The sequence below is a fragment of the Gracilinanus agilis genome, chromosome 5, assembly GCF_016433145.1.
Source record: "Gracilinanus agilis isolate LMUSP501 chromosome 5, AgileGrace, whole genome shotgun sequence".
Classification (NCBI taxonomy): Eukaryota; Metazoa; Chordata; class Mammalia; order Didelphimorphia; family Didelphidae; genus Gracilinanus; species Gracilinanus agilis.
In genome coordinates, this window is record NC_058134.1 from 244,246,980 (window position 1) to 244,319,068 (window position 72,089).

General features: G+C 34.6%; 1 protein-coding gene across 2 annotated transcripts; it reads right to left on the bottom strand.

Annotated features, from left to right (window-relative positions):
- Nucleotides 1-5,702: 5,702 nt before the first annotated feature.
- TMTC3 (transmembrane O-mannosyltransferase targeting cadherins 3) lies at nucleotides 5,703-45,948 on the bottom strand. Of its 2 annotated transcripts, XM_044679913.1 has the most exons (13): nucleotides 45,754-45,948; nucleotides 43,511-43,729; nucleotides 41,615-41,714; nucleotides 39,159-39,274; nucleotides 38,553-38,725; nucleotides 36,881-37,133; nucleotides 35,418-35,566; nucleotides 31,031-31,151; nucleotides 23,802-23,913; nucleotides 19,082-19,185; nucleotides 10,803-10,972; nucleotides 8,732-8,958; nucleotides 5,703-6,961 (listed from the first exon to the last, which is right to left on the bottom strand). In XM_044679913.1, exons 1-13 carry the CDS (start codon nucleotides 45,937-45,939, stop codon nucleotides 6,153-6,155), a joined length of 2,739 nt encoding a protein of 912 aa, XP_044535848.1. In that variant the 5' UTR covers nucleotides 45,940-45,948; the 3' UTR covers nucleotides 5,703-6,152. The 2 variants fall into 2 exon arrangements, with proteins under 2 accessions (XP_044535848.1, XP_044535847.1); XM_044679912.1 differs by lacking the exon at nucleotides 43,511-43,729 and having other exon boundaries at nucleotides 45,754-45,939.
- Between the last annotated feature and the right edge of the window lie 26,141 nt (nucleotides 45,949-72,089).

The following is a 72,089-nucleotide window of genomic DNA, read 5'->3' on the forward strand; positions in this document are numbered from 1 at the left end:
GAACAATGGCGAAATGCTGTTTGGTGCTTTTCCCTCCCCTTTTTTAAAAGGCAAACTTGCCCAGGGTCCCACAGCTAGGAAGCATCAGAAGCCAGATTTGAATTCACAAAGAGTCTTCCTACCTCCAAGCCCAGTGCTCTATCCATTGTACCACCTGGCTGCCCCTCCTGCTTGGCTTTTAAAACATTCCTCCCATGGTCCCTTCCCATCTTTCCAGTCTTATCCTCATGCACTCTGGCCTCTAGAGACACTCAAGGCTGAGGGACTTATAAAAAGAAAACTAGTCACATTCAGAGGAAGAACTGTGGGAGGAGAAACACAGAAGAAAAACGACTGCTTGAGCACATGGGCTGTTGGGGATATTATCAGGAATGAAGACACTAAACGATAACTCTAGTCCAACTATCAATAATATGGAATTAGGTCTTGATCAATGATACCTGTAAAACCCAGTGGAATCGCGCATCAGCTATGGGGGGTTGGGGGTTTGGGGGAGAGGGAAAGAACATGAAACATGTAACTAGGAGAAAATATTAAAAAAAAAAAAAAACAAGGGATGCTCCCACCTCCTGACCCCGTCTTTCCCCTATGCCTATGGTCCTCTTCTTCTTCATCATCTGCATCTCTACTTGCTGAATAATGGAGAGGTTAACGTGGAGCAGGAAGCAGGTAGCACATACACCATAAGCCTTCCAGAATGCTTGTTAATCCATTTCAGGCATGGGGTGGGCTCTGTGGGGACAGAAGGAACCTTTCCCTAAATTCTGTCACTGTGCCAACTCCAAATGAGAAAAGCTAGGCAATGTGTTTGAGACGGGAAAGATGAAAGCAGGTTCACCAGTGACACTGCTGCCCCAGGGATCCCCTTTCTCCCAACCTGCCGTTACCAATACCTCACAGGAACGAGAGACCAAAGCTGTTGTGGTCTGTTACTCGATGGTCATAGTTTTAGGTCAGCTCAGCCCTGAAATACAAATTACTTGCCCTGGACTTGACTCCCAGTTCTTAGGGATATCTATACCTATTATTATTATTATTATTATTATTATTATATTATTATTATTATTATTATTATTATTAGAACCTAGCTGCCTGGATATCCCCAGATTTGCAATTCTATAGACTTGCCTTTATTTCAGGCAAAAGGTGCATTTGGTAAATGACACCCGGGAAATGTTTCAATTGGGCTCGGACACGTTCTAGTCATGCGACGCCAGGCATGTCACTTAATCAGCCTCAGTCTCCTCATCTATAAAATGGGGACAATAATAGCAGTTACTTGCCTGACACTGTTGTTGAGGATCAAGAGATCATTGTAAATTGCTTAGCACAGTTTTAGTTCTGCTTCCTTTTCCTTCTCTTCTTTCAAAAGATAGAATGATGCCACAGGAGATAAGTGGGAAATTGAAAGGGATGGAGTAGGGCACCAAAGAAATTTTACCCTCAAAATATTGCATTTTGGCCATGCCCCATTCAAAGGAACATCAAAACCAAGTAAATCTGAGCCAGAATCTCTAGACAGGAAATTGATAAGCAGAGCAGCAGCTGACTATTTTTTTTTTTAAACCCTTACCTTCTGTCTTGGAATCAATACTGTGTATTGGCTCCAAGGCAGAAGAGTGGTAAGAGTAGGCAATGAATGGGGTCAAGTGACTTGCCCAGGGTCACACAGCTGGGAAGTGTCTGAGACCGGATTTGAACCCAGAACCTCCTGTCTCTAGGCCTGGCTCTCCATCCACTGAGCTACCCAGCTGCCCCCAAGCAGCTGACTTCTTTAGGCTTATGTCATTTCAACAATCTCTTCCAGGTGGTGTAACGAGGCAACTTTGTTGTAAATGTTAAGTGACTATTGTAGAAGTAAAAATGAATACATATTCCTGATATTTTAAATTAAAGGATTTAATTATAACAAAAAATGAGAGGGAAAGGAATTCCTTCAGCCAAGTGAGCAGAGCACGGAGCCTGACTCACACCTGCAAAGCCCAAAAAGAGCCCCACAGCATGGGTCTCAGCCAAATTTAACTCCCAAGCCTCTGTAGTCAAATGAGGACATACTTGAAAGGATGCTGGGAAAATGCAGCTCAGGTGTGGCAAATTTTCCACCTGCACTCTATGTAAGATGAGAGAAAACTTGTTGGACTGGAGCAACAGAGCCAGTTTCAGGCCAGCAAGCTTTGGGTTCGAGTAGTGGCTGAGGCATAGTGGCTGTGTAAGCAGTTGACTTCTTAACCTGTTGGTGCCCAAGACAACTCCTCTGGGATCAGAGATGGATTTAAAGGGGGAGAGGAGGTTTCTCATTGAGAGCTTCCTTACATAGATGACATGTACAGAAACATGGGAAATGCATCTTGGGGATGAACAGGGAACTAGCACAGGTATTTTTTTTTGGCAGGTGGGAGGAGAAATGAATTTTTTAAGATTTCTTCCAACAGTGAACATCACTGTTTTTCCTTAAAAGCACATAGACAAAATAGATTGATTGTTAAAGAATCAATCTAATATAAAGAGAGCATTTAGAAATAAGATATACATGTAGATACTCTGCAGTATTACTTTTTAAAAAGACATAATGTAAAAATCATCTCTTTTCTAGGGGATCCCTGGTATTGGTGGCTAATGGCTTCCAAACATAGCTCAAATAATGATGGATTTGAATACCAGATAACGGTTCGTTTTATGTGTTTAAACCGACAAAAGTTAAAAAAACATTAAAAATAAATGGATTCTTGAAGCTTAAATTAACCAATTTAGATTGTAATCTCAACATAACCCTAATAAATCAGCACATTTTCTTAGTGTTGTATTTAAATGTATTAATTTAACTTTTCAACTTATTTTCCCCAATTTTAAAACCTAGATACAAAAAGGCATAGAATTACATATTTAAGAATTTTCTCTCTCAAGCAATAACTTCCAAAAAAACCTTAACTGAAATAATTACTGTTAAAAGCTCCCAATTATGCAGGCTAAGAAGAAAAGCTTTTTAGGAGCAAAATGACCTCAAATTTTCCTTTTAAGAAACAATAAAGTGACATAGAAGCCACCCGGGGATTGTCACTGCTCTCCCTGAATAATACCCAGAGATTACACATGGCCGTTTAAGTATTAGTTTTCTCCTCATGGGAACACTCTCTCCACTTCTTGGGGTGAAAGGGAGGTGGTAATGAGAATTTTTTTTACCACTCTCACCTTCCTACAAACCTGTGAAAAATTTCCTCTTGCTGGATTTACGGAGACCCTCTTTTATGAATGCTTAGAGAAATAGGCTTAATGTTTACAAAAACAAAGTTGCACAATAAATCTTTAGTCACCTGTTTCATTTTAAAACTTTTTTTTTACTATAATTTTCTCTACAATGGATAACAAAAAGGAGGAAATATTTTTACACTTAGTCTCAAAATAATGCTAACCGCCAAATTTTAGAATTCTAAAAAACAATGTGAAGATATACACACATCTCTTTCTTGCAACCAAAATCCCACTGAAACCTTAATTGAGGTGTCACACAGATAGTTTTCAAGAAGTCAGAGTGGAAACACCGTTATAGAGAACTGAAGCATGTCCAGAAGTTATTAAATGACTATCTAGAGGCTGATATGTAACTTACTAGACTTGATCTGAATAAATACCAAATATTTTAAAACAGTTTGAATCAAGAATTGGCATTTCCTGGTTTTATCTTTTTTTTTCCCCCCATTAAAAAAGTCCTTTATTGCTTGGTAGTCTCAATATGCATTTTTCACAATCCAAAGATAGACAAAACTGCTTTATGAAGGCATAGTTTTTTTTCTCTACTGTAGCCCACCAGGATCTTTTTTTTTTTTTTTTTTTTACTTTTATCCTCCCTTTCTCCCATTGGATCTCACCTCAAAAATTTCTAGTAGGTATAAGGGTTCTCAAATCTATTATGTCTTATTTTCACATATGGCTATTAATAGGCATCTTATCTCCCTAGATACAAGTACACAAGGGTAAGCCTAGAAACTAAGCTTTTCTCTCTAAAGGGCTCTTAAGTATTGGTATAGAGATTTCCTTCAGTGACTCACATTATTTGCAGTAGATCCTCTATGTACCCAACAAAACTGGGTCACCCATATGATCCATGCCTGTTAGAACAGTTTATAAAAATATCCTTAAAAAGTACCATGGATTGTTTTCTGAAATATTTAATTAGAATTATAAGCTCTATTCAATAATGACATTGGAGTTTTAGCATATTCTAAATGAAAACTACTTTTTATACAGGTTTTAAAATTTTCTTTATAGAAACCTTAACAAAAAAATGAAACCTAAAAGAAAAATATTTACTTTTATTTATTCTGAAACACTCTTCCTCCTAACCCCCATCCCTCCTGGGTTTAAAATTTCCAAAAATTAGTTTAAAAATGACCACTAAATGATTATAATATTCACAATATGTTTGAAATAGTTAATAGGTAAAGAAGTAGTTCTAGTTAACACAATATAACATATATGAAGAGATATCATCATATTGAAACAGTAAGTTTGATTGTCTGAGAAATATGTTCACATAAGAAGAAATGGAAACAGAAATATTTAATAAAACATGGAAACATTTTAATGAATCAGTAGTCAAAATAAATATTTAATTTAAAATGACCCACAACGGAAAACAATAGAATTTAGTGCTTCAAAAGAAATCAGAAGTCATTTTCTTTTCCTCACAATTAAACAACACTGGCTTTAGTGGCTTATTGCTGAACAACTCACAAGTATTAGAGCTTAATAAATATTTGTTCCATGAACATATATTAAAACTAAAAACCTTGTAACTTCAATAGTAAGAACAGATGGCTTTGGGAATACAATTTACTACTAAGTAGTTATTTTCTTAACCATTTTTTTTCATTTGTGTCTAATTCTTCATGACCACATTTGGGGTTTTCTTGGCAGAGATACTGGAGTGGTTTGCTATTTCCTTCTCCAGTTTATTTTTCAGATAAGGAAACTGAGGCAAACAGGGCTAAGTGTCTGGCCCAGGCTCATAGTTACTAAGTGTCCTGAGACCAGATTTGAAACCAAAAAAATGAATCTTCTGATTCCAGACCCAGCATTCTATTCACTATACCACACTAGCTGTCCACAGTACAGTTTAAGCTTAGACTATTGCTATTATGGTACAAAATTATGTGAGGAAGCTTATACAATGGAAAGAGCAAAAGCTTTAGAGTTAGGAGACACAGACCCATTTATGTCCCATCCCTCTACCCTGGTGACACCAGACACATCTTTAAAATAAGGAAATTGGACTAGAAGGCCTCCAAAGACCTCTCCAACTCTTAAGAGTTTTGATCCTATGATTTTATGAAGCTATATGTATCAAGATTTAATCCTTTTTAGAGTAAAAGACAAAGAATATGGAATTATAACAATTTTGCAATTTGCCAGTTGTGCTAAAATAAGTATACTCTCTCAAAAGAAAATGAAGTAAAATTCTATAAGAGCACTACTGGAAAGCTATATGTCACTTATGGTTGTTGTAAAAACTTTTTTGTACAGCTATAATGGATAACTGTACAGCTATGAAAATATATAATGAATAATGTATTTACATCCCACACATTAGTTGCTTTAAGAAAACAAAAAGTAGTTTCATTATTTCTTTTGAAAAACCCAATATAAAAACTAAGCCAGTGTTCTTTCACAGAGGAAAGCTTTTGACTAAACACTAGTGAGGATCAAGTGATAATAATAAAAAATATATATATATGTATGGTCAAGTAATGTTTTTCATCCATAGTCAGATTCCACTGGGGGAAGACTGAAATTCACAAGAAATAGGAAAATACAAAAAGAGTTGCAGGGAATAGAGCTGCACATACTGGAACTGTTCTGTGGGATCCCCATCTAGTCCTTGTAGTACTTTCTGAAAATACCCATCTGAAAATTTTTTGCCATCAGGCATTTCCTTTGGGCTTTAAAAATCATGATTTCTTCATTCTTGATTTAATATACTTTTTTCATATTCAAAAGAACCTCACAATACATAAAATTTTCCACTGATAAACAACTTGTTATATGTTGTTACATATTCTTTCCACTTTTCAAAGCACCCAGTTTGAGCAAAATTAATTTAAATGCCATAGGTTAAAATATTTTCCATAGCACTGTTATCATGATAAAGAATAAGGTTATTCACCATTTAAAATACGTTCAATCTCTTCTAGTCTTTTTAAAGCAGCAACTCTTTTCTTTTCAATGTCACTGATTTCTTTTGTTGTTTTTTTATTTTCTTTGTCTGTATTTTCTTCTAATTGCATGTTCGATTTAGACCTACTTTCATTATTATCATTTTTCATTGTCTGGGTAGATTTATGTTCACTTTCTTCTAAGTTTTCAAATGGAGGTTTTTTACCTCCTTCCACACGTGTGGTCCCAGTTGGTGGAAGAAATAACCGTTCTCCACCACCAGCGGAGGAAATTTTAACTCTCACTATATTCAAATGACGATGTATATATTCTTCATGTGGTGCTAAATCAAGTGTCTCAAGGAGGCACTTTTCTGCTTTTAATAAGTCTCCCTCCTCAAAATAAACAACACAAAGATTGTGTTTACCTTGTACATTGTTTGGATCCATTTCTACAATCTTTTCGAAACACTCCTTTGCTCCTAGTATATCTCTCTTTTGATTCATCAGAATGTCTCCCTTTAAAATGAGACCTTTGATATGATCAGGGTAGTATCGAAGGAGCTCATCTAGAACAGGCAAAGCCATTAATTCCTTTGAAGACTGAGAATACAGAAGAGCCAAGTTGAACAAAGCACTTCGGAAGCCTGCTTGCAGCTTTATGGCCTTCTTCATCCACATCTCTGCTTCACTACCCTTTTTGTCATCCATTGCAAGCATCCCCAAATTGAAGTATCCATTTGCATCATGGGGTTCTTGATTTATATAGTTGAGCAGTCGTTTCTTTGCTTCAGGCCTAACTTTAGCTTCACCTAAAGATTAAAAGAGCAAAAAGAAAAACTTTAATTCTTCCGTTCACCAATGAGATAATTCAGTAAATCTACTTCTGGTTAGATTATAGGAACCTGGGAAAGTAGTCTTTGGCAAGTCACTTGGAAACAATACATAGTATTGATTCTAAGATGGAAAGTAAGGGTTTTTTAAAAAAAGCTATTCTTAGATACCTTACAAATTAAAATATTTAATCTTATGGAAAATGAAATCAAAATTAGGTGATGGTATAACATAGCATTTAAATAACTTAAATTATTATATAGGTAAAATGTCTCTTTAGCCACCAAGTGTTTCAATACATGTATTAGAGGAAAAATTACAAATCAATGAGCAAAGTTCTAAATTAGCAAAAAGATTCTATTCATCTATCATGCTGGAGCACATGAAGGGCTGCCAGGTTTTGATATTTCTATATAGGTCATCTCCTACATTTAAAATGGAAGCCTTCTGAGAGCAGGGACACTTGTTTTTTTTTTTATTTTTTTTTTTTATTTTTATCCCTTGCCCTTAGCCAAAGTGCTTGGCATATAGTGATTAATAAATTATTTTATATGCCATTTTGGATAGCAAAACCTTATCTAAGGATACTTGAGATGAAATTCTTTTCCCAAATGAAAGACTTCCTTCTTATTTGAACTGAACTGATTTTGTTGATACAAAAGTTTTATAATCTCATGTAATTAAAATTATTTTTCAAATATATTTATTGCTTCTCTTTTTTTGGTTAAGAATTATTCTCAAAACCATATGTGTGAAAGGCATCTGATATCATTCTCCAATTTTTTATGGTATGACTTTTAATATTAAGGTGATGAATTTATTTTGAGCTTATTATGGCATAAGATGCTGGTCTAAAACCTAATTTGCCAAATTGCTTCCTGGTTTTCCTAGCAATTCTCTTCAAATAATGAGTTCTTTTCCAATAAATTTATGTACTTGAGTTTATCAAATACTGTATAATCAAGTTTAATAGCACCAGATTCTTCCCAGTCTGATCTAATTATCTACTTTTCTATTTTTAAACAATACCAATTAGTTTTGATGATTACTGTTCTATAATATAATTTAAGGTCTAGAAGTGCTTCTCCCCTTACATTCCTATTTTTTCCCTATTACCTCTTTTCAGATTCTGGCCTTTTTTTCCTATCCAATTTAAATAAGACTGACCCCCAAGATATTTTAAGAATTTTGCAGTTATTTTGAATGGAAATTCCCTTTCAAAATAATAATGGATTTAAATAAACATGTTTTAAGCACTTATTATGCTAGGTCCTGGAGGAGGGTAGATTGGTTAGATAAAAGTTTTTTTTTTTTTTCTCTCAAGTGGCTTTGGGGATTGGAGGGAATGGGACACAGTTTAAAAAACAAAGAGAAGTAACTATAATAAACATTAAATTTAAAAAATCATTAGGATTTAGAAAAACTGGTATAGCAAAACATCACTTCCTAAGAATCCCATTCTAATAAACATAAGAATTTTTTGTATTTGGTATAACATTGCAAAGTACTTTTAAGTAATTCATTGTTTGGTAATGCTAGAAAAGTTTCTAAAAAAAAAGGTCCAAAAGTTAATTCACTCTACTCTTAAAATTTTATTAAAATCACTGATTTGCTACATAAAATGCATTTGTGGATAAATACTAGGCAGATTTTTGAATTATGACATATCCTAAAGATAATAAGGCTTTATATTAGGGGAAGGAAATTCATGGTTTAACTAGAGACATATTTTCTATATACCAACATACCTGATTCTTGCATGAGCAAGGCAGAATTGAATAGTGCTAGTTTATGATTAGGATTCATCTTCAAAGCCCGGTCAAAGTTTCGTAGGGCTTCAGTTGATTCTTTTAGTTCAATATTCACAATTGCCAAATTGTACCAAAGGTCTGCATTGGATCTGTCAAGGTCCAATGCCCTAAGATATGACTCCTTTGCTTTAAGAGGTTTGTTCATTTTTAAAAGTAATTCTCCTCTATGGAAGAAGCAAATCAAAATTTTAGTATATAGTATCCCATTTAATTTGCAATTTAAATTTAAATTTAAAATAAAAAAATGACAAGTTAAACTTTTCTAGGCACTTACTCTTCCTCCTCCTTTTAGTTTTTCTCTCAAAAATACTAATACCAATGAGAGATTATAATAACATTAGAACTTCTATGTTTAACATATATCTCACTTCTTTAGTTGAAGAATGAATGAAGTGATTAAAAACAAGAAGAAAAATGTATGTTTCTTTAAGATGTTTGTTGAACAGAGAGAGAAGAAAGGGAGGAAGGAGAGAAAGACAGTGAGAGGGAAAGAAGAAAGATCTGCTCTGGTATTTTAAGGGAGGACTTACTAAGAAGTCAAGGTAAATATAATTAAACATGGCAATGATTCTTGAACTAGATATTCCAATGTTTTACCAAAAAAAGAAAAAAAATCATGAAAGATACCATATAGATCAGCACTCAATGGTATATCAATACCAATACCATTATATGAGTGCGAATAAAAAGAGGCAGTTCAAGTCAGTCTTTCTTGATCATTCCAATGGCTAATGCGTTCCTCAGACTACCTTTTATTAAATCTTTTTTTTTTTTAATTTTTACTTACGCTGTACACGCATATAAGTATTCATCTCCTCTTTTAGAATGTAAGATTCTTGAATGATAATTTCATTCTTTGTATTTATATCCTTGGAGTCTAACAGTACTTGGCACATAGAAGGTACGTAATAAAAATGGGGATAATAACAGCACTTACCTCACAGTTGTTGTGAGGATCAAATAATATAATATTTATAAGGAGCTCAAACCAAGTGCCTGGTTTGTAGCACTTGCAGATTCCCTTTCCCCTGAGATGGAATGACTGACTGAACAAGGTCCCGGTGGAGTTGGAAAGGGAAGGAATCGAGGGCTTCCTTACCTAACTTGTCGAGGACATGTAGTTTTACTCTTTGAGCTTAAGAGGTTTTGAGGAGGTGATGAGATTATAACAGATGTCTTCAATCATTTACTGAAGGAAAAGACAAGTGAGTTTGGGGTTTGAGATGAGAGAAGATGGTTTCTAATGGCTGCTCTGAAGATGTAAAAAGGAGTCAATTAGGAATGAATAGGATTGCCACCAACTGGTAAGAGTCTCATTCAGGCTGGGAGCATGAATTTATAATGTACCCTTATGGGATAGTTTTACGATTTTTTTCCCCAGCAGTGTTCAATGAAACAAGATCCTCAAGGGTGGGGAACAGCAAATAGCTAAAAGAATCACTGATAGTGTTAAGAGTTTGAGGGCAATGCATAGAATGCAGAATAGGTATTCCAGGAAGAAAGAAGAAAAAAAGATTCAGTTTCACTGGAGAGATGTCAGGGTGAGTAAAAATTAGGTTCAGATAGAGCGAGAGGGTAGGAAAGGTAGAAGAACAATACAGTTTACATAGGGGGAAAACATTCTAAATTCCAATTCAGGACACCAGGAATATGTCTCTTCCAAACTCTGGCGGCACAGGAACTCTTAAGAAAGTCTAATGAAAGAGGAAGGCCACTAAAAGCTCCTACTAGTTAAGTCTCAAAATTTGCATAAGAAAAGAGAACTTATTAAATCAATTATTTCCTAGGTACTTTGAATAAGGTTATTAGGCTAGGAGGAGGTGAGAAGCAGAAAATTAAGAGGCACACATTCATAATAAAGGAATTAACTATAAGATGAATTTTAACAGGTTTTGCTTTTGTTCTCAATTACATGTAGATGACTAAAAAATATCCACTTGACTAATTCTGCCAAAATAGATAAAATAAACAATTTCATATAAGAATGGTATGAAATGAAAAGCAATACCTGCTAATATAGGCCTGTTTGAAATCTGGCCGCATGCTAATTGCTTGTCTATACAACTGATCTGCTTCTTCCAGTCGAGATTCATTTGCGCGAATCAAGTTAGCAAGGTTGATATAAACATTTAAATGATTGGGAGCAATTCGTGCAGCATATTTTTTACCTGGAATGATCTGGTTAAAAGAAAAGGAACTTTTAGGATTTATGACATTCAGGCAAAAGAAATTCCAAGTCAGAGAGGGCATTCATGTCAGGTGACTAAATTAAGTACCATATATGTACATATATGGTTCTTAATATATATAGAATATACAGTTCTTAATAACATATAGAATATCTACTCAAGAAAATTTTAAAATTACAACACTATAACATACAAAGTCAATTTAAAAATAAAATCCTTAACACAATATTTAAATGAATATATGATCTTGCATGCACTTGCCCTTCAATGATGCGCATTATGACCCATTCATACCTATTTGTCCCTTGGGACACTTGCTATGTCTTCCCATTAGTTTGTCACAGCATTTGTCATCCCAATCCCAACCCCCTTCTTTTAAAAAATATCATAAAGATATCAGTGGGGCATTCCTCATTCTCATCACATGACAAATCCATTAAAAAAAGTTTATTTGGGGGTACCAGAAGGTGAAGCAGAATAGGCTGCAGAGAGCCTTTAACCCCCTTTCTTTCCCAGGTCCTGGGCTTCTCCACTGTAGGGCTGGAGAGTGGACATGGCTAGTGAAATCACTGCAGTTATCAGGGAGCCACTGACTAAAACCCTTTCAAGGCTACTAGGCCTTATCATCTCCCCTGCTGCCAAACCCTCCAGATTCCCAAGACGTGTCATCTTCCTTGCCATAACATTATATGGAACTCTGTGCCTTTCTATCTTACAGCAGAACCCTTCTATATATGTGTTGTCACCTTCACCTAAAATCTGAGTTCTTTGAAAGTAAGGTGTGTTTAGCATTTCAATTTGGATCTAGGTGCCTGGCACCTAGTTAAGAGCATAATCAATTCTTTCTCATTTATTCATTAATGCATTCTTTCATCCTAATACCCACTGAAAGACATGTATCTAACAAAAAGTGAAAATAGAATGCTTGGTACAATTTTAATACACTGGAGGCTATAATGTTCTATAACTCTATCATGTTGATATTGAAATTAAAATAAGACTCATTTCAAGAAGTTTAGGGTAATTAAATATGCTTTGAAATTTTCCAAAGGCAATCCAACCCTTTCTTCACCTGTTTAATTCTGGGCCCAAACTGTTGTCCATTTGTAGCTTAGGGATGAATTCTATAGGTTCTCTATCCAACTTCTGTCAGAACCTGAGAGATATCCATTCATCATCTGGTGGGTTTTTCTTTGGTGGAGGGTTAGAGTAAGTTCTTTTGGATAATTATAGATCAATTTTCTGAAGCTTTATGCAACAAGCAAAATATCAGCAAGAAAAAGAAATATCAGGGAGGTCTCAACATGACCTAACATGAAAGCCTAATGATTAATTATGAAGAATCCCTCCTCAATTTGGATTTTGCACAAAACCTTCATGACAATGGCAAATAGTTTTTGGGAGCCATATGTATCTCTGGCTTTCTGCCTCACACTGAGAGGATTCTCTATCTTCCTTTTATTTTAAAATGAAATCAACTTATCTTTTGTTTTTTGTGTTCCTTGCATTCAAAATATATGCTCCTTCCTAACGCTTAAGAGAAATCCATTCCCTATAACAAAGAACAACAAAATCCATCATGTGTGATGAACAGCTTCAAAGAGCAGTCACACTAGACTGCAGAGTGTGGGAAAAAAAGCAACTGATAATGAAGATGGAAAGATAGGTCTGGGTCAACTTGTGATGGGCTTTAGGATTTCTATATGTATTTTTTCATTTTTCTCCCAGAGACAACAGAGAGCCTATGAAATTTTATAAATATGAGAATGATATGAACAGATCTTTAAGCGGTAAAATCACTGGCAACAGTATTAAAGATGAAGAGGAGAAACTCTTGAACCAGTAGGACTAAGTTACTATTAAATCTCTGTCTCTGTCAGATACCACATGAATTCATTCCTCAATGCCCTCGCTATTTTGATATATCCAGGAGGGATCTACTTTATATATACTGGTTCAATCTTGCTGCTTATTTCATCTCTGTTTTGATGTGATTTCTACCTTCTCATGAACACATTTACAAGTCCATGATTCCAAGTTCAGTAGTTCTTTTGTCCTTGATGCAAAAAATTGTCATAAAACACTTTAAAAATCTTTCTTCAGTTTCCATCTGTTTCAACTTTATATGCCTTTGTGTAGGTGTATAAGTAGGCGGCTTACATGCCAATATTCATTTTGTTTCTCTGTCCCTTCTCCTTGAAAAGCTCCCCGCTTCATGGCCAACAATTTATGCTGTGTCTTCCCTAGTTTTATGGGCTATTGTAGACTCTCTTCTGTTTCTTCTCCTTCGTGTTTGCTATGAGAAAGCATGTAGGAGAATGGGTAGAAGTGTTATCTATAGATTAGATTTTATAAATTTACTTATTATTAAACTAACCTGGTGTTGCCTTTGGCAGCCATCTTTCTCCACTTAACAAATAGGTGTTTCCTGACTAAGGACTTTTTACAGTTCTTTTGTTCTCCACGTTATGGTAAGTGTGTCATATAAAATGTTATCAATATATCAGGTAACCCATATAAAATGTCTATAGCCTGTATACTTTCTTCCAGCCATATCCCATTTGTTGTTTGAAGAGGCTGGGACAGAGTAATTTCAATTGCTCATCATTTTCACAATTTTACTTTTTTCTAGCTCTCTACTAATTTTAATTTTTTCTCTAATAAGCTGTTGTTGACTTTGACTTAACAAATAGATGTGATTATATTGACAGATGATTCAGGAACTAAAGAAACCTATATCATTAACAAGTAGCTTACTGTCTTTGTGATGGGAAGTCAGTTTCACCTTTTTGGTGATGTTAATTGGTGCCTGCTACATCTAATAATTTCTGATTCTTTTCTTGCAGAATCACAATGTTAAGGCAAGAAGTTTCTATGTAAAAGTACAAGTATTTGACATCTTTAATTCCTTCTTCCTGACATAGTTTTATGGTTTTTTTTCTTTTGTTATCAGCTTTTGCATTAAAAAAGCAAACATATTATAAGATTCTGATTTAATCTGGATTATGTGTTCAGTTATTTGTAGAATTTCTCTACTTTTTTTATTCTTTGCAACAGATATTAGTGGTATAATTGTCACAGTCAATTCTCAAAAGCTAAACCAGTGAAACACAAACTCTGGAAGGTTCTACCATGCTACTTTCATGGATAGTTCTAGCAATGAAGAGTTTACTTTCCAAGGACCAGACTAGCTAAGTGCAGAAAAGCCCAAGACTGCCTCATTTTCTGCTAGTCTGCCACAAAGATCTTCTCACCAAGCCACCATCCTACTGATTAGTCTAGTCTCAAGTTTCTCTGCAGTTAGCTAGGCTGGTTCTTAGAAAGCATACTTATTCTATTGCTATAAGTATCCATGAAAGCAGCATGATAGAACCTTTCAGAGTTTGTGCTGCACTGGTATTGCTTTTGAGAACCAACTATGAAAATCATGTCATTAGTATCTGTTGTAAAGAATAAACAATCAGCTTTATAGTAATCCGAAAAGCAGCATGTAGTTTTAACAATTATTGATTTCTTTTAATAAACATCTTTCAAAATTCACACATGGCTTAATTCCTTACTCAATAAATTCTATTCTGTCCTGGGTATTTTCTTTCCTTAACTTGTTGCCAGTACAACAATTATTCATAGATGGGACAAGCTGAAATGACTTATTTCTGAATGGTAGTAAACTATAATTTCTCTAGAGTTGTTGTGTAATAATGCTTTAATTGAATTATTCTGATTGAGAATTACTATATCTTAAATTACTATATATTAAAATTTAACAAACTATATATGGCACTCTATCAAATCTAATCATATAATTATAGTATATAAAAGGGACTTTAAAGATCATCTAGCCTCTCATTTTAAAGAAAAGGTAACTGAGATTACCTGACTTGGGCAAACTCAAGCAATGTTAGTGGCAGTGCCAGAACAAAAACTGACTCCTAGTCTTTTTCCTACTTAATCAAGGTGCTGCTTCTAATGAAGTCATAAAGTCAAAATGATGAATATTTATGATAACTTCGCAGTGATGTTGGTGGAAAAGATCTGTACCGACCCTCTAGAAAGCTGCTTTTCTGAATAAATCCTTTGCATAAGATGATTTATTATTTCTCTCATGACGATGGAGGGAAAAAGTTGTATCTGAGACCTCATGGTTTTGTTTTGGAACAAGTGGGAATTTAGAAATAATAAAAATTTTAATTTTTAATTAATTTTAATAATTATTATTTTTAATAATAATTAATTTTATTTATAATTAAATTAAATTATATATAAATAATTATACATAAACAACTGCTCTGAGGGAGATTATGGGGAGGGGGGATTCCCTTTGCTGCTTCTGGGTTCAAGACATTTGCTGCATTGCCCATACACAGAATCAGGTTGCTGTCTGGGATGTGATCTGAGGGTGAGGAGGAATATGAGCAGACACTAGTGCTTGCAGCCACAGGGGAATAAGGGACCCTGATCACAGTTTCAAGGGGAAAAGAGTGCTTGGGGTTACTCAGACCAGACCACTGGCCAAGAGTTTTAAACACACCTCTCCTTTCATCATACCACCTTGGAAGAACTGAAAGCAGATTGATCCCCAGAGCCAGCTCTGAAGGCAGCTGCACAAAGAACCTGAAGCTTGGAAGAGTGCTCCCTTCACTACAGTTTCAGAGCCCAACTTTAAAGTTTTTAGAAATTAAAAAAAAAGAAGAAGAAAAGGCTGGAAAATTAGCAAACAACAGAAAAAGAAACTTATTTTGGTGACAGAAAAGACTAAAACACAAACTCAGAAGAAGACCAAAAACCCCCCCAATATTGTTGTACCTAAAACCTCCAAGAAAAATAGGAATTGTTCTCAAGTCCCCTCAAAATTAATGGAGGAGCTTAAAAATGGTTTTAAAAACCAAAGTAGAGAGGTAGAAGAAAAATTGGGAAAATAAATTAAAGTGATACAAGGCAAATCATGAATAGTTTGGTAAAAAGATATAAAAAAAAAAGCATACGGGAGAAATTAATCCCTTAAAAAACAGAACAGGCCAACTGGTAAAATAATCACAAAAAGAACTCCCTATGAAGCAGAATTGGCCAAATGGGAAAAGATATACAAAAATGCAATGAAGAAAATAACTTCTTGAAAGGAAATGGCCCTATAGGAAAAGAGGTACAAAAATTCACTGAAGAAAAGAAGTGTCTACAAAGTAGAATTGGCCAAATGGAAAAAGGTGATTCAAAAGCTCACTCAAGAAAATCAAGCCTAAAAAATTTAGAATTGGGTAACTGGAAGCTAATGATTCCATGATATATTAAAAACAATCAAAGTCAAAAGAATTTAAAACTAATAGAAAATGTGAAATATCTCATTAAAAACAACTGACCTAGAAAATAAATCTAGGAGAGATAATATAAGAATTATTGGAAAACCTGAAAGCTATGATAAAAAAAAAAAGAGCTTAGACATTATCTTTCAAGAAATTATCAAGGAAAACTCTGACATTCTAGAACCAGAGGGCAAAATAGAAATTGAAAGAACCCATTGATTAACTATCACCTCCTGAAAGAGATCCCAAAAGGATAAGTCCTAGAAATAGTATAGCCAAATTCCAGAATTCCCAGGTCAAGGGAAAAAGACTGCAAACAGCCAAAAAGAAATAATTCAAATACCATGGAGCTACAGTCAGGATAACGTAAGATTTAGTAGTTTTATATTAAAGTATCAGAAGGCAAGGAATATGATATACCAAAGGGCAAAGGAGTTAGTCACTCACCTAGCAAAACTAAATCTAATACTTCAGGGAAAAAATGGGTATTCAATGAAATAGAGGAATTTTAAATATTCCTGATGAAAAAACCAGAACTGAATGGAAAATGTGAACTCTCAAATTTGACAATCAAATAACTCTCAAAAAGACAAGACTCAAGAGAAGCATAAAAAGGTAAACAGAAAAGAGAAATCAAAAGATATTCAATAAGATCAAACTGTGTACATTTCTACAAAGGGAGATCATTCTTATAAGACTAAAGAACTTTGTCAATATTTAGAGTAGTTAGAAGGAGTATACACTGACAAAAGGCAAGGGCGTGAGTTGAATATGATGAGATGATATAAAATAAAATTGAGGAATGTATTGGGAGGAGGGGGAAGAGAAAAATTAAATGGTCTAAATTATTGCACATAAAAGAGGCATGAGAGAACATTTACAATGGAGGGGAAGATAAGGGAGGTGGGAGAGGGAGCATGTGAACTTACTTTCATTGGAATTGGTTCAATGAGGGAAGAACATACACAACAATCAGGTATAAAAAGCTATCTTACCCTAACGCAAAGCAGGAGGAGAAGAGGGGTGGGGTTGATAGAAAAGAAGGCAATTTAGGGGAGGTGGAGGTCAGAACCTAAACAAGGGTAAATAGGATGGAGAATACTATACAGTAATCATAATGGTGCAAAACATTTTCTTATAAATCTCTCTAATAAATGCCTCATTTCTCCAGGACAACTCTGAGGGACTTATGAGAAAGAACACCATTCACATTCAGAGGAAGAACTATGGGAGTAGAAACACAGAAAAGAAACAACTGCCTAATCACATGGATTGATGGGGATTTGATTGGGATACTGACTCTAAATGAGCACCCTAGTGCAAATATCAATAATATGGAAATAGGTCTTGATCAATGACACATGTAAAACCCAGTGGAATTGTGTATCGGCTATGGGAGGGGTTTGGAGGAGGGGAGGGATAGAACATGAATCCTATAACCATGGGAAAATGTTCCAAATTAATTAATAAAGATCTAAAAAAAATTAAATTAAAAAAAAAATAAATGCCTCATTTCTCAAATACATAGAGAAATGAGTCGAATATATAAGAATACAAGTCATTCCCCAAATGATAAATGGTCAAAGGATATGAATAGTCAGTTCTCAGATACCCTATTTAAAGCTCTCTATAGTCATGGAAAAAATGTTCTAGATCACCATTAATTAGAAAAATACAAATTAAAACAACTCTGTTATAATACCCCCCCCCCCCAAGATTGGCTGCTAACAGAAAAGAAAATGACAAAACTTGATGAGATATGGGGAAGTTGAGACACTAATGCCCTGCTGATAGAATTGTGAACCGAATCAACCATTCTGGAGAACAATGTGGACCTGTGCCCAAAAGGGCTATAAAACAGTGTTTACCCTTTGACCCAGCAATACCATTACTAGGTTTGTATCCCAAAGAGATGAAATTTAAAAAAAAAAGGGAAAAGACCTTTAAGTACAAAAATATTTAAAGCAGTTCTTTTTGGGGAGAGACAAAAAATTGGAAAGTGGGAGGATACCCATCAAATGGGGAATGGTTGAACAAGTTATAGTATATGATTGTAATGGAATACTATTGTGTTCTAAGAAATGATGAGTGGGAGGAACTCAGAAAAACCAGGAAAGAATCACACAAACTTAGAGTGAAGTAAGCAGAACCAGAAGAACACTGAACAGTGACAGGAATACTGTACAATGATCCAAAACTATTCCAAAGGACTCATGATAAAGAATGTCATCTGTTTCCAGAGAAAAAGAACAAATAGTCTAAATCCAGAGCAAAGCAAACTTTTTTCACTTTAATTTTTTTGAGTTTCCTTCCACATAAGGATTAATATGGGAAAATTTTTACATGATTGTACATGTAAAATCTATATGAGTGCTTACCATTTGAACATGAGTGGGGGGCTGACGGAAGGGAGAGAGGAAGAGAATTTGAGATTCATTATTCTTTGAAAAATGTTGGAAACTTGTTATATGTAATTGGGAAAAAATTTAATTTAAAAAAGAAAAATATAGAAATATTAACTACTTGAGTCATTTAAGTTGCTAATTAAAACATGTTAATTCAAGGTCTCCCAAAAGTCTTAGTGTGGTCTTAAGTTAATAAAGTTTAAAACTACATTACAACTTTTGAGACACCCAGTGCTTTTAAATTCAAATTGGTTAGAAACAATAACCTTCTTTGGAAAATTTCTAATTTTATTATACTGTAGTTAGAAGGAGAGATTAAAAATAGACAAAATTTTCCTCTGTATTATCATTTAACTAGCAATGATAAGGTTAAAACGCAAAATAATTACTTACTTGTGGCATCAGTGATTTAGCAATCATGTAAGATTCCTCAGCTTCTTTGGTTCTATTTAAATTTTTATAAGTTCTTCCTACATTCATGTGGGCCCCAATATCATCTAAAATAAAACATTTGATACCCTACTTCATATACAAGTATCTCATTAACAATACTAATTTTATACATAAATGATTAATAAGACAGTATTATATGGACACATATGCTGGAAAAAAAAAACCCCAAACAAAAATGTGTACTGTCCTAAGGACTTCACCATATTATATAATTGATACTAGAGTTTCTTCTGTAGAGAAAAGGGCAAGAGATAGTGATGTTTGTACCACTGTTCGCATTTATTTTAATATAACTTGCATTAGGTTTATTTTGTCTCTCTTATTAAATTCTAACCTCCTTGGGAGCAGGGACCATGTTTTGTATTTATTTTCTCATTTCTCTCAATACTTAGCAGTATTCTGGAGGAAAAAGCCTGCCTATGCCAACAGTGAAAGTTAAGATTTGAAACATGGTGAAATAAAGTGGTAGTATTTTGCCTAGCCTAAGACCTCTCCTACCAAGGATTCAGAACATAAAGACAAACTTCCCCACCCCACCCCCGCCCGATTCCTTTCTATTCTCTTTACCGTTATGACCCAAGGTTCTAGTTAGCTTTAGAGGACAGAAGAAAAGGGAGAGCAAGACACTTTCCTTGTTGATTTATCTTTATACCAATGGTTCCCAAACTTTTTTGGCCTACCGCCCCCTTTCCAGAAAAAATATCACTTAGCCCCCTGGAAATTATTATTTTTTTAAATTTTAATAGCAATTAATAGAAAAGATAAATGCACCTGTGGCCATCACTGCCCCACTAAATCACTGCAGCACCCACCACGGGGCAGTAGTGCCCACTTTGGGAATCACTGATTTATGCGAATGGTCTTTAAGTGAGTTTTATATTCCTGAGATCTTTGGTGATTTCAATTTTTTCCCCCTCACATTCCCCAGTTGCTCACTTTGTGACTCTTTCTCTTTGACTGAAATGTCCCTGGGGACTGGACTTCAAGATTATTTCAGTCTCCTCCCACTACCTCAAGGGACTTCCCAACATTTCTTTCCCTCAGACTTAGTGGGGTGCCTCATAGCTACACACTGGTGTCCTGTTCCAGTTCATTCTGTGATTGGAGAAAATGTCAATTCCTTCATCTTGTTGGTTACATAAACCGGAACCTAAAGCATAGTTCAAAGTTTTCTCATTCTTTTCTTCCTTGGACCCAATTCCAATCTGACAACAACCCAATTAAAATGGAGCACCTAGGACTGAATATAATTCTCCAAAAGTAGTCTGACCAACATGGAGAAGAGAATGATGAGTGCTCTTATAAACTTAAAAAATTTTCTATTAATATGCTAAAATCATATTAACATTTTTGTCAGTTGCATCACAAAAGTGATTTGTATTAAACCTATCAATCAAATTAAGAAATGAGCTGCTGTTTTTATCTTATCTCCTCAATTTGATTTTTTGGACCTAAGTGAAAAATTCTAAATTTATTCTTAATGAATTTCATTTTATTTTTAATATTAACCCAAATAATCTCTCAAAATTTCCCAAAATACTAATTATATACAAGAAATAACTCAATTTCTCCATGACCTAAGACTCTCTTTGGAATCTGATTCTGTCATTAAAAGTATAAGCTGTCTTCCCTCAACTTCCCATAATTCAAAAAATTCAATCAACAAGGTATCAGTGCCATGAATCATTCACAAAAATATTAACGGAGACAAAAATGAAAAATGAGGCATTATTCAGGAAGATAACTATATTCGGGAAGAACATACATCTTCCAGATTGACATTTAAAACTAATTAGTCTTTGGGTAGTTATGAAGTCAAGTGAACACACTATCACCTAGCCCTATTTTTAAAATCTTGTCAAAGTGACATGTTAAACATTTAGATGAAATTTAGTAGCAGTACTGCATCTACTCCATTCTTTTGATCTATAAGTCAATTAATCATATCAAAAAATGAAATATCAGTCTGGCCTGCCTGACTTGTTATCAGTGAAAGGATACTGATCCCTAATGATTACTACTTCCTTTCCAAGTGGTTCACAAACTTCTCATTTATTTATTTGTTCTTGAATTTACATTGTTTGCCAGTGCATCATATGCAGAATCTGTCTTCTTTCCTTTTTTTTTTTTTTGAAAATCAGATAAACATTTACCATTGCTAATCTTCTGCTTCCTTTCTTCATTCTCCAGGTTTCCCTCAACTCAACAATTTGGCAAAAATGCCAAAACCATTAAAATCATATGCATGATAAAAATTATTACACAAATAGTCAAGAATTGAAGATCATTTTCTGGCAGAGATGGAAACAAGATAAGAGTTAATTGTTTCTACTTAATCATCTGTTAACACTGTATCTATACTATACTGTAATGTCTTAGGTATTAAGCTTGTTCCATCCTTGGTTTTTTTCCTGTTCCAAACATAACCAAACAAATCCTTTTTGTTGTCCTGGATATTAGACTGGAAACCTAAAGTCAAAAACAGATTTTTAGTTTGGCTAAATTGTTACAGTTCTGTGCTCATCCTTTGTACTCTTTCTTAGTTATATATTTCCAGTTCTAACTTTTGTATATTTCTTCTAAAATCTGAGCTCTTTGGAAAGCTCCGTGTTAAGTCACATCAAACTCTTTTCATCATTAGCTTTTCCCTGTCCAACCTCAACAGGATTTTTTTATAGTTTTATTTAGAGAATTTAATCTCTAATAATCTACTATTCTTCCCAAACCACCTGTAGAGTCTCAAAATCTTGGAATCCTATTAGTTTTCTGGATTTTTTGAAACCTACATTTCTTCTCTAATAATGTAGATTATTCTCAGAGACTGTCCAACTTGCAGCTCATGATAGCTATAGAAAATCTGAGGATGCAAAAAAAGATTTGGATTCTACATACACAGGAAGGGACGAGGGGGAAGAAGATGAAGAGTTTCCAGGTTCATTCACCACAACTGTGATGTTTCTATGGGAATATTGTAAATTTCATCTGATTAAATTATCTAATTTATGTATTACATGGCATTTCTTCCCAAGCTGTCTCTTCACTTTACCACATCTCAAAATTTGAGTTGTTTACTTAATGTATTCTCTTAATATATAGTTCAAGAAAGGACAATCATTGAAATCCTGCCCATATTATTTTTAAAACAAATAATACTAAATATCATTGTCTCAACAGCTTCTTACTGGATAATCTAATTGTAAAAAGCAAATGAAATTGAATTTTTCAATAATATTTGAATAAGTGTGAGTATGAAAGTAGTGTATGTCAACATTTCAGTGCTATAATTTCATTAGTCTAGATGCTCCCCTCACAATCTTTTATACCCCAACAAATAATTGTCAGCAGCAATGTCTTTAATTCCTCTCCCAGGGGCTAAACTTTTCATGATAAGCCTCTAAACTTAGCTAGGCTGGTCCACTGTTGAAAATAGTCTATTATTGGTTCAGGTTGGTGAATCATAAAATGAAATCAGGATGGTTTTAACTTTACTTTAAAATTTTTTTACTGATATATTTTGTTTTTCATCTTCTTTATTTTGCCACCTTCCTTCTCTCATCTAGAGACCTACCCTTAAAACAAGAATTAAAAAAAAGAATTTAAAAAGTGAAGTAAAACTAACTGACACACCAATCAAGTATATGTGTTCTACCTCTGTGGTCAAGTCTCCAAATAAGGAACAAAGAAGATACATTCTCTGATCTCTACTTTTGGAGCCAAGGTTTTGGTCATTTGCTTTATTTACATTGTTGTAGTCATCATGCATATTGTTTTCCTGGTCCTGCTTATGTCACTTTGTATAAGTTCATAGCAGTCTAATAAGCATTTTTAAAAAGATCAATTCATCTAAGAGAGAATGTTATCAAGGTGGCCTAGGAGTCAGAAAAATCTATGTTCAAATTTCCCTTCTGATATCTACTAAATGTGTGAACTAGAGCAAGTCAATTAATGCCATAAAGACCTGAGCAATTTTTCTAAGGCCATAAAATGCAGAGCAGCTGATATGCATTAGTAGGGTGGGTCTTTCTTTCTTTCTAAAAAGACCTTCCATCCTAGAATCATTACTATGTATTGGTACCAAGGCAGAAGAGCAGTAAAGGCTCAAAACAGTAAAGCAATCAGGGTTAAATAACCTACTCTGTGTTGCACAGCCAAGAAGTGTCTGAGGCCAGATATGAACACAGCACCTTCCATCTCTGGGCTGAGCTCACTATCTATTGAGCTAACCAGGTGCCCCTAGAGAGTTTCCTTATTGGAAGTTCTTATACCAAGGAAATCACAAATTCATTTTTAAAAAAAGAAACAAAAGATCATCTAGTTTAATTCTCCCATTCATGAGATGAGAAAACTAAATCACAAAGGGATTTAAGAGACTTGCCTAAGATCTCACAAATAGTAAGCAATAGCTATAAGATGAACCTTACGTTCATATGTTCCTAAGATCAAAATTATTTCCACTCTATAACATATTGCTACTGGCTTACCATAGCACTGGACAACCTAGGATTGCACTAAGATTATAATAAAATGCTGCAGTAAGATCTTTCCTGGAGGAATGCTGAGACATAACTTAAAACAAATCCCTTATTCTTAAGTATCATCAATTTTAAAAAATAAACTATTAAAAATTGACAGTGATATTGACTTAATGTATACTACTTACCCGGCTGAACATGTGTTGCCTGTAAGAAATATTTTAAGGCTCTCTCAAAATTCTTTTCATTTTCCAAAGCATGACCCACATTATTCCACAGCTTTGCATTATTTTTATTTACCTTAAGTGTAAAAAAAAAAAACAAACATAAAAATGACACAAGGGATCCAGTTTAAAAGCTATGTTTTACATTTCAAACATATTCCTGTCACACCTAGCATGCATTTACATACCATTTTAAAGTTTATAAACTCTAATACTATGATGTTAGTAGTTAATGAAATATTATTTCCATTTTACAAAAAAGGAAAAAACAGGCTCCAAGGGTTTAAGTGACTTGCCTATAGCCACATAATTACTAAATGGCAAAAGATGATATTAAAAACACCAAATCCATTGTTCTTTCAACATGATCTTAATGTATCAAATATTATGAGTAGAAAATACATTGGAAAGCAAAAATCGTGCTGGCTCTTTGCTAAAGGAATGTTTAGAATGCATGAACTTATTTAAAAATAAAAAGATCACTTTTTAATATATGTATTAAAAAAACTGCAGTACCAACCCTAAAAACTGGGTTAGTGGAACTTTGTGGCTGGGAATTAACTACATTCTTTCTTACCAGGGGATTCAGCTATATGAAAATAGTAATTATAGTTAATTCCCATTTTACATTTGTGATAGTTGTACCCCTAACAAGACTGTGTTCTTAACATGAAAGAAAAACCCACTTTTAGGCATTTCATAAGATAATATAAAATTAGGACTCTAGCAAACAATATCCACCTGGTATCCATCCACAAATATCAAAAGAACCAAGAGACAGACTCTGGTTGGGTGTATCCTCCGGAGAAAACTTACACAAAGACAAGAATTGTACAGGATGACAAGGAATAAATGTAATGACCCGCACTAGTAGAACTTAACACCTTAATATAAGTACATGAAGCTCTATTAACAGCTTTTCTAATTCAAAATAGGCAAAAGTCAAAGGGGAAATAAATGAGGAAACTCTATTTGGTAAGAAGAAAATTTCCTTTTTAACAATCCTCTCTCTATCCTAACATACCCCAAGATACTTAAAAGATATTTTTAGTTATGTCACAAAAAATTAAACTAAGGAGAACATTGTAATAAATGTATTATAAGGTGGATTTATTTTGGAAGTTTACACACTTTATGAGTTGATATTCTGAGACACTGAAATTTCAAGGTTGGACAAGACAGGTGTACAAATATAAAATACAATGATTCTAGCAAGCTTTCAGATTTGAGGGGAGGAAGACTGTGGAGTCTCTTGCAGGTTATCACAGGTGAGGGGAATAGTGTCAAAGAGAGAAAAGTCTAGTAGAAAACTGAATGAAGCAAGCAGCAGAAATTTAGGGAAAAGAATGGATACTTGCAGCTTCTTCATTTATAGTTCCAACAGCCCAAATCTCATGGGGTTCTAGTTACTTTTTGGATTATCCTGAATATATAAAACAAAAATGGAAAGCCTAATTCTAAACTGCTTTAAGGTTCTCTAGAGGCTCCTTAAAGGAGAATAATCAGTTAAATAAGAATCTCTTTGTTTAACAGGTGAAATGAAGCAACAGGCAAAGCAGAAAAAACACTGGATTGAGAGTCAAATAACTTCTTAGCTTGACGGATAACTAGCTTTTGTCCCTGGGCAGGTCACCATTCACATCTTAATCTCTTACAGTTTGATTTATGACCACCACCACTCAATTGTAACTACAAAGAATAATGCTTCTTGATCTCCCCATATTCCTGAAGACCTTCCCATTCCTCTTTAAAACTATCTTCCCTTTGCTTCCATCTTATACTATTTCTTTACCTACCTCTGAACAGTCCCTTCTGATTTATTTACTGGGTTTCCTATTTCTGACTCATGTCCTTGGACCTTTCCTCTCTACATTTCCTTTGGAGATCTCATTCACTTCCAAAGCTTCAATTATCAAGTATGTTATAAATGTCAAATTTTCCATTTTTAAAATATGCTTTTATTTTGTTAAATGTTTCTTGGTTATGTGTAAAATACATTTTTTGATAATCATTTTATAAAATTTTGAGTTCCAGATTCTCTCATTATCAACTTTTTTCCCTGTCCTTGAGAAGCCAAGCAATTTGCCGTCATTTGTACAAGTGAAGTCATATAAAACATTTCTGTATTACCGATGTCATGAAAGACAACACAAACAAAAAAAAGTTAAAAAAAAAAAAAAAGCTTCGACCTGCATTCAAAGTTTATTCATCAGTTCTCTCTCTGGAGGTGAAAAACATTTTTTATTATGGATCCTTTGGAACTGTCATGGATCATTGTTTTGATTTAAGTAGTTAGCCTTTCAGAGCTGATCTTCTTTACAATACTACTGTGAACAATGTTCTCCTGGTTCTGCTCATTTCATTCTGCCTCAATTCATTTAAGTCTTTCAAGGTTTTTCCACAATCAATCCCTTTGTCATTTCTTGTAACACAATCATATACTACAGGGGAAAGGACCTACTTGCATAAAAATATTTCTAGCAACTCTTTTTGTAATTGCTTAGAATTGGAAGCTGAAGGGATGTCCATCAATTGGCAAATGGGTGAACTGGCATTGGCATATGATTGTAATGGAATCCTACTGTGTCATACGAGATGATAAACAAGATGATCACAAAAAAATCCTGGAAAGACTTATACGAAGTGATGCAAAGTAAGGTGAGCAGAACCAGGAGAGAGTTGTATATAGTAATGCAATAATGTATGATGATTGACTGTGGATGACTTACTATCAGCAATGCAAAAATCCAGGACACCTACCAAGAGACTCATGACAAAAAAGGCTATTCACTGCTAGAGAAGGAGCTGATGGAATCTGAATACAGACTACAGAATGCCATTCTTCACTTTTATTTCATCCATAAATTTTTCTCTATGATAAGCAATATGTTTCTTTTACAACATGACGAATGTGGAATATGTATTGCTAATAACACATGTACAATCTATATCACACTACCTGCTGTATTGGGAAGGGGAAAGGATGGGAAGGATGGAGTGAACATGGATTGCAAAATATCAGAAAACAATTATTAAAAACTATATTGACATGTAATCTAGGAAAAAAATAAATTAAAAACCCCACCAACAACAATAAAACCCAATCATATACCATAACTTGTTCAGCCATTCCCCAAATGACAGATATTCCCTCGGTTTCCCACAAGAAATAGCTGCTGTAAGATATTTTTGTACAAATGGATTCTTTACCCTTTTCTTTTATCTCTTTGGGATAGAAACTTATTAATGGTATTGCTGGGTCTAAAGCCAGGCATTTTTATAGCACCTTTGGAATAATTCCAAATTGTTCTCCAAAATGGCTGGACTAGTTTACAGTTCCACCATTAGTGTTCCAACTTTGTCACATGTCTTCTATCACTAGTCATTTTCCTTTTGTCATGTTAGTCAATCTGATAGGTGTTAGGTACTATTTTACAGTTGCTTTAATATGCATTACTTTAGTCGGTAGTAATTTAAAACTTTTTTTTTTTGTGATACCTTCAATTTCTTCTCCTCTGACCATGTATCAACTGGGGAATGGCTCTTATTTTTATAAATTTGACTCAGTTCCCAAGATGGTTAAGAAATGAGGTGGTTATCCTGTTCTTCAAAATTTGGCTTTATTAGTTTTGTTTGGGGAAAAGCTTTTAGATTTCATATAATTCAAATTATCTATTTTATTTCCCTTTCTCATTTGGCATCCCTTGATGTTATTGGCCTTTTGGTTTTTTCCCCAAAGAATTCTGTTGATTAGTTTTTCCAGCTCCATAAAATGTTTTTTAATTATTTGATTGGTATGGCACTGAATAAGTAAATTAACTTAAAGTTGTCATTTTCAGCCAACTCATGAGCAATGAGTATTTTTCTAATTGTTTAGATCTGTATTTGTGTGGAAAGTGTTTTGTAATTGTGTTCATATAATCCCTCATTTTGTCTTGGTAGGTAGACTCCCAAATATTTTAAGCTGTCTAAAATTCTTTTAATGGAGAATCTCTATCATTTGCTGCAAGTTAATTGTTTCAATGTTTTTTTAATTGACTCTGTAGGTTTCTTTAAGTATAACCATTTTATAATCTGCCATGAGTGATATTTTGTTTCCTCACTGCTTATTTTTATTCCTTCAAATTATTTTTCTTGCCTTACTGCTCAGCTAGCATTTCTGGTACAACACTGAATAACAGTGGTACTAACAGACATCCTTGCTTCCCCCCTGATCTTACTTGGGAAGGCTTCAAGTTTATCCCCATTACAGATGCTCACTCTTAGTTTTAGGTAGCTAGAACTAATCATTTTAAGAAAGGCTCCATTGATTCCTTTGCTTTCTAGTGTTTTTAAAAGGAACAAGAGTTTTATTTTCTAAAAGGCTTTTTGTGCATCTCCTTATATAATCACATAATTTTTGTTGTTTTTATAACTTATATGGCTATTTATGCTGATAGTTTTCCTAATATTGAACTAGCCCTTCATTCCTAGTATAAATCCTGCCTGAACATAGTATATGATCTTTGTGATATTTTGCTGGAAAATAGCCTAGTTTTCTTTGCTTTTGCTCTCCTTGGTTATTAAAACCGTATTTGTCATAAAACAATTTGGTAGGGCTTCTTCCCTTGCCTGTTTTTTCAACAAATTTATACATTATTGAGATTGTCACTTAAATGTTTGCTAGAATTCACTTGTAAATACATCTGCTCTTGGGGATTTTTTCTCAGGGAATTCATGGATGGCTTGTTTAATTTCTTTTTGGAATATAGGTTTATGTAATTATTTTAATTCCTCGTCCGCTAACCAGGGTACTTTTATTTTTGTCAATATTCATCTGTTTCACTTAGAAAGTCAATTTTACTGGCATGTAGTTGGCTAAAGTAACTCCTAATAATTGATTTAATTTCGTCTTTATTGGTGTATTCAAGGACATTTAATGTTTTCATTTTTGTTACTGGTAATCAAATTAACCATAAGTGTATCATTTTTTTCCATAAAACCAACCCCTAGTTTTATTTGTTAGTTCAATGTTGTTGTTTTTTCCTTTCAAATTTATTACTTTCTCCTTTAATTTTTAGGATTTCAATTTCATTGTTTAGTTGCAGATTGTCTTTTTTCTAGTTTGTTAGCTGCATACCCAATTCAATTCAATTCAATTCAATTCAATTCAATTCAATTAGGGGGCAATGGTAAGGGAAAGACAGGTTTTCCTAGTCTGCATCAATGGGTTATAGGCAAAGAGATGAGTTTATTGAGTTGGAGTCCTGGAGGGGAAAGTTTTTTCTTAGGGTGAGATTCCCATGTGCCATATTAAAAGGCAGAGAAGCAGATTCCTGAAGACTGCAATGTCCCTTATTTTGATGACCTTGGAACTAGAACAAAGTTAAAATTAAAACCCAGAATGAAAAGAATTTTAGGCAGGAGGGAATCTAGGATGAGAGGTATTTTTAGTTTATTAAGGATAAATATTAAACTATACAAATTTTTTGTGAACTAAACTGTTAAGCTTTTAAAATTGTTAATACTCCCCACCACCACTTCCACATTTTATATTCCCCTGAAGGGCTTTATAGCCTATATATAAATCATCATTTAAATTTCCAAAATGAGATATATTATTATCAAAGGACAAGGAAAAGGAAACTCTGCAGTGTTCTCTCCAGGGAAAGTTTTGGGAACTAGAGAGGTAGGAAAAGATTGAAACCTGAGGGGTAGTCAAAAACAGGGACTACAAAGAAGGAAAAAAATAATAGGGTCAATAGGATATAGGTGTTCCATTGTACTTATTTTCTAAGGATCTTCCTAATCCTCCACAGCATCTGACAATTTCAATTCTCGTTAAGTATTTATCTCATAACTTAATAAGGTAATAATTGCTAAAAAGCTTAACTTTATATATTTTCCTGACCACACATTATATCTTAAATCAAATCATGTGATGATTTCTATTGTCCCCCCATGGTGAGGGATGAAATCTTTACAATTATTCAGCCACACCAATTTCAGCTCACTACTTGGGTCCAAGTCTAATTTGTTACACTTAAAATATTCCAGACATATCAATCATGGGGAAAAAATCATCTCATTTCTAAAACTTTGCCTTCCATCAAGAGGCAACAGGGTATAATGGATAAAAAGCTAGTCTTGAAGTCATGAAGAAATGAGTTCAAGTCCTGCTTCTGATACATACAACAACCCATATTACCATGGGTTAACTGCTTATTCTCTCTAAGCCCAAGCAACTTAAAAGATTCTTAAGTTACAGGTGAGCTATTGCTCTATCATGGACAATTTTTACAGGTATAAGATAATAGATCTGGATAAAAACTATCTGATATATATCTTATTGATGAAGAGACAAAGGGTTATTCAAGAACAGATTTTATGATAGAAATGAAAAGATGTGGAAATTGCAAAATACTATGTAGAAGTAATGTACCATTATTGTTATTAGGTAGTTTCTCCATTTATGTTTCATTAATTTTTAAAGTCCTTGATTAAAATAATTTTAAAGTTATTGGGCAAATTACTTTTTTTTTTATCATTTCTAGCTTATTGTCATCATCTCTTTAAGTGATTAATATTTTATCAAAGTTTAAGTTTCCATAGTATCTTTTTTCTAGGATATAATTTTTATCCAATTACTGTTTATGTGGTTATCTTCTGTGTGGCCCTTGCCTACTTGATGCATTTGTAGTATAGAAACAAAGTGGTTTTTCCCATACATCCAGTATCAAACAAATTAACTCTATCAAAATGGTCATTTCTCAAAGGATTCCAATAATATTTTGGTTTATATGTTAATTAATTTTCTATTATTGCTCTATTTTTGCTCAAGCTAATGTTGCAGTTTTACATTCTCACACTAGTATGAAGTTTATTTACCACAAAAATAATATGTTAAACATATTCTAAATACATACCTTTGGATGGTAACAAATTCTCTTCTTTTAAGTTTGTTTACCATAAGTAAATATTAATATATGTTCTGGATGTATACTTTTAGATACTTTTTCATATTTAACTTACTATTTTTTAATTAGCTTAGCACAAGACCTGGCACACAGTGATGTATATCACAAATTCTCTATGGAATTTACAAATCTCTCCTATTTCTAAATGAAAAGTAAAAAATAAACCGGTTGGCTGTGCTTCACAAAGGAGGCTTTGATATAAGGCCTTTTGGTCATTTTGAAAAATATTTTACATACCTTTAAGGCAGACATAAACAAGGTATACTCAGATTCCCAATCCCAGTTTCTGTGAAGTGTCTTTAAGGCATGAGTGATCACTACTATAGACAGACAAACCCAAGACAGCTTCTTTAACACACTGTTCAAGGAAAAAGTAAAATCAAAATTACATTGAATCTCAAAAGTGACTTCAAAGGCTACAAAGTCCAACTCATATCTGATAATAAACCTCTCTATTATATATCATCATCAATTATTTGTTTTATGAAATGGAAGAATATTTTTACATTTATAAAAATCAAGTTCAAATCTATTCTACAGCAAAGACAATATACCTTTAAAATGACCAAAAATTACTTAACGCTAAATACCTTGAAATTAACTTTCAATTATATCATTTTAGTATATGTACATTTAAGACATTAAAATTTCCTTGCACTTAAACCTTTTTTAGTTATCGTAAATATAGGATGGCTAAATGTAGCTTTTAAAGTTAATTGGCCTTTTAATATATAAAGTGAAGATAATTCCTATCTTTCTGAGGGGAAGGTAGAAAGAATAAACATAAATGTTCTTTGTAAACTAAGAAATAATATACAAATGTATATATATATATACATATATATATATTATTAGAATTATGTCATGAAAAACAGTGCCAATTTAAAGTTGAAAATACTGATATAAAATAAGAAAATGGAAAATCCTGGAAAAATACAATTTGAGGTTTAGCATCCTCTTACTAGACTCAATACCTTTGAAAACAATCTAAAGAGAGCAGGCACCTAAAAAATGCAAAAATGCTTGTACTAAATCAAGAAATGAAAGAGGCCAAAAGGCTGTAGACTACACAGATATCTATTCATGATTATAAATCACAAATGTTTTCTTCAAGTCAACACTGGATGGTGGTAAGCACAGAATAACACTAAAAAGAAGCTGTGTTTTAATAGGTAGTAAACAATTATAGATGTAGAAGTTAGTCAACAAGCAATTAAGCACTTGCTATGTGCTGAGCTGGGCAGCTAGATGGCAGAATGGACAGAATGCAGGACAACTCATCTTCCTGAGTTCAGACATTCAATAGCTGTGTGATCTCAGACATGTAAAATGAGTTGGAGAAGGAAAAGGCAAAACACTCCAGTATCTCTGTCAAGAAAACCCCAAATGGGGTTGCAAAGAGTCAGAGACAACTGAAAAGACTGAACAACCACCTCTGCCAAGCACTGTACCCTAAGTGCTGAAAATAGGAAGAAACTCTCTGCATTCAAGATGACATTCTAATGGGGGAAATAACATCAAAACAACTATGATATATAAGGAATAGGAGAAGAAGGGATTTCTCAGAAAATAATGTGAAAGTAGAAATAACAAGATTTGTCAAAAAGACTGGACACATGGAGTAAGTATAAGGAGAGGAATCGATGTTGACACTGAGGTTGAGAGCCTGGGAAGAGTAGCATTTTCCCTTTTCCGAGCAGAGAAGGAAAGCAAAATTTGGAGAACAAGCATTTTGTTTTGGAAGTGTTGTGTTTGATTTAAGACCAAATCAGAAATATAAAGAGGTAGGTAATAATAACTAAGATTATAGCACCTCCAAGCTAGCCTCCTTGAAAAAGTTGTTAACATCAATTAAAATGAAAATGGATAAAGGAAGGGATTTTGATTTTAAGTATTAAAATTTCCTGGAGCTTGCTTAAGCAAAATAGTTACTCCAATAAGTACTTAGAAAGAGGCCCAAAAACTGCTATGACACAAAAGAGTAATATTTTCTTGGCAAGCAGAGACATGCAGTTTGGAGGGATGGGTTGAGAAAATAAACTCATTTATAAATATCACCAATAAAGAGGCCAAAAAAACACTTAAGATTTAAAAAAAGTGGCATGGCCCTGTAACAATAGCGTCAAAAGTACTAAAACTTAAAATGAGGCAAGAGAAAATCAAAGGCCTAGAGACAATTCTTAGGGCAGATGTGACTATAATAAATGAAGGAAAGCTAGAACTATTCAACTTTTGTTTCTGTTTTCTCTATTGAGAAGAATGATATTTGATATTTGGACTAAAAAGGATAGAATTTAAAAAGAGATATTGTATAGAACTGTTAACCAGAATATCTGAATTCAAGTTCTGACTTTACCACTTACTCTTTTTTACCACTTACTATTTCAGGCAAATAATCCTACCTAATCCCTAAAATGAGGAGCTACAATTAGATTCTAAATTGGCATTCTTAGGAGTCTTGGTCATCAGAATTAAAAACCAAGATAAATGAGAAGTAGATAGCAAAGTATATAAGTACTTAATAAATTCTTTAAAATTATAATTCATAAGGCCTAAAAAAATTGCATCCAACAATTAACTACTACTCTAATGCTGGTGGTTTTTTAAAAAAAATTATGGTGGCCAGTAAGGTTGCTAGAAGGTTACATAAGGAAAAAAATATTGTTTCTTTTTTTTTCAAATTATGGCTTGAATTTGATTCTAAAAAAAAGTTCTAGAATATTTGTGAGCACATAGAAACATGGTGATTACTACTGTTATTTTATTTGCACAAATAACTACCTTCTCTTCCCTACCTCCTTCAATTATACCCTTTTCTCCTCAGTGAGAAAGTGTGAAAAACAAAACTTTTATTATAAACATGTATATTGCAAATTCCCGCATGTCAATATCCAAAAAGATATAAACGACCTGGATGAAGATATATGGCATGCTTGTGAAATCTGAAGATGACACAAATTTGACAGGAATAGTTACCATGTAAGAATAGATATAAATAGGCTATAAGGAATAGTTACCATGTAAGAAAATAGATTAAGGAATCAAAATGACCCAAAGGATATAAATAGGCTAAAATGATGAAATTTAATACAGTTAAATCCTACATGGATTCAAAACATCTACTGTACAATCATAGAATGGGTGACACTGAAACTGGGCAAAATTTTGAATGAAAAAACTTGAGTTTTAGTGGACTTCAGAGTTCAATATGTTAGCAGTGGGTACATAGTCACGCCTAGAAGACAAAAAACCACTAAAAAGTGTCCACAGAAGGGCAAATATCTGTTGTAGATAAATTAATAAGATGTTTAAGATTAGGTATTATTAGGAGGCTTATCAAGCAAGGCTGGAGAATTCTAAATGGAATGGGGAAGCAGGAAGTGGCTCTCCCTTCTGAGATGGACTCCATGTTGGCTGAGTGAGAGTGGTTGCTGACCAACTGACTCAGTGGGAGACCTCAGAGAAAGTGGAGTTTGTATCCTGGTATCCTGAAGAAAGGAAATCATCTGTCTGTGGGAAAGTTAGATTGAGTCTATCAAACGTGACCTGGGCTGCTGGTCACCTCAGGCTGGTTTAACTCCCTAGCCTTACCCATCTCAAGGATTACTGGCTGAGGACCTGGGAGAGCTGTATCATTGCTGGAATTGGACAGGACTCAGCAGTGAGGATCCACTTCCATCCCTGATAGTCCAGCTGTGTCTTGATACGGCCCAAAGCTTAGTGTAGAGAAGTTCCTTCCCTGACCCAAAGACTTGCCCATAGGTTATTATAGACATCCCTTTCCCTTTCTTCAAAGGCAAAGTTTGTCTAATTAAACCTGTCTTTATAAATCTTTGGTCCCAGTCTGCTCACTTGGTAGTTTCACAGACTCCCAGGCTAGGTGGATCTGTGGTGGCACTTGGTCTCAACTGCCAATCCATAATCTCCCATTCCTTGTTCTTTGGTGGGGTTTGTGGTTTCCCAGTTTGTTATTCCCAGTCTGTTGCCCTGTCCTGTCAGTCCTCCTTCTCCCCTTTCTCTAAACCTAGTAATATTTAAGTTACCCATAAGAGTTCCCCCATAAGATATCCAAGGATAAAGCCCCAAGCAGATACAAAACTAGGAACACTATTCAGAGGGACTGAGGAGGGGAACTAGAAGAAAGTATGTTCCAATTATTAAACACATGACCACTCTGGCCTGGAAGACTTCTGTTGGCTTTGAAAGGCAGCACAGTGTAATAAGATCTTGGCTTTTCAACTCATGACACAAGGGTGTAACCTTGAGCAAATCATGAGAGGTTGGACTATATATCCTCTAGGGCTCTGGTTCCCTAGACTTTTGGGCTCTAAATCTATGACACTATTATCCATAACATATACCTGACAATTGGTCAGTTCATGTCATGTCATGGAGTCTAATATAAGCATTTGGTATAAGAACTGAAGAACCTCCAAAACCGCCACAGCAAGCAACAGAAGTAAAATGCACACAAATATTAAAGAGATAATCCAGGAGATTTTAAAAAAACAAAAACTATTAAAATAAAATTTAAAACAAGAATAACTCCAGTACAACCACTTATCTACTTTAAGATACTTGGGTCTGTCTTAGTTCTATGACTTGAACCAAAATTTAAACTTACTGTCTTTTAGATAATTTCCGCCATCCATGAGCGACTAAAATACAGAATCCCATGCTAGGCACATACAACACTCGCTCTGCAACCACAAATCCAACTGGAAAAAAGAGGTTTGATGCAGGAATAAATGGCAATGCCATTAAACAGAGTGCCTATAAAGAAAAATGTCCAGAGATTTTGGTAAATTTAATTGTTTTTTAAAAATCACTCAAAAATATCACTTTTTTATCTGATTTTAAATGATTTAATGGCTATAAGATAATGTAATGATAATACTTTAAAACTAATCAAAGCAAAATAGAGGATGTTTGTAGGTTTAAGAAAACCTAAGATTGCCCAAAAGGGAGAGGCAGTCTTATTACAGTAAGAATGCATTCAGCACATTTAAATGTATTCCCAGAACTTTTGTTAATGTTAGACTCTCAAGGAGGATTTTACTAAGAAATAATTACAAATACCTTTAGGTATATGAATAACTAGGAATAGTCGCTGGAAAGCAGAAATTATAATTTCTGCTATACATATTCTACTAGGTAAGATCTTAAAGTTCAGGTAATAAAACCTGATTCAATTTGAATTGTAGAACTAACCAGTAACATTTCACTGGTTTTCTATATAAAATGCAATCCATTCCTAAAGTCTTTTATTAAAACAAAAATTGAGTGATATATTTCTATCTCTACCCTAAAGCATTGAACATTGAAATAGAGGTTATTTTTAAATCTTAAAAATTTGAAATATTTAACACAATTTCTTTGAATCAAGGAAATCGATGACTGACAAATAGAAGTTACCAAAAAAACTGGAATAGCCAATTAACACAGAAGATTAATAATAAAACATAAGTTGTCTATTATATCTCTTGACTGTTGCAGCCACCATATGCTTATACTAAACCTTATACTATGAAATAAATTTAATCCTTACTCTCTCTGAGGACTTTTCATCTTCATCTCACTATTCTGTCATTATCTAGAATAGCTAATTGAGTGAATCAAAAGTAGGTCTGGCCTCAGAAGATTTAAGATAAAACTTATTTTGCTCCCTACTTCAGAATTTATGAAATAGATAGATAGCTTGTATTTGGTCCTGTTAATTTTAAAGAAGCAATAAAATACATTAATAAAACCAAAAGAATTTCATGAATTGTTGTGAATGCAGAATAAGGAAAAAAGAAATAATGACAAGAGGAAAGGAAAGGCAAAACATAATATATAGCTTTGTAGATAAAACATCCAGAAAACAAAAACCTGAAAGAGATCCAAATTTTTAGATAAGACAAAGGCCTTGACTTCATGGAACTAATGTTTTAAATAATCAATGATATGCTAAAAAAAAATCCTTTTCATGATTCATCTGCTTTAATGTAGTTTAATAAAAAAGGATTAATCATTAAAGTACCACTAAAAATAAGCAGAATAAGGGATTTTAAAAATTGAAACTATTAGCAAGAAAGCATTTCTTACCATTAACACAGTTTTAGAAGAATGACCAGGATATCGAACACTGAATACCAAAAGTGACCCCAAAAAGCAAAAGAAAATAAATGTGGCAAGATTTCTAATATCTAAAAAGGACTCTATAAGTGGTATTGTTCCCATTGTCCAATCACAGCACAGTTCTGAGGGATTAAATAGAAGCCACGCATTTACAGGAAGGAGGTAGTTAAAAGTCAATTGCCTTGTAGGAGTTGGGCTTACAGCAGCTGGATTGTCAAACCTGGAGGGATGAGGGGAAGCGAAAAAAAGAAAAATTTAAAATTATACTTTGAAGTATTCAAAATAATGTATGTAAATAAGGAATAAAACAAATATCTTAATCCTAAGCAACAATTTAGGAAAGTTTATTTTTAAACAATTTATATACTTGGAAGTCAATGAAAAATGAGAACTCTTATCAGTTTTCTTCTTCTTTCCAACTTTTTAATTAAAAGAAACTTAAACCTAAACCTCTTAAAAAAGTTTACCCTAAAAACAAACTAATATTAGCAAATACTATAGTTATGACAAACTACTAAGAACCCACCTAGAACCACAATTAAATACTATCACTTGATGAATAAAGTCTGCATTCTGGACACAATCCTCAGGATGATAAAAATAGATTTATATAGTGCTTTTAGATTTGCCAAATGCTTTACATAATTTATTTTACCTGAACCTCTGTATAAGACAACCCTCTGAAAATTATTTTTCCTATTTTATAGATATGGAAATAGAGGCTTGGAGATCAGTGATCTGCCCGTGGTCAACGTGTAAAGTCAGAGAGTTAAGTATAAGGACAAGGTTTTTCATGCCTCCAAGGCCAAAATTCCTTCAGTTGGACCATACTGTCTTTCATTTATAATTTATTTAGTATAGCTAATTGATTAAACCACAAAGGATAAGGCCTTTTTATAGTGCTATTCTAGAGAATATGTGCAATTACCTCCTTCAAGAGTAATTGCAGTGATACATATTGTCACCATCACTTGCCCTTTTTTACACCAGAACACTGTTATGAGTAAGTTGTCAGAAACTATTGATGAATGGACATAAAAGTTAAAGCCAACAAGTTTGAAATCAACTGAGAAGCCAAAAGAAAGACTGCAAGTTCAATAATGTAAAGAAGAAGGTGGCAGGTAATATCTGGAACCTTTTTGGTGTATTATTTTCTTTGGATTTTTAATGGAAAATTTCAGTATTTAATATGGTTTTTGAAGGGAGACGGGCTTCTAAAATGAAAGGGCAATTGCTCTTTGATGGTATGACAGCTTTAAACAGATCAGCACATCACTAAAGTCCTTTTATTTAATCAATGGAATACAGAGACAAACAAGAAAAAGTCCTTATTTTATAGGGCAATTTATAGTCAAAGAATTCAAAACCATAAAACTTTCATAGCATTATAGTCATATATACAGGAGTCTTTGTTAAACAGAATCTTTGCTTGTAATGGCAATTTATCTAATGGTTATTTCAAATAGCACAATTAGGCTATGTTTTGAAAACTGGTGTTTTCAAGAATAAACAATCACAAAATATTTGTTTAAAATTGAGTTTTTAAATCCAAGTGTTTCTGAAATATCTATGACCATTTACATTTGTAGTAATCTGTCCCAAAACCTAAAAAGCATGAATTTATTAGTATGGCTCTTACCTGGTAAATACTGGAAGCTGAGATTGAATAACCTGGACTCTGATCACAACAAGTAATAACGTGCTGAACATTAAGACAATGAGTTTTAGCAGTATCTGCAGCAGAGAAAAAGGAATACTACCCTTTCCACGAAGAATCTGCATAGCAGTAGTAAATAATAATGGCAAGGTATACTGGAATGGAGAAATGTGTTAAATAGTTAGTTTAGTTCATTAACAAACAAAGCATTAAATACTAGTCTAAAAATTCAGATATAAAAAATAACAAACAGAGGTGGTGAGAAATGGGCAGAAATTTTAAAATATGAGATAAGCTGACAAATGTTGTAAGATAAAATAATTAATGTCAAAAATGAAAGTATATTTTATAGAATTATTCTTCAGTGTTTTGAAATTGGGTTTAACAACTACATCAGTAAAATTTCAGTTAGTAAGGAAAAGGGTAGTAATTATTTTAAAACATCAAACATGTTTATTTTCTATTAAAAATATAAAAATCAATTTGCTACTTATAAGGCAAAAAGAGTGAATCATATTGATTAAAAAAACACACAAAATTTTAATTGAATTATTAAACAAAAAGACCAAAGTTTAAATTTCTACTTACTCCTTGAGCTATGAATACTTCATAGACACAGCATATCCCCACAACAGTGACTCCTTGCTCTTTACATAATGTGGCAGCAGCTACCAGAACAACAGTCAATGCAATTGGGGTCCATACTAGAAAGAAAACGTTTTATGAATTAATCTGAAAAATCATAATAAATTAGATATGACTGCTATTTCTGGTTAATGAAAAAGGACATATAACACTTCTATAAGCCTTATGCAGCATCCTGCCCTCAAAGCCTTTTTGTTTAAAATGTAATAAGGATTTCTATTTTGTGAGGACCATTTCACGTTGTTTGACAGGAATGTTAAAATCATGTTATACTTCTAAATTAAACTGCAGAAGAAGTAGGGTGTAGTAACAGACTGGGCTTATTCAAATTCTACCATATAAATTGGCTGATCACTTAACCTCCATACAACATTCTGAAAATTAGGCTGTAGTAATAATGCTGGACAGATTTATTAGAGGATAGGACCTTATAGAAGTCTTGGCAAATTGATAAATATGGAAGAGAGCATAAAAGATATTTTAGAAATCAGAATCCAGTTTGCTTTTGACCAAATGATTCCACTATAGGGTACATATACTAAAGAGGCCAGCAAGAGAATGGTCTAATATTTACTAAACTATTCATGGCACTCCCTTTTTTGGTAGCAAAGAAGTAGAATCAAAATGAGTGTCCACGGACTGAGAAATGATTAAACAAACTGGCATATCAATGTAATGAATATTATTGTGAAATAAAAATTGAAAAGCTGTAGGTATTCAGAAAAACCTGGGAAGAGGAAGAAGGGCAAATGAATATACAGTAAAATAAGCAGAACCAGAAGAACACAAACAATTGCTGCAGCAAAATAAATGAGAAGATCACCAAAAGGAAGTGAAGTTGGGGGAACCAAACAGCTAATAATGGCCCTACAGTACATGTTCTGAGGACAGAATATTATATGCATGATGACTCATCAGTTGTAGAGTAACTTTCTTTGATACAGGGGAAGTATTCTATATGGAAGGAGGGTGGAGTAATTTGGGGAACATATCCAGGAGTGACTGATATAAAATTAAAAAGTAAAAAAATGTATTGAAATAAAAAAATGTTGTTTGCTAGAAGCAACCTTTGGTGAAAAAGAGACAGCAAGAGAATAGCTACAAGAGTGGAGGTTGTGAATGGTGAGTTTAGGCTCTATAATGAGACCTGTATAACCTGAAAGATGAGCATCAAGAAGTTTTAGCAAATATGGTAGAGTGGGAAAAAATTACAAGAGGCTCCAAAATTTAAATAAAAGAATCATAAATCTTGCTCTTCATAAGAGGCAGGCAGGCCTAGCTAAGCAATACATACACATACATACACACACATATATTACATATATTAAATACACACACACACACACACACACACACACATTAAGAAGCTCTGGATTCTAGTTGTGTCCACACTAGTCATCTAATGTTGATTAATTTTTTTTACTACTCTGGGCTTCAGTTTCCTCATCTATAAATGAAATAATTATCTTAAAAAAGTTCTTTTCCATTAAAAATTCTATAAATGACTATTTCAAATATTATGCTCATTTCAAACTACTGTGATTTCATTGGTTTGAGTATGCAAGTTGGATTTGGTAGAGGAAATAAAACCACAATAATTTTCTAGCCTTAACATCCTTTCTGGCTCTAAAACTAGATGATTCCAAGTTGATTTTACACACAAGTTATTCTTTATCATTTGCCTAAACTAAGGGGAAATAGTGGCAAAGATAATTCAAAAGAGCAAAAGACATCAGAATCTTCTCTATTTGTCTTTCAAATGCTTGACACATGATTCTGGAAACTGGCTTGTATTCTGCAAATACATAACAACTTCTGAAAAGATTAATGTCTCAAAATATGCTTGATTACTCTTTAGTGGAATGCTAATTTGAAATAAAATATGTTGTTCATGAACAAATGAAGTTAGCCCAAAGTTAATTTTTCTTTACGTAATGACTAAAACCATTTTTAGGTAAATAATGTAGCAAAAAAAAACCCAACAAACACACACATACACAAAACTTTTAGTTCACTTCAAATGTATATCCACAGGAGATTTTCAAAGAATCAATTAAGAACCAGCAGTAGAGACGTGCCATTACTACCTCCGTATACTGGCTAAAGGAGAGCAATGAAAATCAAATTAATTGTACCAAATAGAGATATTTAAAAATAAAGCTGGGAATAAGACTAAAAGCATTTAAATCCCTAGGCACTGCATACTACTTTTGGACTTATCATCAAAGCAACAGAAGAATGGCATATTTTTCATGTTGAAAGCATACGAAAAATATGCCATTCTTCTGTTGCTTTGATGATAAATCCAAAAGTAGTATGCATGTTAAAGTAATTTTTGCATTCTCTTAAAAGTATTTTTCTTTACTATTCTATAGTCAAAGAAAATGTTAAACATTTACCTATGGTATTATTTGGACCTTTAGATTTTGTATATGACAAAAATGCAGTTAAAAAAAAAATTGATGATAAAAGTTCTGCTCTTCCTACAACACCTGTTACCTAAAAGAGAAAAGACAAAACAGGAAATTAGTTAATAAGCAATGCCTTGAAAACCAGCTTTTACAAAAGATTAGAATGCCTTCTTTGAGTGCCCTCATGTGGTGAGTGACCATAGCTTCTACTTACTCAAATAATTCTTGACTAAAATATGCATGTTAGGATTAAACACAACATTGAGATTTAGTGATCATACCAGGGGTCAAACTCCTTCCTTGTTGAACATGTTCATAAATATAGAAGTCTTCCCCAAAACATGCAGCTGAGTAACAAGGCAACCAACTATAAAGCTAGCAAAAAGCTCTTTAACGTGGATGAATCTAGTCATAAATGTGCTTTTGTCATTTCTTTAAACTCTTAATTTCTCTTAGTTACATTTAAATATTAATTTTAAGACAAACGAGTAGCAAGAGCTAGGGAATCGGGGTGAATACCCAAGGGCACATAGCTAGGAAATGTCAAAGGCTAGATTTGAATTGAGGCCTTCCCATCTCCAGGCCTGCTGCTCTATTCACTAACTACCTAGTTGCACCCTGACCCACCTGCCCCCTTTCCATATTTTTTTATACACTTTGCCTTTAAGAAATTTTAATATAAAATTTTTAAGTAAAAAATGTTAGTGATCATCATTATCAACACTGAAGGATTCTTTCCTTTTTAAGAGAACTAAATTCAGAGTTCCTTTAAATAATGAGTTGCTTTATTTAATACCTATTGAATTGATGAACTGAATATATCTTATTGCAGAAAAGAGATCTTTCATTTTTTCCTTTTTGACATAATTTCAATATAAATCTGATTCCTCAGCTCATGGAAGATTTAAAATACTAATGACTTACATTTATATATGCTTGCCCACAGTCACAAAGCTAAATAAATGTAGGAGGTGGGACTTGAAATCTCAACTCCAAGTCTAGGACACTAACATCATAGATAGAACTCAGACTATTAGAGATTCAGGGTACATCAGATAACACCTAGTCTAATTCTCTCATTTTACAGATGAGAAAACTAGAATTATACTTTAAATATAAAGGATAAATTGTGGACCATGACTCATTCAGCTATGAAATATCTAAGACCAAATTTCAACCCAGGACCTCTAGTGTCCAGGCCTCCTCTCTTTCTACTGAGCCACCTAGCTGTTCCCCAGCAGAGCTTTTTAAAGATACAAATCAATTTAGTCTATCTAAAATAGGAGTAAACAGGCATGCTCTACTTAATATCTTTAGAAAAGAAAAATTACTGGACATGATTAAGGACAATGCAAGATCGCTAGTATCTAGTTTATGACCCCTTCAATCCTAGGTATATAGGAATCTAGAAAATATAAAGAATATTAAGCATAACAAGTTTTGAATGGTCATCCCATCTGCATAATACACTGCTACTGAACTAAAAAATGATTTCCATTTTTACTGTTAGAAAGTATTGGGCAAATGAAATTTACTACAATGTATATATAGTATGAAGTATTTTTTATCAACAGGTCTTTTATTTTTAGTTTTTAATAAATTAAATGAATTACAATGCTTGAATTCTAAAGATTTTGCACACATTAAAATGTAGCATGCAAAATTCATTATTTTATAAGTCTTCCTCTGATTATATCAACTTCAGAGACCAGTATTTAGTCTCCTTAGGTAGTAATATCTAAATATGTTAGGGGAAAGAGCTTTTATTTAAAAAAAATTATTTATATAGCTTATAAAGACAAAATGCTACTGGAAAATCACTTTTAGGTTTCAAAGAAGAAAACAATCATCAATAAAATATCTATTATTTTGGTTTATACCTACCGCTTCTGTGTGTATAGGGTGCACAGCAAACATCAAGGAGGCAATTATACTACTTCTGGGGTCCAGAAACAATTTGCAGACTCTAAGGAAGACCACACTAACCACAGCATGAAAAATCAGATTTAGCAGGTGATAGGACACTGGTTTTAACTCACTATATAAATAGTTTAAACGAAATGTCAAAACTGTTAAAGGACGGTAAGATTTGTGACTTCTTTCCTAAAAGGGGAAAAAAATGACATTTAATTATTAGTTTTATTTAGTCACATTTTCAAATTTACATACAACATAACTACCACATTCAAACGTCCTTTCTACTTATTTTTATTCCTTAGGTAACACTAAGGAAGAGTAAGAATATGATGATTTGAAGCAAGAGTAATTGTCACTAAACATCCAAAATTTTTCTATAATTCGGGTAGCCATTCATGTTTAGAAGTCCCATTTCTTTTTCAAAGTAAGTTTTAGAAACTTAAATATTTATATTCAAAATATTTTTCAGAATAATGATGGAGATGAAGGCAGAGAATAAACAGGAGAAGAAGAATAGAAATTCCTTTTACCAGATATGGAGAGAAGAAAAGTGGGATTAAAATTAGATAAAAATTGTCAAGCAGTTTCAAGCACCAAGCACAATATACTACATATTAGGCAATAAATGTCTGCCAAATGAATACACGGTGCAAAGGGCAGCATAAGATTCTATGGATTATTTATAATTAAGAGAGATGTATAACTTCCAGTCCAATTTCTAAAAGGAAATAAGAGTGAAGAAAAGAAAGTATACCAAATAGGTGACAAGGAAAAACAGAAAATAAAGAGATACATTGACAAACAGTAACATATTAGAGGTATAGTCTAATGATGATAGTTATACATAAAATCTTTTTTTGGGGCAGCTGGGTAGTAGCTCAGTGGATTGAGAGTCAGGCCCAGAGACGGAAGGTCCTGGGTTCAAATCCGGCCTCAGACACTTCCCAGCTGTGTGACCCTGGGCAAGTCACTTGACCCCCATTGCCTACCCTTACCAATCTTCCACCTATAAGTCAATGCACAGAAGTTAAGGGTTTAAAANGTTATACATAAAATCTTTTTTTGGGGCAGCTGGGTAGTAGCTCAGTGGATTGAGAGTCAGGCCCAGAGACGGAAGGTCCTGGGTTCAAATCCGGCCTCAGACACTTCCCAGCTGTGTGACCCTGGGCAAGACACTTGACCCCCATTGCCTACCCTTACCAATCTTCCACCTATAAGTCAATGCACAGAAGTTAAGGGTTTAAAATTTAAAAAAAAAAAAATTAAAAAAAAAATCTTATTTTGAGGTAATTTCTGAAGTATGTAAATATTTAATTTGGTCACAGGATGATAGATTTTGAGTTGGAAAGGACCTCAGAGATCATCTAGTGAGATCCTATGCCTCAGAGCAGTGGTTCCCAAACTTTTCTGGCCTACCGCCCCCTTTCCAGAAAAAATGTTACTTAGCGCCCCCTGTCACATACTATCACCACCCCCTTACAGTTATTCACCACCCCCAAATGCACCTGTGGCCATCACCACTCCCCTGGATTGCTGCAGCACCCACTAGGGGGCGGTGGTGCCCACTTTGGGAATCATTGCCTTAGACAAACAGCTTTTTAGGGTAGAGATGCATGCATGGAGAAGTTGAGACAGAATGGGACAGTTATCTCAGTTAATAATTATGGAGGAGAAGAAAGCACCTTAAAAGAAAAGGAGGTAAACATCTAATCTCTCTCCCTCCTGCTTACTCAACTTATTTCAAGCTATTAGGCTGTAGCCTGTGAACAGATTTTCACTGTCAGATGATGGTGACTGACATACACACATTGATGTATGTAACACATTAAATTAAAAATGTAGAAAGACTAAACATATGTTACTTGATGGTTTTAAATAGGTGAAAATATATCCCAAATCTGTCTTACTCAAAGAGAAACAAAAATGAAAAGTATAAAGAACTGTAAGGAAATTGTACCCGCTCTAACACAAACACACTGATTTTCATTAAGGCGCAAGCTGACTTAGCCAAGAAACGAACCATATTCATCAAAAATTAAAAAGGTGCTCCACATGGTTAAATTAGTAAATTGGCAATTCCTGTTTCTTGTCAACAGAATGCATCCACAATTCATTTAACATTCATTTTTTAAAAATCTATAACTTCTGAGATGACTTAAAAGAGTAGGTGAAGAAAAGCAACACCAAGACAAACTTAAGTCATCACTTACCTCAGACATAGGGGTTCCCCAGAAGTCATTGTGAAATAAGTTTTTTAAAGGTGTAGAAGGATGTAAATCTTTATTGTCCAATATTGCTGAAACATCATCAAAAACAAAACCACAAAAGAGGCTATTCCAATAGCAGGCTATAACCACACCGACTATTAAGCCGATTTCTTTTAGGCTAACAGCCATTGTTTCCACCAGCACTCATGGACTAAAACTGCAAAAGAAGATTTCATAGAGACACACAATGAAATATGCAGTAGAGCTCCATAAATTCAATGACTATGACAATTTGGATATTATAATTTTATAAAACATATGTAATAGATTATTACATGTAACTGGGAAAATAAAAGATTGAATTTTTTTAAAAACACATTACAAGGATACAGAAAGAAACAATTCTAATAGGAAGGAAAAAAGGGAAGTTATTTAAAGAATAAAGTGGATACACAGGGAATTCATAAACTAAGTTAATTTTTTAAAAGACAGATAGGCAGACAAAAAGATGGGATTAGTCTATTAAAATGTCAGAAATGCTAAGGCTAAGATGAATTTAAGTTAGTGAACAAAATAAACAACAAAAAAGTTTTTTAAAATCTATAATAAAGAAAAATAGGATCAAAGAAAAGACAGTGGACTCTTGATAGGGATATACTAAAATGATAACTAAGACACTGCTTCTGTTTCCTCTACTAAGAGATTGATCTTTAGCCTGGAAAGAATCGGACAAATATAACTAATAGGGAGTTGATTCCCAAGATGAGTAAGGAGATTATAAGAGAACATCAAACTTCCTTTGATGAAGTGGAGTCATATGCCTGGATAAACTACATTCTTTTCAGGTACTAAAGAACCTGTCATAAAATATTAGATTACCATAGATTATCATCTACTGTAATGGTATTACCATTACCTTTGAAATTTATATGGAAAACTGGAAAAAAGGAAATCTCTCAATTTCCTTAGAGAAAGAGAAGAGGGATGGGGAAGGAAGAGAAAGGAAAAGAAGGAAAATGAGTAAAATACAGTGTAGTGAGCTTGACTTTGTTTCAGGCAAATTTTTTGAATATATTATTAAAGAGATAGAAAATGAATATCTAGAAAATGAAGTAAAGAGCCAGAAAGGTTTCATTAAGAGCAAATGTCAGGCTAACTAATTCCCCTGTTTTTGACAAGGTTGCTAGAGTAAATTCATAATCAGCAGGGCAATGCCACAGGTTTAGTTAAACAATATTTGAGCAAAGTATTTGGCAAATTTCTCATGTTTTTCTTGCTGAAAAGATACAGACTATTTGATTGCATAGTTACAAGGGTTTTCTGCTGGTTGAAAGGCCAGACCCTAAGGACAGACAGTATCATTAATGGTTTAATGTCAACCTAAAAGGTCCCCAGTAAGTGTGCCAATGATCTGTTCAACTTGTTCTTTTTAACATTTTTATCAGTGACTTGTATAAAGGTATAGTTGGTATTGTGATCATTTTATCACTGTGCTGATTCATAGAGAATTTTTGTGATAATGAGCTTTTAAGTCCATTAAAATCCCCAAGTCTTTTTCAGATGAAGTGTTGGATACCTAATCTTGTAGCTGGATTAAAAACAAAAGTCAACTCCACAGACATAAGGCTTTATATTTATTTCTGTTAAATTTCTTGAGCAACCATCCTAGCCTTGATTTATCAAGATATTTTTGTTTCTTGATTATCCAAGGTGCTAGCTAATGTTTCTTACCTTGTTTCATCCTTCTCAGAGATAGATAAATCTAACCATAAAATCATTAAGATGTTAAGGTGATTAGTAGAATCTTAGAGACTCTGGAAGAAACTGAATGGGAATAGAGAAGTGTACCTTTTTCTCAAGAGTATATGACACATTTTGACCATGTTTTAGCATAAATATTAAATGCAGCCTGCTCAGATCATAATGTAATAAAGATTACATTAAATAAGGGGTCATGGAAGCCCAGATGAAAAACTAATTAAAAACTAAATAATCTAATTCTAAAAAATGGGTGGGCCGAACAGCAAATCATAGAAACAATCACTAACGTCATTAATGCGATTGATGAGACAATATTCCTAAAATTTGGGAATGATTTAGCCAAAGCAGTACTTAAGCGAAAATTTCTATTTCTAAATGCACACATCAATAAAAGAGAGAAAAAAGCAAATCAAGAATTTGGCCATCAACTAAAAGAACTAGAAAAAAGAATAAATAAAAAACATCCAATTAAACAAAAAAATGGGAATCCTATAAAACTAAAGGAGATGAAATAAAAAACAAACACCACAAAACAGTAAACTAATAAATGTAACTAGGAGCTAGTTTCATAGGGAAAAAACCTCACAATCAAATATAAAAGATTGGTTAAACTGATTTTTTAAAAAAGGAAAAAAATACTATCAAAGATAAAAAGGATACATGCACTACCAATGAAGAAATTAAAGCAATTGTTAAAGAGTTATTTTGACTAACTATACGTCAGCAAAACTGACAATATAAACTTCCCAAACTAACAGAAAAAGAAGTTGAATGTTTAAATAACCATGTCATAGATAAAGAAATTAAACAAAGCATCATTGAATACTCTAAGAAAAATATGCAGAAACAGATGGATTCACAAATGAATTCTACCAAACAGTTAAGGAATAATTAATCTCAATACAATATAAATGATTTGGAAAATCAGGTAAAGACCTACCAAATTCCATTTATGACCCAAATGTGGTTTACGTAACTAAACCCAGGAAAGCAAAAACAGAGAAAGGAAACTATAGGCCAATTTCTTTAATGAATGTCAATGAAAAAAATGTAAATAAAATACTAGCAAGGATATTATAGGAATATATCATAAAGACCACAGACTATGACCAGGTAGGATTTATAAATGGAATACAGGGCTAGTTCAATACTAGGAAAACTATCAGCATAAATAACCATATCAATAACAACAAAAAACATGTGATATTAATTAGTGCAGAAAAAGGCTTTGAAAAAAAATACAATGCCCATTCCTATTAAAAACACTGAAAAAGTACAGGATTCAATGGAGCCTTTCTTAAAATTATAAGTGGTAGATATCTAAAACTAAAAGCAAGCATTATATGTACAGAGATAAACAAAGTCTTTCCAATAAAATCAGGAGTGAAGCAAAGATATCCATTGTGTAGGATGAAATTTGTGCATTATTCTCCAATATATATTGATTAGTATTAGTAATTATAGATTGGCAACTTCTTACAGAAAAATAGTGAAGTTAGGTATGCTCTCCACTAGGAGATATCTCTCCTTTTGAAGAGTAGAAGAAATTCCCTCCCCAAGCAGTTTTATACATATATATTAATAATATAGACCTTTAATATACTCTTTTTCAAATGTGGCTAGGAGGCTGCCCCCCCACTTTTCTTCTATTCCTGTGGAAAGAAGTTTAGGGGTGACCTAATTCCTATGAGAGAAATCTCAAAACTTACAAGTTATAATCTTGACTATATGTCCCAAGTAGAGTGTCTTAGCTTGAATTGTTGCAATCTGATAAATTCTTGGACAGGGCTAAAACCCTGACTCAACTAAAAAAAAATTCAAACCAAAGGAATATTCTCATATATTTAGAAATGTCAGAAATGCTGGAAAAGGATTGAGAATAAGATACAGATGATGAGAAAGTGGAGATAGCATTATATTGGATCCCTATAAAATCTGAGTAAGCCCAGGTATTGATGCCCACTGTTTCTGGGACCTCAAACTGTGGAGTCTGTCTTTCTGTCTCTCCCACCACATGTGGAAGGTCGATCGGAAAAATAGAGTCTGTAATAGATATTTTATCTGAACCCCATCAAAAGATCAATGCAGCCCTTCAAGGCCATGCTTTGACCTTTTTCTGCTCTAAATCAGTCAGACAGGATGAGCTATATAAGATAAAAATCTGAGACTCCTCTTTTGACTCCTTTTCTGATCTACACCTTTCCTTATTGGAAAACATTATAGTCTTATTGGAAAACTTTAAGTTCTTAGCAAACCAACAGCCAAGAGGCTAACAATTTCTCTCTTGGTTAAAATGCAGCTGCTTGGGTTCAAAACTGGACCTAGACAGTCAAGGTCAAAATTAGTCAAAACCTCATTCAGCACGGGCTTTCCACTCAAGAAAAGTATCCCGGAATTAGCTTTCTGATAATAAGGTGGCTAGAATTCAGCCTTGGACCTTGTTCTATTCCAGGCTATCTCTACCTTGAAGTCACTGACGCTCTTTTGTATGACATAATTTGTAATTTCTGCACAACTGCAAAGTTTCTTGAAGTTCTTTGTGTGAAATGAGTCTTGAAGTCTATATAAATAAAATTCCATGCTACTAGTGAGGGGGCCGCAGACCTGAGCTGACAAATCGTCTCTCTCCCATCTTCTTCTTTCTCACCTAAACCGTCCCTTATCAGAATCCAGGAGCAGTTGGATAGCTTTCAACAACTACACACCTCTGAATAAAGTCACATGAACTCTGCCAGCATCAAGTCTCCTGTCAGCTCATTAGAGTGATTTTGGAGATACAAGGCCCTCCTCCCTGAATTTCATTTCACATATCCATTATCACCACTGTTACTCAATATTGTACTAGAAATGCTAGCTATAGCAAAAAGACAAGAAAAATAAATTGAAAGGATAGAAATAGGCAAAGAAGAAAAAAGATCATCTTTTGTGGTGATATGAAGGTATACTTAAAGAACTTTAAGAGAATCAACTAAAAAAACTAATTGAAACAACTTCATCAAAGTAGCAGAATATAAAATAAACACATAAATCATCACTATTGCTACTTATTACCAACAAAACCCAAATGGGAAGAGATAAAAACAGAAATTCCATTTAAAATTATGGTAGACAAAATTACTGAAAAGGAAAACGGCTGCCAAGACAAACCTAGGAATTATATGAACACAATCACAAAACATTTTCATGTAAATAGATAGATCTAAACAAGTGGGAAAATTCATTGCACATGGTAGGCCAAGCCAATATATTAAAAATGACAATTCTACATAAGTTAATTTGCTTTTCAGTGGCATACCAATTAAACTACCAAAGAACTATTTCATAAAGTTATAAAAAATAACAAGCAACAAAATCATTGAGATAAAAAGTTCTAGAATATCAAGGGAATCAATGAAAAAAAAGTGAAGGAAGGCAGCCTCACAGTTTTAGATTTCAAACCAAAAGCACAAATAGTCTGGTACTGGTTAAGAAAAAGAGTAAATAGATCAATGCAATAGATTAGGTACATGATACATAGCAGTAAATGACCGTAATAATGTGCTGGATGATATATACAAAGATCCAAGCTATTGGAGAATTCACCAAAATTGCTGGGAAAATTAGACAACAGTTTAAGAAAAACTAGGCAAAGACCAACATTCACTCTTTATACCAAAATAAGGTTAAATTGGATGATTGAGACATAAAGGGTAATATCACAAGTAAATTAAGAGAGCATGGGAGGGGGGCAGCTGAGTAGCTCAGTGGATTGAGAGCCAGACCTAGAGATGGGAGGTAATAGGTTCAAATCTGACCTCAGACACTTCCCAGCTGTGTGACCCTGGGCAAGTCACTTGACCCCCATTGCCTACCCTTACCACTCTTCTGCCTTGGAACCAATACATAGTATTGGCTCCAAGACAGAAGGTAAGGGTTTAAAAAAAAATTAAAAAAAAAAAAAAAGAGAGAGAAAGAATATGGGAAAATATACCTGTTAGGATCCATGGATAAGAGAAAACTGTAATAGTCCACTAGTAGTAGTAATATTACTACTCTAAGTATCTTGAACTAGTTTTTGGTCCTTCTGAGAGGTTGCTAGTTTAAGTTTCCTTTGCTGTTTGATGTTATGACTTTTTACATTGAGAAAATCAGAACTGTCATTTTGTGTCTGTTCTTATTTTTAAGTAATTGATTTCATCGTGTACTGCTTTTTTTTCCTATTAACTGCTTAAATCATGGTTCTTCAGGTGTTATTAAGGGTTAAGTTAAGAAATCCAACTCTTGCTAATCACTGATCTTTTCTTGTCCTAAGGAATTATAGCTGGCCTCAAAGACAATTGGGGGTCGGGGGGGGGGGGGGGGGAAGGATTTGGGCCTGATATCTTCGGCCACTAAGCTATCTAAGGATGTCAGGTTTGCTGTCCAAAAGCCTGAGCTGCTGTCTTGAACCTGGACTCCAAAAATGAGGCCTTCTTAGTCTTCAAAGGAGAAGAGGGGTTGTTGCTCACCCCAATTATCAAACTTCTAACCAATCATATTGTTCCCTGTGCCTCAGCTTTTCCCATGATGTCATCTACCCTGTTCCATGTTTTGTTCTGTACTCCCCAAAACTTTATAAAAAGGGATCTCTCTGTCTGCTTGGGATCTTTGGCATGAATGGAGGCACATCACTGATCCATTTATTTACAGGTGGCAGATTCCCTGATAATTATTTTTCTCAGAGATAAAAATTCTACTATAACAGCATGCTTCTGGGCCAGAAGTCATTTAATTTGTCATTTTTGGAGGATGGCTTTTCTTTCTTTTTTTTCCTTCAAAGCTTATTTAATTAATTAATTAGGAATATTTTTCCATAGTTACATGATTCATGTTCTTTCTCTCCCCTACTTCCATCCATCCCTCTCCCGTAGTCAATGAGCAATTCCACTGGGTTTTACATGTGTCATTAATCTAGATTTCCATATTATTAACATTTGTACTAGGGTAATAGTTTTGAGTCTATGTCCCCAATCATATCCCCATTGAACCATGTGATGGGGACCACTTTTCAATCAAGTTGTGATTTAAGTATTTTGACTGCTATGGTAAAATGCAATTAAGTCATTTATTTTGATTTACAAAAGCCTTCTTCAAACTTTCTCCCCTTTCTCATTTCCTAATGCCTTTTCCCTCTCATTAACTCCTTTTCCAGAAATGAGTTATTGTTACTTTCTCTAGATATAGCTTAGGTTTTTTTTTTTAGTCCCCTCTCACCTCAAAATTTCTAATATTTACATTTGCTTATTGTGATCATATCTACCCAAATCTTTCCCACCTCAATCTAAGCTATTTCCTCTCATAATCTTTAGTTTCTGATATAGTGTTCCTAAACCACATCTAATTATACATATGGGTATAGGAAGGATCAGAAATTGACTTGATTGCATTTTCTCCCTTAAACTAATATCTTTCCACATGCCCCCAAAAACATTTAATACCTCAATGTAAGTTTTCTAATAATCATCTTTAAAGTGAATATATATATATATAAAATCATCTTTCAACTCCAAAACTGCTACTATGAGTATAAGAGTAGATAGTCCTTTACTATAAACAGAGAAAGAAAAATATTAACTGCAATTAATGAAAACAGTAAAATAGCAGTTTTTACATCTTTGCATTCATTATTACATATCAGTAACTTAATAGTTTTTTTTCTGAATTCTGTTTGTCACACAGGAACTGTGTAGATAGAATCCACTCCCCTTCCCCCAGCTTGTCCCCACCTCGCTGCATGGCTGGATATCAAGTGAACACTCTGCCTCCCTTGTCAATCAAGGTGACTCCAACATTTCCCAGGATATGAATATAACAACTCCAAACAGGTCACAGATGAAGAGCCCTAGGAACATGACCCGGAACTAAAGGTTACACGGGTCCAGGTTCAAGAGAAGGGAAAAAAGTGTGGGGCGAGACATGCCTGGGCTCTCTATTCCCTTTGGAGGTAGTAGGGAAGGACCATGGCTGAGCGAGACAGCCATGTGGAGGAACACATGGTCAGAGTTAGATTAGATTAGGCTTATATCTCTATATATAATCTGCTTTCTGTATTTCAAGTGATTATTAATAAACTCTATGGAAAATATGAACCTAGAGTTATTAATTTTAACCTAATAGAACTTAGAAGAATACCAAAATACAAAAGAATGATGGAAAAGGGACTATTACAGTTTTCTCTTATCCATGGATCTAACAGGTATATTTTCCCATATATATTCATTCATTCATTCATTCATTCTCTCTCTCTCTCTCTCTCTCTCTTTAAACCCTTACCTTCTGTCTTGGAGCCAATACAAATAATATTAGCTGACATTTATATTGTGCTGTGTCACTTTAGTTAGTTAAGTCAGTCTCTCAGGACTCAAAGATAAAATGGGGCTAACACATACCTATCTTATCCCTACAGGGTTACTGAGACAAATTACTTACAGATACATGACTCTGTGAAGGTTGCCCCTTTTAGAGGGTCTATCCTTTCCTTATTTCTTGTCTTACCATTAATATAACTAAAAAGAAAAATCTCTTTTATTGTCTTTAGCATTGATGCCTATAAGTCTGCTTTTTGGATGCTTTTCTCATAGGTCTGTGGCACTCATATTATCTTTAGTTCACTAATAAATCAGGTCAACCTAACCTTATTTCCCTTTTGTTGACAAAGTATATTTAAATGTTAAGAAGGGATCTGCCAAAGTCTCTTGTGGTCTTGCTACTTCACTTTTTGCTAGCTGATGCCATATACTATCTCCATGCTTTTTATTCCTTCCTGATGAACTTGAAAGTAGAGGGTCTAGATTAAAATCCTGACTCTAATTACTACTCTCTTTGTGACACTGGGTTTAGTCAATAAGTAACCTCCCCAGTAAAATGGGCAATTTGGAAAGGATGGTTTCAAGGTCCTTTCAAATACAATCTATGATCACATGAAAGTAAGTTACTACATGACGGAAACAAGATAAAAAAGGTGCTTATAGGCTTGTACAATAAATTAATCTAATAAGAAAACTGAAGAGTAAAATCATGCACTTAGGCTAATAAAATAAAGTGATCACGCACCTTATTCATCAAACTTGGCTCTGAAAGACTTTTGTCTATTATCAGAAGGTTGAAGATCTGCCATCAATGACGTTATTAAAAATGAGGTACTCCACGTTCTGAAGGGGCGTTGTTGTAGGTAACAGTTTTGTCTATAGGCTGAATCACTGATATCGCACTGCAGGGCACCATGCCAAATCACTGGAGAAGGAAATGAAACTATAATAAGCCTGGTGGTCTCAGGCGGCAGAAGGATGCTAAATTCTATTCAACAGTGAAGTTATTTTCATTTTGCACAAAGACATGGCGCAAGAAAAGAACTTGTAAGAAATGTCTTTAATAATAATATATTTAAATATATTGACATCCTGATACTAGTCTACTCAAAAGCCAAGTTCAAAGAACACTGCTAAAAATACAAACGGTAAAGAGAAAAAAATGTTCATTGCTTAACTACAGTACTAATATGCCAGAGATTCTGAAGTCATGGAAAGAAACTGTCTTACTTTTTTTCATGCTATGGGAATGGAAGGGAGCCATAGGAAAAGTTGGGAGGATGATAAGCAAGTCTAGAATAGAGGGAATAGAAAAAAATTTAGAACCAAGTAAAAATAATTATTTTGAAATGTAATACTTTTTTTTGAAGGTTCAAGTCTATTTTAAAGCTATAGACCACAAACTAGTCTGTACAACTTGATTTGCCCATAAAATTAGGTTGTTTGGTATATTAAATTTAAAAGCAGACTTCACTCAGACAATTATTACAAATTTTCAAAGAAATATTATATCTTCTAGTTTTTACCTACTTATCAAAAACAGATAAGACTTTCAGAAAAAAAATTACCAACATTATAGTAATTTCACTTTAGTTAACAAAGAAGCATGTATTATGTAATCTCAGTTTTGTCAAACACATATAGAAAGCACATGTTTTGAGAAAAGGAATTGAGGGAAACAAATGGCGAAAGCAGCTGAAAAATCTAATGAATACAACTTTGACTACATGAAACTTTAAAATAAGTTTCATTTTCTGAATTATCACTATTAGCAGTTTTTTACAGCTTCATTTCTATCATCTTTATAAACTTCTAAAAAGTCAGGGTTTGTCTCCTTTGAGATAAGCTTCTTTATAATTTCAAGATTGTTTAAGTTTTGACTTGGTCTGAACACTTCCAAACTCAGGTCAATTTCTTTCTTTAGTAGATGGAAGAAGCTTAAAGCAGCAAGAATTAAGAGGAATCTGACACATAACATGCAAAGTCTTCATCATGCTGTATGAGAAATATACTTGGCAGAAACTTACAATGAATTCTTGGATCCTACATCTAAAAACTTTGCATTCTAGAACAAATAAAAGTCTTAAGAACCCATTTTCCAGAGAGATACTACAGTAGTCATATCCTCAATTGATTGTATTTATGCTTCTGAATTGTTGTTTAGTTATTTTCAGTTGTGTCTGTCTCTCTGTGACCCTCCTTGGTGTTCTCTTTGGCAGAATTACTGGCGGGCTTTGCCGTATCTTTCTCCAGATCATTTTACAGATGAGGAAACTGAGGTAAACAGTACTAAGCGACTTGCCCAGGGTCACATAGCTTGGTCTGAGTTCACATTTGAACTCAAGTCTTCCTAACTCTAGATCCAGCACTCTTTCCACTGTATAACCTAACTGCCCCATTCCTCTGAACACATAGTATCTAATGGCACCATTCACTCTACTGTTTCTTTGAGATCTAGTTAGGGGTGAACTCTACACCAAAAGTCAGCAAGGAGCCACAGTGAAAAAAAAGCAGTGAATCCTATGAATGATTCATCAGATAAAGATAGTAGTGCTTCTTATGGCAGAAGTGGCATGATTTTTCTGGAGATACTGTGGTCTTGGTCTTATTTATATCATTGCCAAACTTTTTTTTCCTCCAAAGACTGGCTTGCCTATTTTCCTCTGGGCTACTATTATCTGTTTCTTCTAAGCATGGATGGGGCATTTTCTCCATCATCTGTTTACTCCAGAAGGAAATGGAAATACCAGCTCTCAGCTTCTCCCTTATCCTCTAGTCTCTAAAGTAATCCCTTTTATGAGTTTTACAATTAGTGATGGGGGAAAAAAAGAAAGTGAAAATTAAAAAATTTCTCAAGTGTATCCCAATAAAAGCTGTTTTCAGGCTCTGCTGGAAACTAAATGGAGGTAAATCCTGATTCCTTTACAACTATATCTTTGTTTTTGTTTTCTCCAACCTACCTAACTTCTCTCTGTACTTCTTGCTTTTGAGGAATGGCATTCTTGGCTCCTTTTTCTAGGATCCCATCTACTTACAACCTAAACAGAAAGACAATCTTAAGTAAAGGAGATAATGTTGGGTCTTCAGAGGAAAACCTAAAAGACAGTCTTTTCTCAAGTGTCTCACTTTGTAACATAAAGATATCCTGGGCTTACAATCTGATTTTGTCTAGTTCTTACATAGGAGTATCTCATTCTATTGCTTATTCTCAGAAATATTAATGAACCAAAAGTATTTAGTTTTATATTATATCTTCGTATTGAGTAGTTTGTAAAAATCATTTGGGATTATTTTCATTTTACTAATTTCCTGGGATTAGAAAGGGGAAAAAACCCCAATAAAATCATGGATAAATTGCATTCCTTACTTATTTTAGTCTCATACTGATTACCCTCTCTTGAGTAATTTACAGAACTTCTCCACTATTATTATATATTATTCCCCTTAATCATATTCTTCATACAATGAGAATCCAACTAAGCCTTTGGATTTACAGTTGATTGACTTAATCCTGTTGGTATTTACCTGAAAAGATACAGTGCATGAATGTGGTCATCTGGTCATTTATGCCACAGAACTGTAAGTTCAGATTAAAAAATCTTATTTAAAATATTCCCTGAGGCTAAATATGGCATGTTTTGGAAAAGAAATGTTTAATTTGCAGAATAAAAATTACAAAACTGCAGGAATGTTACCAAGGTTCAGGGGTTGCTTAGGAAATTTAAAAATTATTTTTAACAAATCTCAATAGTCAATGAGTTCAATAAGACAATTCTATATCTAATTGTTTTTTCTGGACTTAATTATGGAATTCAGATGTACTAAAGAAAGTGTCAAAGACCTTTCAGATTGCAGAAATACTGAAAAGAGCTACTGAAGGTGACATCTTAAATAAGTGATTCCACAGTGGTTGAGACAGTAAGAAACTGTTATAGCCAGAAGCAATTCTTTAAGGAAACTGAAAAGATTCAAGATAAAAGGAAAATTATAATGAGAACTAGTTGGGAGAAGTACAGAATTACACCAGTTTGCTTTATAAAAATTATCTAAGTATTTTCTATAGTAAGCTATTTTTACATTAAGTTAGTTTATTAAAAATTTGAAATACTCACCTATAGCTTACTACAGGATAATATCACATGAATCAAGATATCTACTGCTATTTCATAAGTCAATTTGCATAACAATACCTAGAGAGGAAAAAAGCAAAAATCTAAAGTGATTACAAAGGTTCTACAAATATACTACAGAACATACTGGCATATTTTCTTACAAAAAATTTCAGGCTTCCCAAAAGGTCTGTAGAAATAATTTTTGTTACTGATTGTCATAGCAGACAACATTAAATTGCTTGGCTATGTGGTTGAACATTAATACTGACAACTATAGGTATCATTTCCACTGTGAGACATTCCTCATTGGTTTCAATATATTGGCATAAGAATTGGCATAAGAAATTAAATGGGACTTTTTTGGGTTTTGTGTGGGAGCCTCAGACTACATGCTGAAGGCCAGCAGACAACACAGAAAAAGTTTAAGTGACTTAGAAATGCAAAAAGTATATAAATGTATAAATATCAACATATTTTAATCTTTTAATACCATTAATATACACAATTTTTTTAAAGCTAAAATAAAGAAAAAGTTAAAATTTGTAAAAAGAGTGCAAAAGACAGCAGATAGTACACTGACTACAAATGTAGATATCTTAAAGCTTAGTAACTCATAAATGTCATTTGTCATACATGATTAGCTGTAGCCCTGTTCCATGAACACATCTAGATTTTCTGATACAGCTGTATATTTAGCAAAAATTACAACTAAATAATCCTACTCATAGCAGTAGCTATGTTCCATTTTCCTTTAGCTAGATGACTCAGGGAACGGAGCACTGCCAGACCCTGGGCAAATCACTTAACATCTATTTGCCTACATTTCCTCTACTATAAAATGGGGCAGAATAATAGCACCTCCCTCCTAGGGTTATTATGAGGATCAAATAAAATAATAATTGTAGAGGGCTTGACACATAGTAAATCTATATGAATGCTTACTTCTCTTTCCTTATTATGTCTGATTTTTCATTTCACTTTATTATTTACCTATACCTTCCAATACCATTTTTGGTACTGGATGAGGTGCCTTTACTATCCTACCCAAAAATTTCTGAAAACTGAGTCCCAGTTCTGGCTTCTTCCACTTACTAGCTGTGTCACTTTAGTTAGTTAAGTCAGTCTCTCAGGACTCAAAGATAAAATGGGGCTAACACATACCTATCTTATCCCTACAGGGTTACTGAGAATATATGCCCATTGTCAGCTTCTTGCTCAGGAAAAAGCATGGGCTTTGGCATTGGTGCACCTGGATCTAACTCCCATCTCTGCTCCTTACTACAAAGGAAACAAGAGAGCCACGGCAATTTTAGGCAACACTGAGATGCAGTATCTTAGACCAGGGAAATCACAGCAATGATGCATTCTGCCCTGGTCAGACTCCACCTGGAATAGCATATTCAGTTCTGGGTATCACATTTTAGGACGGACACAATCCTGAGGAAGCTGACCAGAATGATGTAAGTACCTCAAGTTCATGTTATATACAAATCAATTTGTTTAGTCTTGAGAAGATAAATATGGTGGTGGGGAATGAGATGGGATAGAATTTTTGAAGAGTGCTTCTATGGAAGGAGGAATAGACTTATTCTACTCTACTCCAGAGGAGAGAACTAGGAGTAATTAGGCCGAAAGTATATGAAGTGAAATTGCAAAAGTAAATTTAGAATTGGAATAAGGAAAATTGTCCTAACAACTAGAGCTACTTAAAAATAGATTAAAATTAGAAGGTCGTAGATTCCTCCTTCCATGAACAAGCAAAAGATGGATTAAGACCTCTCTGGTACTTTGTAAAGGAGCTCCTTATTTAGGTGTAGGTTAAATTCTGGCCTGTGAGACCCCTTTTAACTCTGCCATGTTTGTCTGTGTGGCCCAAAATTTCCCCATTGATATGTGTCAAAAAGTAACTATAAAATTAGTAGTGTATACCTCTGAAAATGAAATAAATATCCAACTCAAGAAGTATTTAGTTGATGAGATACATTTTAATATTTATGAATTCACAGGTTGGGTGCCATTGACAAGATGACCTCTAAAACTTATGATCACCTATCTCCAGGTTCATTTGCAAAAGGGAAACTAGTGTCATGAGAGAAACACAAAGTATAAAATTCCATCATGGTCAAGAGGGCTTACAAGAGATCTTAAAGAAAGAAATAACTGTGGCTAGGAATTTTAATTGCCTGTCATTTCCTCAAAATTTCAAAATCACTGTAGTTTTTTAACTTAGAAACTATTGATTCTCCTATCCTTAGCTTTATCTTTCTAGCTAAGAGCTCCAGGAATATGAACACATTTACATCTTTAACAAAACCTAAGACAGATGTTAAATATTTTTAATTGCCCCACTTCTTTTTAAGTTTCTAATTAATCTTTGTTTTTGAAATACCATCAATTTCTCTTGGACTTCTAATAATAATAGCTAGCATTTATATAGCATGTTAAAGCTCTCAAATGACTTTACAAATATTATTTCATTTGATCCTCAACAATCCTAGGAGGTGTTATTATCCCTATTTTACAGATATGGAAACCAAGGCAGATAAAGGTTAAGTGGTTTGGTCAGAGTCACATAGCTTGTAAGTGACTGAGGCAGAATCATAACCCACATCTTCCTGACTCCACATCCAGCACTCATTCTTTATACCACTAGTTACTAAATCATCTGAATCTTTTTTATGAACTATTTGGGGCAAAGATTTAGATTATCTCTCCCCTCCTCCCCATACTTCTTATTCTTAGTAATCAGAGAACATGAACTTCCTATGAAGCAACTTTCAAACACTAAGGTTGATGGTCTGGTAAAATGATTTGTGACTGTATAACCCAAAATATTTGAAACACACAATTTTGAAGAAATCAACCAACTGCACACAATTAAATTCTAGTCATGACAAAGGTTCCTATACATTTTGCTAGAAGTTCTTGTATTTAGGTATCCTATCTCCATCATCCTTAATTTTAATTTAAGTGGAAAATTTAGTAAACCCGAACATCCAAATCAGTCACCTAAAAGTGTTACCTGATTTGGTTTTCAGCATATGTTTCTTCCTTCTCACTTTTTCTGTTTCATTACTCAAAGCCCTTCCCACCACCTCCAAACTTCTTAGGGTGAGGCTTTTGAAAATATTGGTCTTTGGTGGTTGCATGAACAAAAGATTCCCTATCTTGGCTCCAGGATCTTCTCTGGCTATCTCCCACATCTGGAAGTGTCTTCTTACTCGGCCTCTGCAATTCTGCTTCCCCAGCTCCTTTAATAAAGCCCCAAATAAAACCCCACTTTTTTTTAGGAAGTTTCCTCTAAACCCTTATCCCTATTTAATCTAGGGTCTTCTCTCTGTTAATTATTTCCTATGTATCCTTTTTTGTTTTTTAAACTCTTGCCTTTCGTCTTAGAATCAATACTATGTATTGGTTCTAAGGCAGAAGAGTGGTAAGGGCTAGGGCTAGGCAATGGGGGTTAAGTGACTTGCCCAAGGTCACACAGCTGGGAAGGGTCTGAGGCCAGATTTGAACCTAGGACCTCCCATCTCTAGGCCTGGCTCTCAATCCACTGAGCCATTCAGCTGTCCCCCCATTTATCCTAATTACATTCACAGACTACTTTGTATGTATGTTTGCATGCTGTCTTCCCATTAGAACGAAAGTTCCTTGAGAGCAAGGACTGTTTTGTTTAAGGGATATTTTTTTTGTCTTTTTGTATTCCCAGTACTTAGCACAGTGCCTGGCATATTTTATTCAGTCATTTTTCATTTGTGTCCAACTCTTTGAGACCCCATTTGGAGTTTTCTTGGCAAAGATACTGGTATTGGTTTTCCATTTACTTTTCTAGTTCATTTAAAGATGAGGAAACTGAGGCAAAAAGGGTTAAGGTGACTTGCTAAGGGTCACACACGCAGTGCCTGAGGCCAGATTTGAACTCAGGAAGACTAGTCTTCTTGTCTCCAGGCCCAGTGCTAGCTGCCCTGCCTGGCATATAGTAAACAATTAATAAATGTTTATTGATTAAGATGGTTCAGTAATATAAGTAGCTTAAATGCTGAATAAGTTTGCTGAGGGTACAACTGAAAAAAGGTCTGGTGATGGAGTCATTTACTTAATTTCACTCATAATTTAACATTTTTAAGTTATAAAAATAAAGGCATTTGCACCAAGAATTGGAAATTGGGATGTTCATCAATTGGGGAATGGTTGAACAAGTCGTGGTATAAGATTATAACAGAATGCTATTGTGCCATAAGAAATGATGAGCAGGATGATTAAGAAAAATCTGGAAAGACTTGTAGGAATTGATGCAGAATGAAGTAGGACCATAAAAGCATTGTACACAGTAACAGCAATACTGTATGATGTACAAGTGTGAATGACCTATCTATTCTCAGAAAAAAGAGTGATCTAAAACAATCCCAAAGACTCATTATGAAAAAAATACCATCTTCCTCCAGAGAAAAGAACAGATGGAGTCTGAATGGAGATCAAAACATATTATATTTATTCTCTTTCCTTTTTTTTTTCAAGATCTCTTCCACGAAATAACTAATATGGAAAAATGTTTTACATGACTGTACATGTAAAATCTTTATCAGATTGTATGGAGGAAAGGAGGGAAATAACTTAGAACTCAAAATTTAAAAATGAATGTTTTGAGGGAATGTAATAGGGGAAAAATAAAATATTATTTTTTAAATGTTATTTGCACCTCAACAAACTTTTAAATATAAGATTGTGCTGAAATCTATTGCCACTAAAGGGCTTTGTAGAAGAATTAGACCAATTAATTTATAGTCCTTTTTATATGGAATGTTTAAGGAAATGCCTCCAAAGGGAAACCATGTGGCTTAACAAGCCTTTAAACACTGGGGTTGGAAACTACAACTTCAAACTATGGGTATTTACTAAAATCTCCAAGAAGAAAATGGGAAGTGGCAAGAAGGGATGATCAGAACCTGGGATCTTAAACAAAAGTCTTCAGACGATGGCAAGAAGGGGAGATCTTAATGGTCCAGGAATCCCAGGAATATGCTTTAGGGCAGCTAAATCAGCTCAGGGTTATGGAGACTCAGCAATAATCTTGAGGTCACAGTCACACTTAACTCAGAAGCAGGTCTGATTAGTTTCCCATTCCTGAGTTAGGAGACAGTGAATATCCAACCTGAGATAAAACTGGAAGATTTTAGCTTGGAATACTCTAAGTATAGAAGTCTCTGGCTTATGGAGTAGAGGCAACAGATTCTGGAAATCAGGAGGAGGGGATGTGACTGAGGAGACCATCTGCTGGCCACAGAAATAAGGCAGTGTGGTGTGGTGAAAAGACCACTGAATTTGGAATCAAAGCACGAAAATATGAATCTTGGCTTTGCTCCTCAGGCAAGTCACTTCCCTTCTAACATATCTGCCCCTCAGTTTCCTCACCTATAAAATAAAAAGGAAGACTTTTAAGTCCCCCTCAGCCCTGAATCCCATGAATGTGCCAATATACTCATTGTCAGCAGGAACATTTAAAAACTATGTATGGGGGCAGCTGGGTAGCTCAGTGGATTGAGAGCCAGGCCTAGAGACAGGAGGTCCTGGGTTCAAATCCGGCCTCAGACACTTCCCAGCTGTGTGACCCTGGGCAAGTCACTTGACCCCCATTGCCCACCCTTACCACTCTTCCAATACACAGAAGTTAAGGGTTTAAAAAATAAAATTAAAAAAAAAAACAAACAAAAAACAACTATGTATAAAACCAAGTCCAAGGTGACATACTACACTTAAAAAATAAATCTAGGACCCTCTTGAAGTATGGGGGGGGGGGGGAGAGAAATACCCTCACATGTAGGAGAAAAGTGTTATTAAAAGTTGAAAAAAAAAAAGAAGTCTCTCATGAATTTGAATGTTTTATAGTTTAAATCTTGAAATCCAGGTTGATAAATGTTAACAGCTGAAAAGTATTACAGACATGGACTTAATAACAACTACAAAATTAAGAGAACCATCTTCAAATACAAGCAATAACACTGTAGCTGGTATTAAAAAAAGTTTACACAAATCAATGCAGAGAATCATCTTCAAGGAAAACCATAATATATATACTCTAGTTGGTCTTCCAAAGTTTACACAAATCATCTACCCTAGAAAAATTTACAAAGGGCCCTGGTCTTCCTTCTCCAAATCACATTTATTTTAAAAAATCCTGTGGCAAATCATTTCAAATTCTCATTATTCAGTTAAAGGATAACAAGTACAGACCTGTATATAGCAATCTCATTCTCCATGAGAAGCAATAAAAAAAGATAATAGCAATGTATATTTAGGTGTGCCTTAATTTATTTTAAGTCACAGGAATGTAGGCTAGTGCTTTTTTTTTTTTTCAATGACAAGGTGGCAGAAAATGAACAAATGAAACTTCTAAAAACTACAGTTTGATGTAGAGAATAAAGGTTGACATATAAAACAAGTCTTTCTTGGTTTAAATATTTCAATAGGCTAAAGAGTTCTTAAAGCAGAAGAAAATGAAATAAGGCCCTAAGGCAACTGTTTCTTTAAAAGGGCCCAATCAAAAAAGCTCTCACTTTAACATAAACATTAGCCAAGGAAGGCAATGAGGAAGACAAGTGCTAATTTTATCAATTTTTCGCAGGATTAAAATAACATACAGAACTTGGGTTCAGGTTCCATAAATCTAAGTTAGGTACATGACTAAAACAGATTTAAATTTCTAAGAAAATCTTTTGTCTTCACTTCCCCAGTAAAATTAAGAGCTGAAAATATTACTGATACAAATAATATTTAAATATCTGACTAATAATTATGCTGATATGTAATTTGATGCTACTATATATTAAGTAAGGCATTGCTCAATAATGTTTATTCCTTTTATAATCAGTTTAAAATAATCTGTCCTAGTTTCTGGTACACAGAAGCAGCCTAGCAGAATGCCAGACTTGCACTGAGGATGATCTGGATGAAAATTCTGCTTCTAATTATTACTAATACCATGGACAAGTCACTAAACTAATCTGAGCCTCAGTTTCCTCATCTGCAAGGTAGGGGTGGCACCTGTAGTACCCACTCCACAGGATTATGAAACTCAAGTGGATAAGCTACATTAAATAACATTTTGTATAGCACATTATAACCAATATCATATAATTTATAGTCTCAAAGGAAGGGGGAGGAAGGGAGAGGGAGAAAATGAACACCAAAAATTGTTTTTACACGTAAGAGGGAAAAATAAAATATTACTGAAGGGAGGAAAAGTGTCTTGTGAACTTTAAAGTACTATGTAAATGAAAAAAAATTATAAAAATACTATACAAATGTCAGTTACTAGTCTTAGAATTTGAGGTCTTTTAAATCCTACAGTAATGACATCAATGGTTTAATTTTGTGGTCACCCATGTCTTAGATAAATAAAAAAGTAAATTTATTTTGGAAAGAATATTGCATTATTTTCAAAAGGGAATTTCTATCATTAATGACAGCCACAAAATTCAAGCTAGCACTGCTAAAAAGCAAATATAAAGACAGACAAGCCATTTATATCTCAGACTTTTTTTCCTGGGAGCTATCTCCCCTTAAAAACTTTTCATAAAAACTTATTCTTGTTTTTTATATTTACTCAAATTCAAATCAACTGTGATGTCATCAAACTTGGGCATTCTCTTCAAAGAAGGGAAATCATATCTCACTCCTCCCTGTCCCTCTTGCCTGACCATGGACTTGTGTTAGAGGCTTTCCTTGCTTCCTCCTGTTATTATCTCTTGCCTTTTCTTGAAATCTGCCCTTGTCTTTCAGTCATACATTTTCCTAATGATATCCTTTATCATTCTTCTTCAAAGTTCTTTATTATATATAGTATAGTCTGCTCATTGACAATGCCTTCTTTCTATGTGGAACTAATGTGAAGATTTTTGGAGACTGCTGTGTTCCAAGTCTGATAGCCATGCATATATACACATTCTTTTTGGTTACTTCTTATTCACTGGCTCCTTTTCCACTGCTTATAAATATGCCTACATCTCTCCTATCCTTAGACTTTTTACTTGATTTTACTTCATCCTTCCTAGGTGCCTTACTCTTCTTCTCTTCTCCCTTTCACATCAAGACTCCTAGAGAAGGCTGCCTCTTATTCACTGCTATATTTTCTCTTCTCATATTTACTTCTCAATCCCTAGTAACTGCCAAATTTGAAAGCCTTTTTTTCAGTGCTTATTCTCTTTGACCACTGCATGATCCTCTTGACAACCAAATTCTTTCTCCTTTGGTTTTGGGACTTCTGCTCCCTTCTGGTTCTGTTCTTCTTCCACATCTATCTCAGGTCCCTCTTCTCTTTTTTTCTCTGGACTCTCCTGATGATCTCACTGGCTCCCAGGAGTTTAATTATCACCTCAACACAGATGACTTATAGACTTTATTTTTATATCTTTTATACACATACACAGTTCTACTATCTCCTCTTAACACTAATCTCATGTCACCCATTGGTTGTACCTCAAACTCATCCTGTCCAAAATAGTTCGTTGTCTCCCCTCCCCTTGGTGTTCTTTTTCTAAGTTGCCCTTTTCTGTTTTAGGGTACAGATAAACTTCCAGGCACTACAGGCTGTAATCCTGGAGTAATCTTCAACTCTTCCTTCTCTAACATATCTGATCAACTGCCAAGTCTCCTCAGTTCTACAGCTATAACATACATTCCCTTCTTTCCACTAATGCTGCTACCAGATGAATTCAGGCTGTTATCATTTCTTGGTCAACTGATTGGACTACTGTAATAGCTTCTAATTGGTCTCCTTGCCTCCAGGCTTCCCTTCTTCAAAGATGTTAAAGTAAAATTCCCATGACCCACCATTTTGTTGCTTAAGAAGTTCCAGTGGCTCCCTCTAGCTTGGATTTAAAACAAAAAAAAATACTAATAAAACACCAACCCTCATTTTGGCTTTTAAAACCCTATGCAATCTGGCTCTGATATACTTTTCTCAACACACTGCACATTACTTTCCTTCACACACTCTACATTCCAGTCAAACTAGTTTGCTTGCTCTTTCTTACTTGAGAAATTTCATTTCCGATCTCCAAGCCTTTGCAAAGGCTTTCTTCTTAAGTCTAGGGAGAACTTCCTCCCTTTCAACTCATAGAATCCCAGGCTTCCTTCCAAGCTCAGCTGGGATGCCACTGCCTAAAAGTAGTCTGTTTAATCTGTCCATTTGCTAATGTCCATTGTCAATCCTTACACCCTAAATAATCTTGTCTCACTTTAATCTGGTCATTTCCTTCCAACCAGAATTTAAGCACTGTTCTTGGGACCCTGAGTTCAAAAAGGGGAAATTCCAGGTGCTTCTTCCAGGCCATTTCCAAATCATGCAGCAATGTACACATCTGTCCCTTTTATGTGTTTTATTCTTCCAACAGAATGTAAAGGCCTTGAAGGCAGAAACCACATTGCTTGCTTCTATTTGTATTTCTAGTACTTAACATAATATCTGGCACATCCCCACAGCTTCACCCCTTCCTCTGCCCACACCAGGGCAGGGCAGGTCCAGAGAAGATTCCTTAAGCATTTACTGTGAGCTGGCCAAGAGCTGGAGTACAACTTATAATGGTTAACATTTATATGATGCCATTTGTGAGCCAAGTATTAGTGCAGGGGATACAGGTCAGGAGGACTTGAATTCAAACCCAGACTCAGACTTACTAGCTGTAGCAAGTGATCTGGACAAGCTATTTAATCTCAATTTCACTCAATTTTCTCGATTACAAAATGGGGAAAATAACAGTATCTATTTCCTAGAGCTGTTGTGAAGACCAAATGAAATCATACTGGTCAAGCACATAGCAAGTGGTAGGCATTATATAAACGCTGGTTGTTGTTTTTATTCCCAGCACTTAGCCAGCACAGTTCTTGGCAAAAAGTAGACACCATATAAATGTTTGCTTGTTTTATGAATCCCCATCACCTACTACTACAATAATCTGACACACAATTGGCACCATATCAATGATAATTATAATTTGAATTGTCAGCACCTACTAACACAATGCCTGGTAAACAGCTGGCACCATATAAATACTAACCATTACAATTTGTACTCCAGCGCTTTGGCTAGCACAGTACCTAGCTCACAGTAGGGTCACCGGGCACGAGCTAGGAAAGAGACTTGAATCAAGATTTTACAAACTCCAGTTCATTATTTCTCCAATGCATAGAGTCTGTTCCTCCAGGGGCCTGCAGGGAGGGGTGCGGAAAAGGAGAGAAGAGCGCTTGGGGTGGATGGAGAAGCTCTTATCCCCCTCCCTCCTCCTCTCCACCAGGTGGCCCCATTTCCCCGCCCAGCTAGTTGAGGCAGAAACTTTTCTCGCCTCGCCCAGGCGACCGTAAGAACGGGCCTGGAGTGTAGGGGCAACAAGCGGGGAAGGAGGGGCTTTTTCTGGGTGCTGCTCCCCCCATGCCTCTTCCCCTCCCCCCAAGCTTTGGAGAGGAATGAAGGAGAGGAGGAGGAGGAGGCCGCAATGGAATTGATAGAAGGGGCTACCCTCTGATTCTGCACCCCGCAGCCCTGTGCCAACAGCTCCTTACCTGCCTCCTCGGAGAGGCTGAGGAGACACCGAGAAACCTTCTCTTGACGCTTCTCAGGCTGGAACCTCCTCCTCGCCCCGCCAGAGACCAGCCAGAGACGCTCCTTAGACTCCTCGGACTCGGCGCACTGCACGCTGGGAACTGCCCCGCTCCGTGCGCTCGCTCAGAACTACATATCCCGGCATGCCTAACGTACCCGTTTCGTGCTGTCGTGCACTCTGGGAAACGAAGTCCTCACTTCATCAATCCCCTCCGGTGGCATCGAGGCCTCGTTTCAGACTGGAGCCGTAAAGCATCTCCCCGCGGTCGTGAAATGTAGGCTCCTTCAGCCGCTGCACATCCGGGTCTCTGGGCCAAGCCTGGACTGGAGAAGGCTTCCGCTGCCAAGATCTACGAGTCCGGGTGGGAACCATCGGGTCGCCTAGCAGCAGCAGCCGCCGCCGCTCTCGCAGCTGTGGCTCTCCTGAGTAGACCCGCGGGAGAGGCGCGGCGGCCCAGGACCAAGCCTCCTCAGAGAGCGCGAGGGTATTGCGGGACGTCCCCGCTGCCACTTCCAGTCACCGGTCAGTGCAGTGCGCCAGGGTGCTTTCCCTCCTTTCATTAAATGCCTCCCGCCTAATGTTATACTCTGTGCGCTAGCCGGCGGGATGCAGCATCACGAACTCCAGATTAGGAGTCATCCTAGGGGTTAACGGGGTGCGGCGGCATCTACTCGAACCTCTCTGGGCTTCAGTTTCCCCGTCTGTAAAATAATGGGAGCATCTCTAAAGATTCCTTCTCCCTCAAAGTCTGTGACAGCCAAAGTGATGCATAGGTTGCGCTATGCGAGGCAGAGCAGGGAACTACTCCTTAACTTAGCGAGTGACTCCCCCAAATCAGAGCTGGAAAGAGTTGGAGTCCGTGTCTCCAGGACCAGACCTCGCTTCTGCCTCAACCCTGTCCCCTGGCCTCCTCCAAGTTCTCAGCTAAAATTCTACCTTCTTCCAGAAGTCTTTCCAGCTCCCTTAAGGGGAGGGGAGGGGAAAAGTGGGGTGCCTCCCCCCTTGCTCTGTGGTTTGCTACTCTGTATCTGGGTGTGTAACAGTTGCTTTGGGCTGTTTTCCCCCATCTCCATTAGACTGAATTCCCAGAGACTGGGCTATTTTTGCCTTTCTTTGCTGGGAATTTAGCATGAGTAGGTGCTTAATGAGTGCTTCAGGAGTTGTTTAATAAAGAATCCTCTAAGCTTTGTTTTTTACTAGGATCATCCAGCCTCTGATAGAAGATCTCCGGAGAGCTAACCACCCTTTGGGGCAATTTTTGAATAGAGGCAATATGGGGCAGGACAACGGGTGTCTGACACAAGCCTCATTTTCTTCAGCTGTCAGATGAGTTTAATAATAATTCATATCTGACAGGGATGTTGTGAGGAATAAATGAAATCACATGTAAAAAATCATCAATCTTAAAGTGCTATAAACATGTGAGATATCATTGGCATTATTATCTTGTTTTCATCTTTTTAGTGGGATTCAGATAGAAATGGTTCTGGAACAAGCTGGTATCTTGCTTTTGTTCCTCTGTATTGTGTTTTATGGATTCTTGCACAAGTGTATGTAATAACTTTCTGGAATTAAATAAAAGAAATCAGGATGTACGCTTGTGCTCTATAGACCTCCTATAAGTTCAATTTATACAAATCTAGTAGAGTACAGGACTACAGAGATGGTATGTTCTTACTCCTATTTCTGCTTGAGGGTGCTCAAGCCAGGTTTCTGTATTTTGGAAGCTTTTTTGTTCCATGTAGTTTAGAGATTAATTATTTGAGATACAACATCTATCAAAAATTTTTGTCTTAAGTTTTTAGGGATAAATGCTATATTTGGGCTGTCATAGACAATAGTTTTGTCTGTGATGATAGTTCCTGTTCCAATGCAGTAATTGTTAAACTAGGGGAATTGTTAAAATATGCCCCATATCATCCATGTACCAAATATTGATAAAACTCAACCCTGTTATCTATCACTAATTAAATGCCTAATTTTGCAAGGCACCAGAAATGAGAAGAAAAACAAGTGATTGTGTTCTCAAGTTATTTTGAGATCCATATAACATGGAGGTTTGTTGTCTATCAATCCATGAAAGATACTAGGTTTCTGATGCATAATTCTAGCAAGCTGATCTTGTATTGCTAGGTATTCTATAGATGCTAAGTTTTTATAGCCTACCATGTTTTCCTCTGTCTCCACCATTCTTAAATAATCTACATTGATCATTAAATCTATCATTATTGTTATAGTTCTAATGTTTTAGAAAAATTTCCCTTATCATCAAGTTTGCCTCCTTGCCAATAATTCTCATTGCTCATCATTTTACCTTTTGGAGCTAAAGAGAATAAGTCTCATTGGCCTCTTTAATCACTGTGATGTTAAGTACAGGCCTATAATTGAAAGTTATTGATTTAGAGCTGGAAAAAAATCTTATCAGTCATTTACTCCAACTTCTTCATTTCATAGATGAGAAATTGAGATCCATATATATTAAATGACTTACCCAATTCTAGCTGATCTCTTAATTTCAGTTCAGTGAAATTTGTCCAATTTTCCTGTTTTCTTTTGTTTGCATATAGAATTACTAAGGTTTTGTGGAATCTCATCCTTTTAGGAATGACTCTAAGGTGGGGCAACTGGGTAGCTCAATGGATTGAGAGCCAGGCCTAGAGATAGGAGGGCCTAAGTTCAAATCTGGCCTCAGACATTTTCCAGTTGTGTGACCATAGACAAGTCACTTTACCTCCATTGTCTAGCCCTTACCATTCTTGTGTTTTGGAACCAATACAGAGTATTGATTCTAAGGCAGAAGGTAAGAGTTTAAAAAAAATGACTCTTAGAGAACCATATTTTTATGAGTTATTCTGTTTACTATGGAAATGCTAAAGAGTATATGTTGTTGTAGGTCAGTAAACACAGTGAAAGAAGTCAGCATGCTTTTGGATTGGAAAACGATCCGGAGGGTTAACCCAGATGACTTACCTCGCCAAGAAGAACTGGCAGATGACTTGCTTGTTTCTATTTCTAAGGTATTTTTTTGATATATTAAAATAAAATATGCATAGCTAAAGCAAAATGTATTAAAAGGTATAGATCTCTGAATTATTAGAACTAAAAGGAACTTTTTGCTAACATATTTGATTAATTTAAGTTTTATATAGAAAAGAATTCCCATGAACTGATTATATTTCTCATGATAGAAAGGTGAGGGAATACTGGAAAACAGAATACTATATACACAACCAAATACCATCATTCTATTGTGGATTTTTCCTTATTTGTTTTTCCTTTGTCTCAAGGGAGGGTTGAATGGGGATAGAGTGAAACATAAAAAATAAAAGGTAGCAATGATTTTAAAAAAATGATAATGAACACTGGTTGCTATTTTGTTTACATAGGTTGAAGTAAAAGACCTAAAAGATGAAAATCAAGAAAATGTGGTACATCTTTTCAGAATTACTCAGTCTTTAATGAAGGTTTGTATCAAGTACAATGATCCTGGCTGAGATTTTAGGAGAATTATTAAACTATGATTTATATAATCCATGTTATCA

Bases quoted from the DNA above. Each gene is read 5' to 3' on its own strand.
- TMTC3 (XM_044679913.1), bottom strand. From the start codon at position 45,939: ATGGCTGTTAGCCTAAAAGAAATCGGCTTAATAGTCGGTGTGGTTATA. The intron at 43,730-45,753 runs GTAAGTGATGAC...TTCCCCTTTTAG, and splicing joins GGGGAACCCCTATGTCTGAG to GAAAGAAGTCACAAATCTTA. The intron at 41,715-43,510 runs GTAGGTATAAAC...TTTCTCTTTTAG, and splicing joins ACCCTATACACACAGAAGCG to GTAACAGGTGTTGTAGGAAG.